This window comes from Capsicum annuum, chromosome 4 (assembly GCF_002878395.1).
Source record: "Capsicum annuum cultivar UCD-10X-F1 chromosome 4, UCD10Xv1.1, whole genome shotgun sequence".
Lineage (NCBI taxonomy): Eukaryota > Viridiplantae > Streptophyta > Magnoliopsida > Solanales > Solanaceae > Capsicum > Capsicum annuum.
The window spans coordinates 39,444,674-39,516,762 of NC_061114.1; the positions used below are offsets into that span (position 1 = coordinate 39,444,674).

Below are 72,089 nucleotides of genomic sequence, written 5' to 3' on the forward strand. Positions count from 1 at the left end.
TCAGGAGGTCTCCAACCAACCAATCAGAGAAAGATATCTTCTACCATATAAAACATCAAATGGCTCCATCTCAATACTTGAATGGTAGTTATTATTACACGAGAACTCCGCCAAAGCTTAGTGCTACTTCTACTGACCTCCAAAATCCATCACACAAGCTCAGAGCATATTCTCAAAAACTTGTATAATTTTCTCTGACTGCTCATCAGTCCGAGGGTAAAAGGTTGCGTAAGATCCACCTGAGTACCCAACTTCTCTTAAAAATCTATCCAAAAGCTAGAAGTGAACATTGAGCCCCGATCAAAAATGATAGATATAGGCACACCATACAAACATACAATCTTCGAACATAGATTTAGGATAACCTCTCGGTACTGAAAGATATCTGAATAGAAATAAAATATGCCAATTTGGTCAATTGATCTACAATGAACCAAATACCATTAGAACCATGGGAAGTATGAGGCAAACAACTAATGATGTATATGGTAATCTACTCCCACTTCTACTCGGGAATAGGCAATCTTCGGATCAAGCAGACAACATAGGCAATGAGCTATAAAGTTTGTTGCATATCTTTTTATACCACTCCACCAATAATGTAGCCTCAAATCTATATACATCTTAGTTGTACTAAGGTGAATAGAATATCTGTAGTTGTGACCCTCCCATAAAATCAATTGAATCAAGTCTCCAATCCTCAAAATAAAAATATGTCCATTGAATTATAGAATACCCTCAGAATCAATGGTAGCCCTCTTAGACTCAATACCTGATCATGGATGATGTAAAGTCTTATATCCTAAAATAAGTGACTTCAAATCGGCTCAAATAAAGTAGACCTCGCCTCAACACTGGCAAGAATCCCCCATACTCACCACCTTTAGGCTCAAGTCATCTGCTAACAAGTTTGGCTTTCTTAGATGATATAAAATAGTGATGTCATAATCCTCAAGCAACTCCATCCATCTACGTTAAATAGAATTAATCTCTTTCTAGGTCATACGATGATGAAGGCTATGATGATGTCTGAAAATCAATGCATTCCATTAAAATAATGCCTTTATATCTTGAGTGCAAAAACTATTGCTTCCAACTCCAAATCATTAGTGGGGTAGTTATGCTCATGCACCTTTATCTGGCTTGATGCATAAGTAATATTTGGCCCTACAGCATTAACAAACAACCTAAACCAACACCAAAAGCATCACACTGTATGGTGAATCCCTCACCCTCAACAGGAAAAGCCAATATAGGATCTAAAGAAAGAAATTTCATGATCTTTTCAAAGCTCGACACACACTCCTCGAACCACTAAAAAGGAACCTCTTTCAGATTCAATCTGATGATTGGTGTTGCAATTGTAGCAAAACCCTAAATGAACCTCCTTTAGTAACTATCCAAACCAATGAAGCTACGAACCATAGATGAAGATATAGGCCTATCCCAATCACAAATCTCCTCAATCTTCACTGGATCCACCATAATCCCATCCTTAGACACCATATATCCTATAAATATCATGGACTCAAGCCAGAACTCACACTTAAATAATTTGACAAAAAGCCTATTATCTCTCATCAAAGTCTAAAGTGTAATCCTTAAATGTGGAATATGCTTCTCTCAACTCCTCAAATTCACAAGGATGTTATGGATGAACAAAATCATGAACAAATCCAAATAAGGCCTAAACACGTGGTTCATCAAATCCATGAACATAGTTGGAGAATTGGACAGCCAAAAGACATCAGCAAGAATAAATAATGGACATAACAGGTCCTAAAAGCTATCTTTGGGATATCCTCATCCTAAATCCTTAATTAATGGTAATTGGACCTCAAGTCAATCTGAGAACGTCGTTGCTCCCTGAAGTTGGTTGAATAAATTATCAATGTGAGGCATAGGATATCGGTTCTTCACCATCACCTTATTATACTCCCTGTAGTTAATGCACATACGCAAAGAACTATCCTTTTTCTTTACGAATAAAAAAAAAGCATCCCAAAGAGACATAATCGGTCTAATAAAACCCAACCCATAAGGTCCTGAAGCTAAGAATTTAGCTCCTTGTGTGCCACAGAAATAGGTCTAGTGCTCGGCTTAAGATAAAAAACAAATTCAATATCACACTCAGGAGGATGTCCAAGTAGATCCTTACGAAAAATAACAAAAAACTCACCGGCTATAAAAACAAAGTCAAGTGAGGGACTCTCTATACTAACATCACGAATATAAGCGTGATAAGAAATGCAACCCCTCGAAATAAGCCTCTTAGCACAAATATAAGAAACAATCTCCATCGCTTGTGGCTAATAGAACCTTGTTATACAACCAGTGGTAAGTCGGACGTGGATAAGATAAAAGTTTTGGCTAAATAATCCAAGACCACATGATAGTGGGATATCTAGTCGATGCCCAGAATGATATCAAAATCTATCATGTCAAATATAATAAGAGTAGCCTAAGTATCAAACCCTTAAAAAATCTCAACACATGATCTATAAACCTGATCCATTGCTTAAGAATCACCCACAAGATGAGATACACATAATAGCACAGATAAGGAATCCCAAGATAACTCAAATTTTAGGGCATAATAAGTAGATACATAAGAATACATGGATCTCAGATCAAATAAAGCAAAAGATGGAAGATGGCTCATTAAAATTGTACGTGTAATAACAGCTTCTAAGTCTCTACCTTGGGCCTAGCAGGAATGACATGCAACTTACCATACACGCTACCAGGCTAGACTCCTGACCGATTACCTATCTAAACTGCCTGAGGACCTCCACGAGTACCTTAGGGACCACCCCAATAACCATGTATACCAACTTTAGATGGGGGTGGGATTTCCCTATTGGTGTAACACTCTAAGATAAAGAAATTATCATTCCACGACTAGGGTACTATCTCAGGAAATAGCCAAAGGCCCTGCAACCATAATAAGCCTATGATATTATACTAAACCCATAAAATTTGGCTGAATCAGAATAACCACTAGGGATAGAATAACAAAATATGAACCCCTTAGAGTTTGACCACTACTACAGCTAGGATGACCACTATAACTAGACTGGCCTTCATCGGTGATCTAAAGAGTACCATAAATGGGCCTACTAGACAGACCTTAGTGCTAATAAGGTTGATGTAAGGGTACCTACCATTAGAACCATTACCTCTAAATCATGAGCCATTATGACTCTCACTGAATCTACCCTGATATCTCAGCTATATACCTGTAACACCCCATACTTTTACCTACTTAAATTCATCAAAAAAATATTAAAAACTTGCTTTAAAGATGAATACACTTTTATACATATGGAATTTTAAATATTTTGAATTTTCATTATGTGGGAAATTGAATAAGCTTTCCATTGATATAAAACTTGCCCAAATACAACACTCGGCCGAAGAGTTATGGCCATTTTAGTAAGACAGTGTACCATATGAGCCATCAACACATCGCAGAGCCAGCCAAAATGGCAATTGTCAAAATCCAATGAGCCTCCGTGATATTGGAGCTTTGCACTAAGGCTCAATTTCAGAATTGTCCTTTTCCAAGGTTCCGATGTGATACCACCAAGTCGCGGTAAGCTTCCAGGTCATGTCCAAGGTGGCAATGCGATTGTACCGCATTGTGCCACCATGCAATTTCCCTGTCATTATTTTCCAGTGGCCTAGCGCGATAGTGGCGCGTCGCGCCAGGGGTCCAGATTGAGAAAAATTCACATAAAATTAAAGTTGTGCCCAGGGTTAAAACAGTCTTTTACCATGATTTTATTCTGCCCAAATATGGGATTTAAGCCCTAAAAACATTTAAAACCTTCATTATTCAGTTTTCCCCCAAAATCAAAAAGTATTTTCTCTCTCAAGAAAACAAACCCTAGCTCTCAAGAATCAAGGTCAATCCTAAGAATTTCTCCAAGAACTCATCAAATTAAGGTATCTTAGATGTTCATCCATGGATCTTTACCTTCCATGGAGCCCAAGAATCTTTTTTCAAAATACAAGTTTGGATTTCATGAATTCGATGTTTGAATTTGATTGTATCCATGTTCATGATGTTGTTTGGGTTTTAATCCATGATTTAGATTACAAGATCTAAGAATTGATCCTAGTTTGTGTTGAAATACATGATATTCATGATAAACCCTTCAATTTGCAAGTTGATTGTTGTAAGCATGTTAACCCTAAGTGTTTATGATTCAATAAACCAAGTATGTTTCCCTTGTGTTTGATAAACTGTCTATGATAATGAAATAATTCCATTATAGCATGCTAGCATGTATTTCCCATTCATGTACAAGTTAATGCATTACAAGTGTTTGATAGAATGTCTCTATGAATGAATTAAGACCAAGTGAACATTGTTATGTTATTCAAGATTATGCTTTGCTTTACTTTTCACGCTATCGAGTCCTGTGGGTATTTAATACATGATAATCTAGCTGTTTACCTAGATCCAGTGTCAGTTACAGAATAGTATTAGTCATGTCACGATCATTAGTATTCTCAGTCCATTTTATAACTCAGTCGGTTATAGAACTTAGGAAGACACAGTAATCTTAGTATCAGTCCAGTCCAGTTTAGCATACTCAGTTCAGCGTCTTTCAGTTGGGAGAAGGATTTAGCACCGAGCGAGTCTAGGAATGGGGGCACACCCGTTAGCTAGGACTGGGTCCCTAAAAGCAATCCCTAAGTTCCAAAACTACATAGCCAGCGTAGGTTATGAGATGTCACCCATTAGATAGGACTGACATACTCAGGGATCACTCGCTAGATTAGGACTGATCTCAGGGGTCACCCGTTAGTTAGGACTGACTCCACAACAGTTGTTAGTACTCGTGGCACGGTTCAAACACTCTTCCAATTGGAGTTACAAATGGAACCCCTATTAGTTTAGATTAGGGTATGTCAGTTAGATGATTATCTCCCACAGTTTTAGTCTTCAAAATAGAACTTAATTTAGTTCTATAGAATCAGGACTGTCAGATACAGTCACTCCATTATCAGTAATTTAGATTATCAATGATCTTAGATTATTAGTATATTTAGTTATCGGTTATCAGATTCAATTCCAGTATACTCAGTTAGAGTATGCACAGTATGTTCAATAGTTACAGATCCTCCATGTATGCTAATCCAGCTCTTGCATATCATTTAGTTAGTTATTAGTCATGCATTCAGCCTTACCTCATTTAGCATACCAGTACATTCTCACGTACTGATCGCATATGCATTTCTTGCGCTATGATGTTTTATATCATAGGTTCGGATGCTCAGTATCCTGACCGCACTTAGCCAGATTCAGCCAGCAATAGGAGATTTAGCAGTGAGTCCTCATCTATCAAGGATATGCTTTTTATTTTAGTATTTTAGTTTAGCAGTAGCTCAGTAGTCGGAGTTAGTTGGGGGCTTGTCCTATCAACTTCACTTCTCAGACAGATTCAGTTAGAGGCTTTTTAGACTAGACATTCAGATAGTATTCAGATTTACAGATTTTATATTTTATCAGTATTTTAGATGTTTTGAACCTTATGGCATTTCAGCCTATTTTTTTGTTTTAATTACAGTATTATTATTCAGTACTCACAATAGATATTAGTCATGGGTTAGCTTGTGGTCCTTCAAGATCGTAAGCATCATGTGATGACTAGGAGGTAGTCTCTGGTCGTTACAATACCGATGCACCCTTGGGCGCCATAATGCATCTTCTCCATAACCTAAGCATAATTAAAAACCCTAACAAAAGATTTACCTGTAGAAACCAAACTCTATATAGATATACGAGAAGAAGTCTCAACCCTCGAACAAAGCGTTGAACCCGCTCATACTCAGTAGTAAGAATATATGAGGCATGACTATCTAACTCATAAAATCAAGCCTCATACTCAACAATAGTCATAGAGACATTCTCTAACCTCTAGAATTGATACCTCAAACAATCTATAAGACTACAAGGCATATACTACCCCAAGAAGACCTTAGAGCAGCGTCCATGTCATAGAGGGAGATCTAACTGGCTTGGAATAAAGATGAACTCTCCACAAATGTCGAGCTATCAAATATAACTAAAAAATAGTGTAATCCACACCAAGATTTTCAACTGAGCCTAAATTACAAATCATATTCTCACAAGCAATTAAGAACTCATAAGCATCCTCGCTTGGTGCACCAGAAAACCTAGCTAATATCAAGAATCTACCCAGCATCTTCTACTCCTCAACAAATATAACAGGATGGGCAACCACTAGCTGAGTAACTACCAGTATAAGAGGGATCTCAATTTTGGGAGTCACATCCATAGATTGCACCCTCACCTCAATACAACTTCGATTTGAAGACTGCGCACATCAGATAGTGCACCACCAACCAATCACAAAGATGAACCAATACATCCCTGAGCAATATGAAAAAATAAACCCTAGTGGAGCATGGGATGATCCTTGGCTCACCACTGGCTGAGGAGTAGGAATCTCTAGCTCGAGAGTATGAATAGGGTATGGGGAAGATCCCCTATCCTGGTACCTAGATGGGGCTACATCTATAGGTTTTCCTTAACCACTAGGTAATCTACAAACTTTGACAAAAACCCTAGTAGCAGACTCGAGGTCCTCATATTATGTAGTGGTATCACACGTCCTAAGCATCTGCGAAAGAGTGAAATCAAAGGAATCCTTAGAAACCAACTCGTATTCTTAGCATGAAATGATTGAAAGAAGTAAAGATCTCTTAAGAATGTCCTATATCCTCCCAAAAATAAGAAATGGATGTCATTGTTCTAATTTGTAGTACTCTATTAGACACTTGCTCTTGTACAAACAATACTAGTAAACCTAGCTCTGATACTGATTTGTCACGATATGATTTATGAGTCACGATGCACCTACTTTACTATATTTGTAGATAAGGCAAACCATAGCCCGAAGCTATAAGAAATGGGCTATTTTGGTGAAAAAGTACACAAAATCAAAAAAGTTGCAAGTAAATACTTACAACATAATTAAAGTAATAATAATAGTTTGAAACATAGATAAGATAAAAGTAACATCCCATGACCAAATAGTGTCAGTACAAGAGTCATTAGCAAAATGAAACATAAATATTGTAATAGTCAATATACGTTAGTCTTGAATAGTGAAAGACTAGACATAAATAGTAGAAGAAAAAAGGGCAACTATGACTCCGATAGCTCAACCTATCTATGAACACAAATCAGCATGATCTTGGCATCAATGGTGGTTTCTTGTACTTGAATATACACCAAAAAAGTACAAAAGTGTAGTATAAGTACCAAAGCCAGGAGTACTCAGTAGGCATCATCAACCAACTAAGCTAAATCATAATATAAGTACAATAAATATGCAAGATAGATAAGATAAGTAAAGGTGGAAGGGCGAACCTTGAATAATGCTCCAATTACAGTAAATAGATAAATAAATAATCTGGAATAATAACACAAAGAACGTATAACTATCACTACAACACTAGCCTCCATAAGCAAGTGAGTGCGGAAAAGTAAATCACCCAATGTAGGCCCCTATAAGCCCAGAGGATGCAATCAAAGATAACAAGTAACCGAAATTATACAGAATAAATGCATCTCAAGCCATAACCAAGAATCCTCCTATACCATAAACCTCAGATTTGAACAAATTCAACCGCCATAAATGATCCCTCATGCCATACTTGAACCAAAACTCATATAATAAAAAGCTGCACTTGCATCGAAACTTATATTATGAATAATGCCAAAATCAAATTAGTCTAAAGATAATCAATCGATGGACATGAATCAGAACTAGTATAGACTCCCAAGTACCCAACTATCATAAGTACCATGTAACCAACCTCTTTAAGTCACCAAATAGACAATTTAAAGGATACAATACACTTATAAAGTTACAAAGAGCTAATATTAGTCTTCACCTAAAGTGGGCAAGAGGATCCACTTCTAATCCTCGAAATCTGTTATAAGAAAAATTCTACTCTAGACTAGGATAAGGCATCTAAATCCACTTCTAGATAATAAATATGTCAAACTAAGTCTTAAGATAGTAGTTCTACCCTAAACAAGGATAACTAAGTCAATTATGCTTAAGTTATGGTATTTTAATAGGCTAAAAGCCCCATTTTTATGTGCATTACACCTCCAAGACCTAATTCCCCACCCATATCTAACACATTATCATAAATATGCTTCAATTAAGCTCAATCTACAAGAAAGCTAAACCTAGCCTACTGATGAGTGGTGAATATACCACTCATGTACATCAAATATTCATGCATATTACTATGATTTGAAGCTATATATGAGATAACTATGTTGGTTAAATGCACAAATCTCCACATTTTGCAAGTATATAGGTGATGATGAAAGAAAGATGTGGATTTAATCTAAAAAGGAATCAAAAAGAGAAGGAAAGTGCCCAACTGAATACCCTGCACGTAATCTAACTCAGTTACTGTAATCGCGGTCTGAGTGCCGCGATCGCGACCAGTCTAGTTTTGTCATCCTTCGCGACCGTGAGGATCTGACCATGATTGTGGTAGCTGTGATCACGGATAAGTTGGTGCGATCGTGGATTAGCAAGATTTGCCCAGGGGCCATTATGTCATTTGACTAAGCAGACCCCAAATCCTTTATAAAGCTAAAACCTTTGCCTATTAGAGATATCACACTTTGGAAAATTGAATATTGGTAATTTTGTAACCCTACTGATTGGGGAAACTTTTGTGTTTGAATTTTCAATTGGATTTTTTTGAAATTCAGGTGTAAATTGAAGAATCTTTTCATTCTCTATTATCATGGATGTTTTGAATGAACCGTATGGTATATTTCTTTCACTTTACTTCAGGAGTAGCTAAACTTTCCTTATCTTAGAATTATATTGAACTAAGGTGCAATTATGTGTGGGATGTGATGTATTTATGTAAATTCTAATTTATTGATGATGGCTTTCACTATTGCTTGTTTGATTAGTTAGGGTTTGTTGGTGAAAACCACAAATTCTTAAAAGCTCACATCATTCTTGAAAGAGGGATATGGGTGAATTTTTGGAACCCATATCATCCTTGAAAATAGATATGGATGACAAAGTAATAGTGGACAATAATGGATATAGTTTGCTATGTTTTATCTATCTTAGAAATAAGGATGAATAGTGAGTTAGATATGTCTTGGGCATCTTCCTAGAAATAGGGATGCCTAATTAAAGTATTAGGTGGTTTTAATTAACACACTCGTTAGGTACTCAAAAGAGTCAATGAGTAATATTTTTGAGGATTTTTTGACAATCTATCCTCAAGGACCTTTAACCTAGCCTACCCCATTGTTAATGACTAGAATTTGCACCAAATCCTCAATCGCTCATACATAACTTGCCTTTAGGGAGATAATCTCTCGATTCTTCTCATATTGAATTTTAAATCACAACTTTTGCCATTAGTTGTTAACTTAAAGAGACATTGATCAATCCTTATTCCACATCGACCCCTCATTTTAAATCATGTACTGTACTTTGTTTACATTACGGGTATCTTTTTAGTAACTAATAACGCCTATAGGACTAGAAAGCTAATTTTTCTCCTCATGGATTAAACCTCAACATAAGTTGAGATATTAACAGAGATCATCCTCTACCAATCTAAATATTGTAGGTGAGTGTTAATAAATATGGCTTTATTGCAAGAGAGTAAAATATAGTTTAACTTATACGGTGTTGGTTTTTACTTAGGGCATACCCATAGTGGTGTGTTTTTATTTTGGTTATTGTTTTTGTTTCCTTTTTAGGTGATCTCCATAGTATACATGGAACCATAAGTGACAATGCAACTTATTCCAGGTCTTTCGATGGCCCTCTCTATGATGTCGAGAAACTCAATGGTGTTGGATGTACAAGTGCCATCCATATCCCACCTACACATAGGAATGGGATCTTTCATATTACAAGCATAATGTTGCATATGCTCTAAATGAAGGGACTTTTTGGTGGGAAAGCTTATAAGGACCCCTACTTACATTTGAAGAACTTCATAGAAGCATGTTCACCCTTTGATATTGCACACATAACCCAAGAGTTCATCCAATTGTGCCTCTTCCAATTCTATCTAACAAAAGAGGCAGTATTGTGGCTTTGATCTCTCCCGGTCGAGTCAACTACTTCATGGTATGAACTTACCATTGCCTTACTTCACCAGTATTTGCCACCATCAAAAATTCTCTAATTGCGTGATGAAATCGCCAACTTTAGGCTGTAGAATGGAGAACCCTTATACGAGGTGTGGGAAAGATTCAATGCAAAAATCATGCAATATTCCAACCATAAGGTCATGGAGAATATGCTTCTCTAAATCTTCTACCATGCTCTAGATCCACTTAACAAAACCGTCGTAGACAATGCATTGGGAGGCTCTCTTCTGAAGTTTAATTATCATGCTACTACAAATTTGCTGGAGGAATTTTCAAGCAAAATTAGGGGTGGCATACCCGTGGTGCCAAGGTACCAAAAGAGTTTCCCACTACCTCCTTTATTGACAAGGAACAAAGGAGGAGAGATTGAGAGAAAGAGAGGAAAACATGGAAAAAATAACTCAATTAGAGTAGCTAACAAAACATATGATGGGTACACCCACAAAAACGGTGAATGACATGGCATCCAAGGCCTATGATGATGAAGAGACCAAGAAGTTTGATGATACGGGACACTGTACGAACACATAAACCAGCCAAGAACAACAAGACAAAGCCGATAACAAGACTCAAACAAGCTATGGCAGCAACACACAAAATCGAGACAAGATAACAAAAATGCAATAATGTAAAGATAGATAGCTTAATATACGAGATTACAAAAATTAGGAACCAAACCGTGTACCGAACGATAATACCCCTAAGACATGTAATAACAACACCAAGCTCTTACGGTGATCGCTAAGGAAATCAACTCCTCTTACAACCACCGTTTCCAAGCAATAATAAATAATAGCTTTTCCAAGCCCTATACAACTTGAAACACTCCCAATGGAGTTCAAGAATATGTCTCTTAAGTATTCATTATCAAAAACTAAAGAGCAAATGACCTAATACAAGACTATATATTGACTAGCTTATTACATAACAAAAATAACCAAAATACCCTTAATGAAAGGGGTGGCCACGAAGTGTCTTTCCAACAAGTGTAATACTTAAAATACAATTAATAAAGGGTGATTCTTCAATGCTTCACAACCATGGTTTCATGCTTCAACACTTGTGGTCTAGGGTTGACATCAAAGGTAAGCCCCCACACAATCTTCCTCACACGGGTTTGTTTTATGTCATGCTCAAAACTGGTCCTCCATGCATGTTCTTGTGTCCTCGAGGTTACCAAGTCTTGAGTATTTATGCTTTGGAATCCAATTATATCTTCAAAATCGTAGATGGTCATTTGACTCGTATCATTCTCCCCTCTTGAAAATGATTTAACCTCGAATCCATACCTTGCAAAACTAAAAAAAGGACAAACAAGCACAACTCTCATGGCATAAGGGTTAAGGTTAGTACAACAAATAACATCATCATGCCAAGGTGGTACATACTTGAGATATAACCATGAATCATTTGTCTTAATCATGAAAAGTTTAGTAAGAATGCTACAAAGGAAATGGCTATGACTAGTATCATGAGATAAAAGAAACTACAAAGGTCTTAATGGTATCACTGAGCCCAGAAGGTAAGGCTACCCTTTTCTTAGGAACCATAAAGCACAATTCTTTCATTATCTCTTCAAGTGGCCTCATCAAACATGGTGCAACTATTTATCTAAAAGTCCACTAATACCACATACCATGTCGATCATCTTAGGGTAGTATTGCAAACCCTTAAGGATAAGAGATTGTATGCAAAATTCTCTAAGTGTTAGTTATGGTTAAATGTTATGATCTATCTGGGTCATGTTGTTTATAGTGAAGGGAACATAGTGGATCCACAAAAGTTAAAGCAGTTAAGAAGTGACCAAGACCTACGACTCCAACCGACATTTAAAATTTTTTGGGTTTAGCCAGGTATTATAGGAGGTTTGTAGAAATTTTCTCTTCTATTGCTACCCCATTGACTAAGTTGACTCAGAAAAAGGTAAATTTCATATGGTTGGATGCTTGTGAGGGTATTTTTAAAAGTTGAAGGATAAGTTGACTTCGGCACCGATTTTGAATCTACCTGAGGGTACCGAGGGTTTTGTTGTTTATTGTGATGCGTCCGTAGGACTGGGCTCTATTGATGCAGCATGGTAAGGTTGTGGCCTATACTTTTAGACAGTTAAAATTTCATAAGAAGAATTACCCGATGTATGACTTAGAATTAATGGTTGTGGTCTTTGCTCTAAAGATTTGGCGTCATTACTTGTATGGGGTTCATGTTGACATCTATTCAGATCATAAGAGCTTTTAATATGTGTTTACCTAGAAGGAGTTAAATCTTAAGCAAAAAAGGTGCCTTGAGTTTCTCAAAGACTATGACATGAGTCTCCATTATCATCCAGGTAAAGCTAATGTGGTTGTTGATAATCTAAGCAAGTTATCTAAGGGAAGATTATCTCAAGTAGATGAGGAAAAGTGAGAATTAGTAAAGGATATTCACTGGTTATCTAATATTAGAGTTCGTCTCTTAGACTCTGAGGATGGAGGTGTGATGGTACGAGAGGTGGTGAAGTCATCTCTTGGTGTTGAGGTGAAAAAGAAATAGGTTTTGGATCCTATCTTGATACGGATTAAGGGTGATATGGGCCAGCAGAAAGTGATGGTTTTTAGATTGGTGGGGATATTATCTTAAGATACCAAGAAAGGTTTTGTTCTCGATGTTGATGGGCTATGAGAGAGGATCTTAGTTGAGGCTCATGAATCGAGGTACACTGTCATCCTGGTTCATTGAAAATGTACCACAATTTGAAAGAGATTTATTGGTGGAATAACATGAAGAAGGATGTGGCCAATTTGAGCCCAAGTGTATGGTTTGTCAACAAATGAAAATGGAGCACTTGAGGCATGATGGTTGGTCGCAAGAGATTGAGTTTCCTGTGTGGAAATGGGAAGTGATTAATATGAATTTTGTTATCGATATTGCGGGGTCTCGCCATCAGTTTGATTCGATTTGGGTCATTGTGGATAGGATGATCAAGTCCGCGCAGTTTCTACCAGTGAAGACTAGTTTTTTGGCCGATAATTATGCTAAGCTCTTTATTTAGGAAATCATGAAGTTGCATGGTGCTCCAGTTTCCATCATATCTGATTAGGGTACTCAATTCTCATCACACTTTTGGCATTCTTTCCAGAGATATTTAGGGACTGAAGTGAACCTTAGCACCGTTTTCCACCCTCAGACGGATGGACTATAAGAGAAGACTATTCAGACTTTGGAAGATATTCTAATGTCTTGTATGCTTGACTTTAGTGATATTTGGGTTGATCATTTGCCTCTCATAGAGTTTGCCTATAATAATAGCTATCACTGTAGTATTATGATGGCTCCTTTCGAGGCTCTTTATGGTAGGACGTGTAGGTCTCCTATTTGGTGGTTTGAGGTTGGCCATAATAGGTTGTATGGTCCTGACATAGTTCACCAAGCTATGAAGAAGGTGAAGGTGATTCGAGATAGACTTAAGACCGCCCTGAGTCTCCAAAGGTCCTATGCAAATGTAAGGCGAAAGTACTTGGAGTTTGATGTGGATGATTTGGTGTTCTTGAAGGTGTCTCGCATGAAGGGAGTGATGCAGTTCGAAAGAAAGGGAAAGCTCAGTCCCCATTATGTTGGTCTATATCGTATTTTGAGATGAGTGGGCAGTGTGGCTTATGAGTTGGATTTGCCTTTGAGCTTGGGTTCCTTCATCCAGTTTTTCATGTTTCAATGTTAAAGAAGTGTGTGGGTGATCCTTCCTTAGTCATTCCTCTGGAGAGTTTTGGTGTTTCAAATTTTTTATCTTATGAGAAAGTCCCGATAGATATTTTACATAGACAGGTTCGTCATTTAAGGACTAAGGATGTAGCTTTGATAAAGGTTCTATGGAGGAACCAAAAGTTTGAAGAAGCTACTTGGGAAACTGAAGAGGACATGAAGTCCAAGTATCCCTTCTTGTTTCTTGTTTTGGATAATCATGCTTGAGGTATGTGTATTCCTTAACATCTTTGTTTTCTGTCTTTGTTAAAGGTAAGTATGGTTGTACTCTGTGTTAAATTATGCTAATGGATGTTTTGACCCATCATTTTAGGATAAATGATCTTAAGGGGGTACCCATCATTTGAGGACGAATGATCCTAAAGGGGGGGAGAATGTGACACCCTAGGCATTGGCCACTGAAAAATTCTTAGTTTTGAACTCACTATCCTGACTACGACTCATCCTACGAGTGGTAGGGTGTCTTGATGGGTCGTCAAACCCAAATTGTAGGGTGTCCAGCGAGTTTTGCCTGAGTTACTACCTTGTGACGACTTAAAGTTACTAGTCGTAGATACTCATTACAAGTCATATAGCCCCCTCCCATAACCAAACCAGTATGATGCCCAAAGTGTTCTACCTTGAGTATGACTAGACTCAATAAGTCATAATGACTCTATACGAGTCATAAATTAGTATGTACACAAAAGTTTTTGTCTTGATTACGACCTAGACCCTATGAGTCATAGTGAGTCCTTACGAGTCATATAGTGACCCGTAGTCACTAGCGATAATTTTTTAGCTTTTAAAGTAAGGACGTCTTGGACATTTATCTTTCTCACTAAACATAACTCATGACTTTAAAACCTTATTAGGACCCTATTCCTATCCATAACACACCAAAATAACTTTTCTCTTCTCACAAATTCTCTTAAGCAAGAGCATTAGGGTTTTCTCAAGCTTTATTGTCTAGAGCTTTCAAGGGCAAATTCCCTCCAAAATTGTAATCCTTTCAGGAATGTCGCTCTTTACCCATAACTTATTTTGTTAAAATCATGTGCTTAAATGGTTACTCATGTGGTTTCATTGTGGGTTTTTAGATATGGGTTGAAGGTTTTGAATAATAATTGTTTATGTGATGTTTTGTATTTACATATGTGTTGTTTATGCTTTAAATAGTGGTTTTGAAATCAATAGATTCATGGGTGTGTGAATTGAATGGGGAATATGGTTTTTCCCAAGTTTGATGAGTTAATGATTTGAAACTTGCAAAAACCTTAACCCAATTTTGTGAAATTGGCCTTGAACATCAGAATATGCATATTGACAAGTATTTTGAAACCTTGCACAGTATAAAAGAGTAAAGGAACCTGAATTGACTTTTAAAAGGGCTTTGATGGCCATGGATTGAATTTGAATTGAAAACATCGGAGTCCTATTGGCCGAGGGGTTAAAGTCCCACTTGGCTAGATAATTTGGTTCCTATTTGGGACTTTAGATTCTTGTCAGCTAATTGGGTTAAGTCCCACTTGGCTACATAGTTTGGTTCTTACGTGGAACTTTGGATCTCATTGGCTAATTGGGTTAGAGTCCCATTGGAAAATTGATTGATTCGGCAAGGTGACATGTGCTTTCAAGCTATAGTCGGTATGACGATACCACTTGAAAGTGCCTTAATGAATGACCCCTTGTTTTATGATTGGGAATGTGTGAAAAGTGTTTTAATTGGGCCTTAATGGGGGTTGTGTAGCTATTTTGTGAAAGTGGAGGTCCTAAGGCGTTAGTACTAGAAATTACGATTGCCGACGTGGGGGTCTAAATGATCAGGTAGTTCGAGTACCCCATGTTATATGACTGAGTGCTTAAGTCACTTTGGCTATATGTCAGGAGGTTCGAGTCCCCCATAGTGCATATTTATACGTGATTATTCTCAAGTTTATGCAGCCACCGCACTAGGGCCCTTTCAGCTAGGGGAGAGCTGGATCCATATAGCCTGTGGGTACCTTATTATGACGGTTATGGTACACAGTCTAGGTTAATAATTTTAAAGTACATGCTAATCCTTGTACCCATCTCGATATTTGATATATATACATGCGTATATGCATGTGATCGTATGCATTGGATTTTGATGAATTTTGGAAGTATTGATCATGGCATTATTTTACCCCCTAACGTTGAGTTACATACTAGTGCTTAATCCCCACGTGATACAGGGACCGAAGACAATCCTACTTTTCCTGTGCAGCATTAGGTGGATCGGTTCTGTTCGTCTGTCGTTTGCGGTGAAGTGGTGAGCTTTCACTCTCCGAAAGACTTAATCATTCCATCAGTTTCCTTTCATGAATTAGAACTAAGGATTTCATATTAATATTATCATTTTCATTGTCATTGTCAGAGTCAGGGCATGTCTCGACATAGGTTGTTTTTATGGTATAGAGGCTTTGTGGATTATTGTGGACGATTTTGGTTGTTGACATTCGTAGACTTTTGAGTCACTGTTTACTCTATCTTGTTATATATTCAGAACTCATCCGCTGTCAAGTGTTTATGTGTGTTCTATATAGTTAAGCAAAGAGGGTGGTCCCTGGTCCTTGGCGGACTTGGGATGCACATCACGGCCAGGCCCTAGTTCAAGTCGTGACAGTATTTCAATTCCAACTGAAAAGATCACTTTGGACTATTTTATTAACTTTAATCTACTGAGTTGTCTGCTTGATTTTCTTTATAATCTTCTGTCTTTAATTCGTTTTGACTTCAAATCTCTTCATCTTCAAACCATTTTAACCCTACACATCAAATATAATATTAGGCACTACCTATAAAATTAATGCTCAAAAGAAAAAATAAAAACACTAATTATGAGGCAAATAATGACTAAAAATATATAATCTTGACCTAACATCACAAACACCCCTACAAGGAGTAAAAGTTTCACTTTTTCTTTAAAAATTAAGGATAATTACGTCCTTGTACCCATATATAACCTCCCCAAACCCATATTAATTTCAAAAGTCATCCATATCACTTAGAAAAATATTTTAGAAGCACTCATTCTTCTCTCAATTCTCAAGAAAACAAAAACAAGGGTTTCTCTTATAAATTCAACCTCCAAGGCTCCAAACTCAAACTTTCCTCTGGAAAATTTTCAAGACCAGGTACATATGTAGGGTTTCAGTAAGGGCTTTCTTTCGTCCTTTTTGCCTAAAATTATCGTTTTCTTTAACGAACTTCACAGTTATCAAATTAGGATTCAAACCCAATTTTTAGGACGTCAGATTTTATACTTCTTTATGATATTACTTCATTATTTAATTGTCTTCCTATTCGTATGATTTGAACCCAAGACTTACAATAGTCACTAGTGATTTGGAATATTTTGGTTCAATATGAAATGCATAATTTTAGCGGAATTTTACACTTATGGACATGATTGGACCTTATGGTCTCAGTTTTTGCAAAAATGTATATCCCATATGATTTCATCAAGATAGTAATAGAAGCATGCCTAGTTTTTATTATGTCAGAACTATAGTCATCAACTTAATTTAAAACTAGTTTGTAGCTTACTTTCATGATGAATTACCTATAGTATGAACAAACAGTATGCTTTTGCGAGCAGTATCTAGCACTGAGAGGGCAAGGGTTTAGCGTATCCTACTCCCAAAAACTACATGCCACCATAGCTTGTCTTAATGGGCTTGGATAAGTGATCACATAGCTATGCCCTTATACCCTGAAAAGGTAAATTAAGTCTTTTCAATGGGGCGTATACATCGGACTCCATGATTGATCACATGATTTCTGTTGGTTCAAAGAAACTCCCACAGTACATTGATTATAGAACTCTAAGTGTAACGACTTATTGAATTTATTAAATTATGCTTTCCCTACTTATGCTTATGATAACTTAATCTCCAGATTTATTCATAAAAGATGGTGAGTCGTTGTACAATGGTGAGTCGTTGTACACTTGTTATGCATGTTTTCACTTTATGATTAAGACATTTTGTTTCACTTGTTGCATCCACCTCCGTATACTCAGTACAATCTAAAAGTACTGACCACATACTTTTAGTGCTCTACATCTTTTTATGATGTATGTTCTAATGCTCGTCCCCAAAATCAAGATTAGTCACAATCATCTTTACTTACTCCTATAAATTGGTGAATCCTCATATTTTGAGGACCTAAATTATGATTTATTTAGTAGTTCTACTTATGTTTGGTTCAAACTTCAAGGTTTTCAGGTTAATGGGACATGTCCCAGTGGCTTTTCAATATGTTTAAAGACTTGTCTGAACTTAGTAGTTGTTTTCAATTATCATTATGATTCAGATGATTTTTCAGTTATTTATGACATTATTAGGATTTTTATTCTAATTCAGTTTTAAGCCTATGAATTTACAACTTCTGCTTATGGCTTGAAATTTTTAGAATATGCATTCAGTGTTGTGCTAGATATTATGGGTCTGCTTATAGTTTGAAATGCTTAGAATGTGCATTCAGTGTTGTGCCAGATACTACGAGTTAGCTCGAGCCACTTTCAGACTTAAGCGTCATGTAACGTCCGAGGGATAGGCTCGGATCATTATATAAGTCTAGAACATCTAAACAACCATTCGAATATTAAATAATACATAATCTATCTCTGAGTCATAAGTAAAGACAAATATAGATAGATGAGGTCAAAATCAGCCCCGAACCCTAAAGCACATCAGTATCTCAAAAATTCAGAATTTTTGCACAAAGATCATCCGCCACGTGTGGTACTAGAACTAGTATTTGCATCGAAAGGGTACAATATTAGTGATAACAGTCTACTTGTACTTAGTAGGTATCATAGGCCAACTGAACAAAGTAGAAAATAATTTAAGTAAAGAATATACTAAGAGCACACAACCTGCTAGCAGAAAAGTACCCAAATGGTAGTTCACACCGTCTCCAATAAGTGTTCTAATATATATATATATATATATATATATATATATATATATATATATATATATATATATATATAAGTATAGATAGAAGATAAGCATACGAAAAGTAACATGTAAAAACAACATGCGACGCAATGGAAAAAAAAAAAAGCAAAAAGGACAAGTATACACGCAATTATAGATAGAAGATAAGTACACAACAAGTAATATATAAAAATAACATATGATGTGCAAATGTGATGCAATGCAATGGATGATGACGTGAAAAGTTGAAAGTCATCACATGACTTTTTGTATACGCCTATCGAGCGTCAATGCTCCTAAAATAGGACCCAGGGGGTTTACAACTGATATACTATCTTAAACTTTCACCAATCACAGTCTCATGTCTCAATCTACCCGATCGGCACATCTCTCGATCTAGGTATTTTAACAGTGTCTCATTTTCTATCAAAAATAAATGTTCCTCAATGGTACGTATCTCATAAATGTGTATGTATGCAATGAGGATATAATTCTCACAATCAAATTAATATGTAGATATCCAATCTATTCAATACATATACAAGTGACCTCTAAAATCAACTCAATATGTTAATAATTATGATATCAGTACTAGTTGGGCACCATTGGAATAAACATGGTATCACATCATTAATATCATATCAACCTATAACTAGCACATTTCTATCATCATAAAGGCAAACAGTGCACAATGAGGCCATAATATCTATCCAAACCCCCACACGGGCATCACATTAAGAAATAAGATAGTCAAATGCACAAATAAAGTCAAAGATGTCAAATAAAGCACCCGCACGGACAACACCAAGTAACAGAACCCTCACAAGGGCATCATGTAAAATATATAATAACTCAAAAATCCTATTCCTGAAACGGCAAAATTAAACTAAAAAGTCTTTCAACACGGAGTCTTCCCCTTTCGAGCAGCCTTAGAATCAACTACAACATGTAAATATAGCATCTGTACGTTAAATGAAAGCTAATGATGCCCATTTTATGCATATTTAAGTGGGGTCCAAAATGAGTTCGAAAAATGAATTTGAAAATAAAAGAGCAAAACCTAAATTTTATTTTAGAAATATATTTTCCAAGGATAAAGGAATCTACAATTGAATATCCATATAAAAATGACTTAAAAACAAGGTCCAAATCAAAGAAAAATTATTTTTAAATTTTTTCAGAAAAATCCTAAAAATCCCATGTTAAAACAAAGATTAATGAGTATTTTGATGGATATAAATCGTTGTAAAGTAATGAATTTAAGGTTTGGAGCTTACCCAAGCTCAAATGGTGAAGAAAATTCTAAAAATCGCTTAAACTCGATCCGAAAATGGTAAAAATCTCGAAAAGAGATTTATATACAGCGATTTCCACATAAGCGGTTACCGATGAAGTGATACCAGGTCACTAAAACGGTTACTGCTAAAGTGCTCCTTGTCCGCTTAAGCGACTGCATCAGACTCCGAATATACCTTCGAGATTTGATCGAGACCTCATAGAAACAAATTCGATATGCTACTAGGCCAATTTTGATGTTTCGAATTTAATGACGACGTTGAAATTTCGAAAAGATCTTTTAAACTAATTAATCCCTAAGACTCCTTCAATGCATACTTCGCTAGTTTTTCAAACGGGGGTCAAAATATAAATTAAATGCTCCGAACCCGAACCAACCCCGTTACTAACCCAAATTCAACATTTCGAACCTAATGAAACTGTCCAAATTACCATTCAACTAACAACAAATATTGACCGGAGTCAACTACATGACTTTTAAAGCGTCTAAAAATCACACACATTCTCCCAAACTATTTTGATTGCATCAAAAATCATGTCGATCATCTCCACACTCTAAAATCAATATATAACAATTATGGAGAAGAGCAAAATAGTAAAATTACATCACAAGCAAGATTTCACAAAAATCAGGTCATTACAAATTTAGAGGTCGATTAGGACTTGATTTTTAATGAAATTTCGTATCTAAGATCCTTAAGTTATGAACAAATCAATTTTGGTATCAAACTTTGATTTATCGTTTATTTCATCGTTTAAAATTGCGCATGAACATAAAAATTGAGGTATTTCCGCATAAGGTTAAGAAATCATATTTTGACAATTTAAGGGTCAATTTGAAATTCATTTTGGACGAAATTTCAAATTTGAATTCTTTACCTTACAGATAATTTGATTTTCAAATAAAATTTCTACTTTATCCTTGCAGATTTGGAATTGGCTTTTATCTGAAATAGAAGTATAGCAATATAGATTTCATGAATTCATTTTCTTATGTTGAAGATGTATTTGATAAGATTGAAATCGTTCGAAAGAGCGACGAAAGAGAAAGGCTTCGATTTGATTTTTTGAACTTCATTAAAGACAAGTTAAAATTTTATTTGACATTTTTTTCAAAATGTTTATATGCTAATTAATTTTAAAAGGAAGTAGTGGAGATATAGAGTCTCATATAGGTGAAATGACGAGCATAAAAAATAAATATTTAAAATCATTAAAAGGAAATTCTATGATCAAAATTACATTGTAGTACTACAACATATTAAAATGCATTCATAGGAGTATAAATTTTAAGGAAAATGTAAGTTGAGAATCTTTATGCCCTAATATACTTTGGAGCCTAGTCAGTCATCTTTTTACCAAACGGTATTGTTTAATTTAACTGAACAAATTGACTCTCGTACCGATGGTCTAAAAGCACACATAGCAGGATATCGGAACAAAGCAAACTTCTTTGACTGCTGTCTCTGTCTCTTTTGGGTCTTTGTGTTCACTGTAAATTTTACTAAGTTCCCTTTTTATTGGTTGCTACTCTTTTCTAATTTACTTCACACATTTTCTCTTTTGATAGTTTGTTAAAACATAGATCATATACAACAACAATTGTAGTTTCACGCGGGATGTGAAAAAGCTATACAAACAAACACAGATCATATACAACAACAATTGTAGTTTCACGCGGGATGTGAAAAAGATATACAAATATATATGCACATTTTATTTCTATTTTAGAGATGGGTGTTATTTTTGATAGATCATCGACTCAAACAGATAGTCTAAAACAATCTCGAAAAAGAAAGTAACAAAAGTATAAAAACAACCGACACTAACAAAAATAACAACTAATAGCAGAATGGAAACTGCAAGAAAATAATATGATAATCGCGGTAAAAGAAACAATAAATAGTAACAAAAATCCAAAGATAAACTACATGGGGAATTCTATGACTACTGATATGGAGAGATAGCAAGAGAAACACTGCCTATCTTTTTATCCTAATTTATGTTTTTCTCACCCTTTTATTTAAGATCATGTCTTTGATAAACTGAAACTAAACTATGTCATATCTAATCACCTTCTCCCACTACTTTTAGTACATCTCTACCTCTTCTAAAATAATTCATGACCAACATTTCACACCTCTATACTGGACATATTAATAAATATTTAAAACAACTATCGTATAAATATAGTAATTTTACCCTTTAATAAAATTTCATGATCGCATAATTATTATAATATCATATTTAAGATTACAATTTTGTAATCATTCAAATAATATATTATGCTTAAAATTATAAATTTCAATAATTACAAAATTATTTAAATTATTAATAATGTTCTTAAGCTCTACAGCAATTCAAGTTATAAACCCTCTGTCCCTACCACATTTGTTAGTAAATTTTTTTACTTTTTCAGTGAAGTTTTAAAATTAGCTAAGTTAATTAAATGATTTTGAAATGGAGGGACTGATGGAGCATCAAGTTATCCCGAGTGTTTCCCTCCACTACCTCTACATTTTGGTACTACCATTCCAAGCACATATTCCAAAGAAAGCTAAAAGACAATTAGCCAAAGGACGACAAACTGTGAGACTTGTACCTGTCTACAAAACAGTACCTTGCTTTACACCCCCTCACAATCTTTTTTCCCTCGTACAGCTTTTTTTTAACACAAAAATCAAGTAAATGAACTCTCAAAATAACATCTAAATTGTAACATTATTACCAAACCCCATTTCCTTCATATCAACTCTCCAGAACATAATGTTTAAGCTTTGGTGTTTTTCCCATCTTTTCTTTCTTTATTTTGCTTTAAATGGTAAGTGAATCTTGTTCTTTTACATTTTCTATTTGTTTGTTTCTTTATGTACTTTTCTGATTTTTAAATTTCCATAAAATTAATTTTGCAGCTGCAGTTGGTCATGAATCAGTAAAGCTCTCAAGTCTTGTGCCACTACAAAGTTTTCCAAGAACTGACATTGCTACTATAGCAGTTTCTTTGCCTATTGAACACCTTGATGGAGTGTCCACTAGTGTTCTTGAAGCTGAAAATTGGCTAAGAACCAATGTTTTAGCTCACTATCCAGCCACCAACATCACTACTATTCTTGCTGGTCACACACTTTTGTGCCAAAAAGATCAAGAAAATAGAATGAGCTTAATCTTGCCATCAGTCAAGAACATTTACTACTCTCTTACAAGGTGGGGTTTGCATACTGAAATCAAAGTGTCCACTTCTTTTTCTTCCTACTGCTTGGACCAAAATATGGCTGAACAATATGTTAAACCTCTACTTGAGTTCTTTCAACATGTCAATGCACCCTATGTAGTGAGCACAGCAAGAGATTTGGATGAAAAAATTGAAACTTTGATGAATAGCCATTTAGGATCTATGAAGAAGTTAGGAAATTTCAGCCTAAGCAAGATTTTCTTGATTAGTGAGAACCCAAAACTGATGAGACCCTTAAGCAGAAAGCTCTCAACTTTTGACTCAAAATACACTATTCCTACCAGGCCAACCCCATTGGCTCCAAATCCAAATCAGCTTTCTCCAGCATTTGCTGCTAACAGTCCACTTCCTCCATTAATTGGAAACATTTCACCTCCTTTTGCTCCTGAAATGGCACCTCCATTGTTCAACCCTATTAGTCCTTATGGACCCCATTTGCCACCTTGTATTCCATCTCATGGTGGTGTTGGGGGTCCAGTAGGTGCACCAGCAATAGGAGGTGGAGGACTGCATGGTAGTAATGGGCTATGGTGTGTAGCTAAGCCTAGTGTACCACCAGAGACATTGCAAGAGGCATTAGATTATGCATGTGGTGAGGGAGGTGCTGATTGTGAAGCTATTAGTCCAACTGGAAGCTGTTATTACCCTGACACTGTTGTGGCTCATGCTTCTTATGCTTTCAATAGTTACTGGCAGAAAACTAAAAGTACTGGTGGAACTTGTGGATTTGGAGGCACAGCTATGCTCATCAACTCTGATCCAAGTAAGCACTTCCTTCAATATGTTTGTTTGACTTTGATTTGCAGTCTTAAATTAAAGATTTGTAGAATGTATTAAAATGTCTTTTAATTTGTGATCTTAAATATGTAACGTGGAAATTGTAGAGTTGCGAAAATCCTTTTTGAAACGGACTTGAAGAAAATAAGACAAACAAATTAAAACTGAGTGAGTAAAGAATTATTTGGTTCACTTGCTAGTTATGGATTGTGTATTGTAAGGGGTTGTTTGGTACATAAGACAAGTAGGGATAGTCTGTAGGGCTATTTTTTCCAACCTTTCATATGGGATAGTAATCCTATCATTTCTGTTCAAATCTTGTTTGGCAGAAGGGATAAGATAAAATTTGGGATTAGCTTTATCCCATGTTTAATATCAGATATTACTTAATCTCAGACTATTTTATCCCATCATTTTTACTAAAATGGTGGAATTACTATCCCATGGAAGAGAGGGATAAAATAGTCTCATGGAATATCTCACTTCATGGATATCCTTACTTATTCCATTCAGTGTACCACACGACCCCATAGTGGATAAAATCTCCTAGTATTTGATAATTCCTCACACAAAGCATGAAATAAAGTTAATTCGAAACTTTATTCCGGAATTATTATCCTCATCCCACGTACCAAACGACTAATAAGAAAGATTATATAGCCATTGTTGTCCGGGGAATGTTTGGTAGAGACATAGATTACCTACTTAACAATAGGGATGGCAATGGGGCGGTGCGGGTGCGGGGCAGTGCGGATTTTAGACTATGTAGGTGCAGTGCGGCTTTAAGTAAGTTTTTTTTTAAATAGTGCGGGGCAGGGCAGATTAAGGCTATATGCGGGTTTAAACTAAAAATAAAAAAGTTAAACATTAGTATTATTCTCATAAATCTACCTAAAATTATATGTTTTCTTCACTTGAAAGTTTATGATACTTAAAACATGTATAACACTACAAATAAATAATTTTATAACTTTTTAAATTTCTTATTCATCTTAATGGAAATTTGATATTTGATCATTACTTGTACACGTGATACTTTTTTGATAATTTCTTGGTGAAAAGTGATATAATAAAAATTGGTTGTTACTATTTTCTAGTATTGAAAATATTATGGTTTTCAGTGGAGTTACAAATTTTTCAAAAAAGCAAAAATATGGGGATGTGCGGTGCAGGTATGTGCGAGTATGAGTGTGGGGCGGATTTATGTGGATTTAAAGATGATGCGGGGCGGGGCAGTTTTAAAAACGCGTTTTTAGAAAAAACTCACACCACACCATTGCCAACCCTACTTAACAATATTTATAAACATTGTTATATAAGCATTTTTTTTCTTCAAGTACTTCTATTTCCGTAATTCTATACACATGGCCTTCTCAACACATTCTCTTCTAGCGAGCATGATTTTCAAATGATAGAAGATAAAAGAATTGTGATTTTTGTTGCTACATATCTCTGAGGGTCACTGAGAAGATGAATGTAATATTTTTTGTATATTATTGCAGGCTATCTCCACTGTCGATTCGATCTAGCATGATACGTGTAGGATGGAACTTTTGGATGCAAATTGCAAGGAGTGAAGCCACTGCCACGAAGTTAATTGGGGGATCAAAAGGACTTTTTTTTTGGTGTTACCTCTAGTATAGATTTGCAGGAATAGGAGTTTGGTTTAAGAGTTTAGATCAGCCAATGGGCACTAGAAGAAACTCTTTGATTAGTGACTTCCATTTTTCATATTGCATTGTCCTAAACCTATTCTTTTGTAGCAGCTAAATATTATGTGCTAATACCTAACAAGTTAAAACAACTGAAAAAATTGGTATACCAGTGAAAATAATGACATACATGTTCTTGGTCTCTTAAAAAATAATGTCTAGGCATGTTGAGTTCTTAAAAAATGGTCTGCTTCGGAGGATCAAACACACGTCTAAGCATTTTTCAAAAAGTACGAGCAACATAATAAAAAATCATTAAAGACTCCCAAACTCACTTTGATCTATTCATTCCATGCTTTGTTATGCTAATAATCATACTGTTTGTGCCATTTTTTGTGCTCCACATTAAATTCAAGGTGTCTCTAAGCTTGTTTCTATGTGTGGAGAATTGGTGTGGTGAAGGGGGGAACCCAGAAAATAGAAAGAAAAATGAGATCCATCAAGAATGAACTTCGAAGCTTATGGGTAGCGATAACAGGTTTTCTTTTTTGGTAATTAGCGATGACAGTTATTGATATTCATTCGATTCTTTTTTATTTATCCACTATACTAAAAAGTAAAATTTGAAATTTTACTTGTTTATTTTAGCATATTAAGAAAAAAATAACTACTTTTCTTACTTCACCCCTAGCTGTAACTATTCACTTCAAATTATTTCTTTAGTCCAATATATAGTATACAACAATTAATATGGGTATCAGTATGCTACCAAAAAAGAATATGGGTGATCAGTAATTTTTATGATTAGACATTAATTCATTCAATATTTTTCAAAGAGTGTACAAAGTTTATTTATTGTGTATAAGCAAAAATGAGAGGAGATGGTATTACTATCATAGTAAGCAAGAGTGACTTCCTTTTTCTCATTCATCCAACGTCATTCAATTAAATATACTTGATCTCAAACTGAACAATCTTAGGTCCCCAGTATGTATTAAATATACTGTTAAAGAAAAGGACACACAAAACTTGTGATGAAGCAACAATTTATTGGCTTTGGTTCTTTTCTTATTATTTACGATTAAAAAAGAATTGCAGTACCTTAACTTGGTAAACAGGTCTGCATTTGCAGGGGCTCCACAAGTTTTTCCGAATAATCTTTTGGATTCAGTCCAAACTCCCTAGTGCACAATATTTAGGAATAATGTCACTGACCAGCCCAACTCGACGAAAAAGCCAGCTCATGAGATAAAAGGTTGCAGACAACTTATAAGCTGCCCAAACCTCCCTTATACCCTCCCACCGAATTGGAATGCCCATGCTATTGTCCAACCGCCAGACTCAACTATGTCACTGGCTCAGAAACGAGGCAAGACTAGCTCTAATCCCACTGTCATGGACACACCAAACTTCAACCATAAAAGCTAGCTTGTGCAGTGAAAGGTTGTGGACCACCTATTAAGCTGCCCAAACAACCCTTGTGTCCGTGCAGGACTGGACGTTGCAATAAGCTCTTTTGATTAAATTACCAAGAAAGTACAAATATGGACAGAAACATGGGAAACAGCTTGTATCATCTATGCTATTAAAAAGCATAAATTGCACTTTGTTTTCTGTGGAGCTGAGAGATCTGTGTGAGAAACAATCTAAAAGCATCTGCAATGTGAGCCCAAAAATTGGACTCTTTTAAGTGTAAAAGGCTAACAACGGATTTCTTTATAGATAGCTTAGGAACCATATCTATCTCACTTATTCATTAGTGATCACCTTTTGTCATTTAACTGACAGCTCCTTCCAGGTCATTCTGCCTTTCATCAGCATCATCAGTCATGTCAACCAGTGCTGCTTCCCAACCATTCTGTCTTTCATCAGCACCATTTGTCATGTTGACCAGTGCTCCTTCCTGCAAAAGATGAAGGTTGGTGGGTGTGTTTAGAACCGCAGACTAAGCGAGCAGAGTAAAGAGCAACTGGATAGTGGATACTAAGGTAAAGGTAATCTATGAATAGCAAAAATTCATCAGCTGCAAGGTTTCAAATGCAGTTCTCTTTTCAGCTATTATTCTTTATAACGGATATTACTATTTTTCCATATATAAGAGACTAGAAGCAGGAAGGTGTTCATGCCAGCAAAGGGTATTTTCTGCTCCTATAGATATGTACCTTCCCTCTATTAGACAAAAAGCCCAACATTTACTTACGACCCGTGTTTTCCCCTAAAAATATTTAGGGGTCATTTGGTTGGGAAACAAGTTATCCCACCCTCAAGGTAGGATAGAAATAACACTGCAATCCCGGGATGAGATATCTCATGCATTTTAACCCAACCAACATGGGATAACATGAGATAAGATCATCTTAAAATTAATCCCGGGATTAGTTATCCCTTACCCCTGGTACCAAACGAGCCCTTAGGGTAATTTGGAGATAAGGATAATAATCCGAAATGAAATTTTTTGTTTGAGGTATTATCTAATCCCGGGATTTTTTTATCCCGCCATTTCAGTAAAAATGGTGGAATTACTATCCCATATACAAAGTGGGATACAATAACCACATGGGATATCCATGCTTATCTCATCCCGCGTACCAAACGACCCCTTATGCTTTGTCTGCATTTTGTGGGCCCATCTTACTCTATCCTGCATCACAACATACCCATTTAATATTTGTAGCGTTACTATAGAGAACACTTTAAATTAATTTTTAACCGAGGTAATTGTTTCTTTTTTAGAAAAAACCCAAGGTAATTGTTTCTTTTTAAAAAAAAACGAAAATTGTTTCGTACGCAGGCAACATATATTTTAGTCTAATATTCATGGTAATAGTCAAATATTCTACAGAGTGCTGGTTAGACCAGCTATGCTGTATGAGGCGGATTGTCAGCCAAACAAGAAATCTCACATCCAAATGATGAAGGTGGCGGAGATGAGAATGCTATGATGGATGTGTGGATGTACTAGAAAAGATAAGATTAAAAATGAGGTTATTCGAGATAAGGTAGAGTGGTGTCGGTGGAAGCCAAGATGCCGGAAATGAGGCTGAGATGGTTCGGACACATGATGAGAAGGGACACGAATGTCCAGTGCGGAGATGTGAAAGGTTGACTTGGGGTGGATTCAAGCGAGGTAGAGGTAGACTGAAGAACTATTAGAAGAAAGTGATTAGACAAGACATGGAGCAGCTTTAGCTTACCTAGGACATGATCCTAGATAGGTTAGTTGGAAAGGAGTGCGTCATTGTTAGTGGGTAGAAGGATAGTAGGAAAGGAGTGTGTCATTGTTAGTGGGTATGAGGCCTTAGTTTTGTTATCCGTGCTTGTAGAAATGGTACTAGGATTATTTCAGAGTGTGTTATCGTTTGTCCTATTACTTGGTGAATCTTGTTTATGATATTATTGGGTGTGGTATTCCCTATTGTTTCTTGTCCCTTTTACTATTTCTTTTCTAGACTGTTTTATCTTGAGTTAAGGGTCTGTTGAAAACAGTCTCTCCATCTCCCCTCTGAGATAGTGGTATGCACTGCATACACTTACCCTCCCCAGACCACACTTGGTAGGAATATACTAGGTATATTGTTATTGTTGTTGCAATTGCATTCATTAAACTATGTACATAGCTTTTGTAAAAAAAATGTTTCAGATTTTTGATATATTCACTAAAGTTGAAAAGGGCAATTCAAGGAAATCTGCACTTAAAAAAAGAAAAAAAAAAATGAGAACACTATAAATACAACCAACTATAGGATAAAGTACATGGGCCCACAAAGTTGAGGCAAAGTATAAGGGGTTGTTTGGCACGTGGGATGGGATAAGCAAGGATATCCCGTGAAATTATTTTATTCCACACTTTATATGGGATAGAAATCCCATCATTTTTACTGGAATAGAACGATTCTGGAATAAGCTAATACCTCAAATCAAACATGATATAAAGTTATCTCAAATTTCATCTCGGGATCATTATCCCCTTATCCCACGTACCATATGACCCTTAAATCTTTTCAGGGGACAATGTAGGTCATTGAGTACAACAACTACAACAACAACAAACCCAGTGTATTCCCACGGCGTGGGGTCTGGGGAGGGTAAGATGTACGCAGTCCATACCGCTACCTCCGAAGAAGTTGAGAGGTTGTTTCTGGTAGACCCCAAGCTCAAGATAAAGGATAATAAACAAGGGGATGGATGACATAACCGAAAAAAAGAATAGGAAATAATAGAATAAAATCACAGAAATATGAAATATGGGAAATAAGAGCAACACGAAATAAGAAAATAGGAGTGTTCGCCGGGAGCGGAGTGTTGGCCGGTTAAGTACTCTCATATCCAAAAGTTGAAGGTGGCGGAAATAAGAATGTTGCGTTGGATGTGTGGATTTTCAAGGGCTGATAGGTTTAGGGATGAGATTATTTGGGAAAAGGTGGGTGTGGTGTCGGTGGAGGATAAAATGAGGGAAGTGAGGTTGAGATGGTTTGGTCATGTGATGAGGAAGGACACGGATGCCCCGGTCGTAGGTGTGAGAGGGTGGCCTTGGATGGTTTCAAGCGGGGTAGAGGTAGACCGAAGAAATACTGGAGGAAAGTGATTAAACGTGACATGGAGCAGTTACAGCTGACTGAGGACATGACCCTAGATAGGAAGATATGGAGGAAAAATATTAGGATAGAGGGCTAAGTCGTGTGGGCGAGTAGGCCGTAGTTAAGAGGGCTTTGGTTATAGTAATGTTCAATATTTTTGGGGATGTCGTGCATATGTTATTTTATTATGTCCCATGCCTTGGATGTTTTTTTTTTTTTGTATATTGTCCTTTTCCTGTGCCGGGGGTCTATCGGAAACAGCCTCTCTACTTCTTTGGAGGTAGTGGTATGGACTGAGTACATTCTACCCTCCCCAGACCCCACGATGTGGGAATATACTGGGTTTGTTGTTGTTGTTGTTGTTGTTGTTGGAATAAGAAAATAGGAACTAAACAATAGAAGATAGGACACCCACCTAGTAGTGACATACACTCACATACCAAAGACACCCATATACACTATCCTATGATTACTAAATCCGGCTACACAAGAACTCTCCTGACTGCTAGCTACAACCCGCACACTAACACTAGCCTTCTACCCTAATCCTCGACCTCCACGCCTTCCTATCTAGGGTCATGTCCTCAGTAAGTTGAAGCTGCTCCATGTCATGTCTAATCACCTCCCTCCAGTATTTCTTCGGCCTACCTCTTCTCCTCCTGAAGCCATCTAACGCTAGCCTCTCAAACCGCCGAAACGAGGCATCTGCGCCCCTCCTCATCACATGCCCAAATCATCTCAGCCTTCCTTCCCGCATCTTGTCCTCCACCGAAGCCACTCCCACCTTATCCCAGATAATCTCATTCCTAACTCTGTCCCCTTTAGTAAGTCCACACATCCAACGCAACATTCTCATTTCCGCCACCTTCAATTTTTGGATGTGAACGTGCTTAACTGGCCAACACTTTGCCCCATACAACATGGCCGGACGAACTGCCACCCTATAGAATTTGCCTTTTAGCTTAAGGGGCACCTTCTTATCGCACTCTATGTAGGTCATCGAGTAAATGTTAGTTTTTTTGTCTAACAGAGGAAAGGTACCCATATAAAGTACCTAGACACAAAAGTCCTTTTTTATAACTGCGGTATCCAGACTAGCTTGCGCATACCTCGACTAATTCCATGGGATACTTGCCACCTCCCACCAGCACAGGTATCAGGTAAACACTATTCACCAAGGCTAAAAAGGATGGAAAGAAATCACATAGTATTTTATCTCTGTTGGGAATTGAACTCGAAACCTCATGATGCTCACGTCATTGACCACTAGGCCAAACCCTTCTAAAAAACAAAAAACAAAAGCAAAAATACCTTTACGGGCATGTCGATGACCAATTGTCTGCTTCTAGCCGCTTCTTATGGTAACTATAGAGATGACTCAAATTATTTTTTACCGAGCTAATTGTTTCTTACAAAGAAAGGCCCGACTGACCAAATGTAACCTATGTGGAGCAAGCCTACACTGACCTGCAACTGCTTTCTAATTGGCTCCATTAAGGTTCATAGTCTCATCCTAAAAAGGCTTTTCTCTTCCTCCGGATATACATTCAACTTTCCCACAGACATGTCAGTCAAAATCAGCTATGGAGGAAGAAGAGTAATAACTTTTTTCAATTAATTTTAATAGTTTAATAATTCTACTAGTGGTCTCCTTGCCTAAAAAAACAAGTAAGCCCAACATGAATAATGATAGACATACCAAGGATTTACGCTATTCTTGTGTGCTTGCTTTGTGCACAGACACAACAAAGTTCGAAGTTGCTCGGCGTACTAGCCCTATAACGAAGTCAGACCCAATACACTCTCTTAGTATAAAGCAAAGCAGGACCGAGGAGCCTAATCTGACTCCCCATCCAACCGCCCTGGCATATGTTTCTGCACCAACTACATCGTAAGCTTCCATGGCTTGGAAATGAAAAAGAAACTCTATCCTCAAACCACCCAATCCTTAGTTTATGGTGTACAACAACATACCCAGTAAAATCCCACAAGTGAGATCCGAGAAGGGTAAAGTGTACACAGACCTTACCACTACCTCGGGGAGGTTGAGAGGTTGTTTTCGAAAGACCCTCGGCTCAAGTGTAGCAAAACTAGGTACAACAAAGAGTAAAACAGTGAAGAAAATATGACTACTACTCAATCAAAAAATTATGTGATAATCGAAACACAATAAACAACAACAATGATAGATATCTACAGCTAAACCTTAAGCTATCATACTACGATCCATGACAACACTCCTAACACGACTAACCTTCTACCCGAATACGCGTCCTCCACATCCCTCTATCTATGGTCATGTCCTCGGTAACCTTAGTTTATGGGATAACATATAAAATTTAGTCTCATATTATTATTTCATGAAATTATGTAGATTAATTTTGTAAAAGAATGTTTCACATTTTTAATATATTCACTAAATTGTAAGAGGCAATGTCAAGGAAATCTGCACTCAAAGAAACCCAAAAAAAAAAATACGTTTGGAAGAATTCATTGCTTTCATTGTTCTGGAAAGTTCTAAAGGACTGATTGATATCATCATCAACATTTAATTATTTCTATAAAAGTGAGAATGCATCACATTTTGTTTTTTTGGCGTCATTCAAATTTTCTCATTAATAGTATTCACATGACTATTTTGTTGGCACGTGATCTCTACAATGTTGATAATTAACGACAGTCATTAGCCCTCCAAAAAAATTATGAACTACAATCATGTTTTTGCACATTTTTTAATAATTAGTTATGTATTATTGACTTGAGCCGAAGGTTTTCCGGGAACATCCTCTGTAAGGTCTACATACACTCTACCATCCCCACACCCCACTAGTGGGATTACACTAGGTATGTTGTTGTTGTTATTTATTTTAGCGGCATTAAGTTTCACCCCGTATTACCAAAATAATTAAATTATTACTTTTTAAAAAGGTCACTTTGTCATGGTTATAAAAAGTTTTATAACCACATAAATATTGTAGCATACTTAAGATCAATTTTAGAATAATTTGTATTTTTTATAACCAAATAAATACTGTAGCATACTTAAGACCGCTTTTAGAATAATTTGTAGGGCCGATGTTGGCACGGGGCTCTGCATCTAGTCACATCTATATCTTAGCACAGATTGTCTTAACTAGTCGTTCTTAAGCGTTTTAACATATTGTGCTAAAGATTTCTATTACCATCGGCTGAGCATTCTTGCAAAGAACATTTTGGGTTCCAATTTTCAGCTTGATTTGAAATTAGCACACTAACTGCATAAGGACTACAGGTATCTTTAACCTACCTAGCCAAAACAACTGAGCTTAATTTTCACCATGCCTCGTTTCTTTTGGGTCCTAAATGAAATACTATCAAAAACCACATTAATATACACTACATACTTTAACGCATGCGTCTACAAACTTTTCTAAAGCATGGAACAGGAGTCAAGTAACAAGTAACAGATAATGCGTGAAAAAGGAGAAGAAACGACCTTCAATCTCATGTGGAACAAAAAAAGGGTAGCAGGCTCTGACCATTGCTAAGTCAAAGTTGTACTATCCAATAAGTGCACCGAGTCACAGAAAACAATCTTAACAGTTGCGTCGTTCCTTCAGACGGCGTGTTCCCTAAAGAAGACACAAGGAAGATAACAGCAGGATTTTGAACAGACTATCCCTTAAGGTAGATGTTAATAGAAAGGTAGGGTCGGGAAGACGAGAAATAGAAGTGTTCCCTTTCTTGAAAAAGCTCTCAGACCCCAGTACTAGGGGTTGAGACGACCATCACATTGAAACAACTTTAGCATGTATGCATGAGCAGTTACAGGAACTAAGACAACAAACACTTGATCACAGAGATATTCTACAAGTGTGAATATACCTTTTTAGCTAGACCATGAGCAGACATAAGTTCATGGAACTTGCGCATCAGCATTTCTTCCTCAACCTACAAGTAGTACAACATAAAAAACAGATATAATAAATCAAAGGAAAACTTAAAGAAATTAAAACTACTAAAATTTTACAACAGATAATAATAAGGTATTTGCTCTCAAAGTTGTCACAATGTCAGTCTGGATGCTGATGTAACATGAATGACAAACCCCCTGCGCTCAGGGTGGCTATTCCTATGTGAAAAATCTACTAGGGAAAATGAATGGTACTATTGGTTTACCCTAATGTTCTACTAGATATACATGTTAGTCATCCTGCAGGACGTCCATATCACTGGCACTCTAAATAAAACTTTGTCATGCTACTTGATTAAGTACATCCAGATACAAACCAAATTTACTGTAAACAAAATGATCTCTTGTTAGTTTTCCGTTTGAGAATTAAAATATCTCACCAAACAAATGCTATCTGAACTTTGAAGAGCAAGTTAAACAATTATTGAATGACTACATAGATTGGTCTCCCTATGGCCTCAAAATGTTGTTATCCTAACGCCCACAAGCTGGTTTCTGAACCATGTATTCATGTAAACGCAAGAATATCTTTAAGTTCGTGGGCCTAAAGCACAATTTCGTTAGACATAAACCAGCCTTTATATGGACCACTTTCACTCGTCTTGAGCAGGCAAAGAAACCAAAAAAGATTAAATGGGCTTCACACTAGGGATAGAGTGGATCCCAGATTTAGAACTAGAAGGTTATGTATTTGTTATATATATGTACTATTTTCAATATCTTTCATATATAGATAAAACCTTATTAAATAAGTAATAACTATATTGATGTGGATAGAAATAGATAGCATGAACTCCTATATAAGGAGCACCAGCCTCAGAAGGATAGCTTTTACGAATCCCTATATAAGTAGTACCAGCCTCACAAGTATAGTTCTACTTGAAACTCAATGTCAAAGGCTATTTTACTACGAAGTCAGCTAATCAGCTTTTCCTTTCCCTTGATCAAAAGGACTCTTGTCATATTAATCATGTGATCCTTCCATATTGAAATTGAACACCCATCGAAAAAGAAAATTCTCTCTATGGCATCTTTGCTAGAAAAGAATACCCACATTGGACCTCCTCAGCCAAAACATTAGAAGCTCTAGTACTTGCTCCGGCTGTAATTCCCATCCAGAAGATGCTAACCACATTTTCTACCACTGTAGAGCTAATTGGGCTGACTAAACCAGCTAACATAAGCTGTCCTGACCTTAATGTTAACTGAACAGGCTAAATTTTATTCAATGGCAAGCATGGTATGTTTCTTCATAACTCCATTGCTGTAGAAAACAAAAGCAGTTGTTGCTTTCAACCTTTCAAATCTTTGCCTTAAAGAAACAACAACCAGTTCGATAACAAAAAGAACCCTATTGTCCTTAGCAGCATCTTCCTAAGGCCAGTGGAATTCTTCTCCTTAACTGACCCCCACCATAGCACCAATAACTCCCACTCCAGTAACAACCATTCCACAGCGAATAACATGGTGCACTACAAGAACCACACAAACAACTTTTTATCTGGGCTTGGTAGAAGGACAATTTAGGAACTAGGAAGATGGGGAGGTGACTTAAGAGGCAATTCTAGCAATTGGATTCTAGGTCATGCAAACAAGTTCTGCATCACTACAACTGACGAATCTCAGCTGCTTGCCCTTATTCATGGATTGTAGTCTGTTTGCAGATTGCCACGGACAGTGATTTCAGGCTGCAGGAAATATTTATGGACTCACATGAAGTAATAAGCCTACCGGAAAAAAAACAATCCATTATACTCGCATATATTGGATGATTGAAGGTAGTTACCATCTAATCATGGGATCCTCAAATACAGCATGTTTGTAGGACAAAATTTTATCCCATCTTCTTTATGAGATAGTAATCCCACCGTTTTAATACAGATGGTGGATAAAATAACGTGGGATTAGCTAATTCTTCAAAAAAAACATGGGATAAAGTTAATTTCAAAATTTTATCACGGGATTATTATCCTTGTCCCAGTTTCAAACGACTACTAGGGGAATAAAGATGCTTAAAAGTTTTTATGTGCGTAAAAAGAGCTGCTAAACAAGAGTAAAGGGGTAAAGTGAATACCTGAAGTCTGTGTAATTCATCAGACATAGTTTTATGGGCATTGACAGTAATTCACGTTCTTTCTCCAGATGACTAAACCACAAAAACATAATTTATAATCACCCAAAAATAAAAACCAACATACAAAACTAAGAAAGTAAAGATGAAAATATCCTAAGACATAAATTTACTTCAAGGTTTCTGCAGTATATTTGGGATCCATGAAAAAGAATTGATCTCTTAGTTGGTTATAAACCCTTCGTTCAATTTCGACAGGAGAACCACAGCTGCAAACTGATATACTCTTGTCACATAAGAAATCAATAAATAGAAATATATTTTAGGGAAAAGGCTTAAAAATACCCTGCAACTTTAAGAAATTGATTAACTTTATTCTCCTCCCTCACACTATAGGTCAAATATAACCTAGCTGTTAACAAAATTATCATCTATGCCCCTAGGTCAAATATAACCTAGCTGTTAACAAAATTGTCATTTATGCCCCTATAATATACTATACTATACTATACCATACCATATAGTACCGAATATTATCAATCCATAGCAAACCATCATCCAATCAAAGTGAAATAGATGGAAAAACCCAAATCAACTAAAATTATAAAATAGATGGAAAAAACAAATCAACCTAAATTATCTAATTTTGAAAAAAAAAACACCTACCCCAACTTAACCCGCTCTGACCTGACCCGTCTAATTTACAACCCAAACAACCTCCCAATGCAACTGCGCTCTTGCCGTTCCTCTCCCTTTTCCTACCATCCCCTATGCTTCCTCCTCCTCTTCCTTTCCACCTTCTACCCCTTACATTTCTTTGAACTTGAACGCGTCAAGTGCATCGGCGGTGGCACCGAAGGACCAACTCTGGCCGTGCAAACCACCTGTCCTTTGCGGTGCATCCACAGAACCAGCTAACTGGTTCAACTGTGTCAATGCTGCCATGGCGAGGCGGGATAAATTAAATCGAAATCTAAAAGAAAAAACGAAAGCATACATTTCTATTAAACCTCTTTTAATGGTAGATGAACCCCTGCTTAATTGATTCTGGTAAGTTTATGTTTCTATTGGTGAATGCCGAAATGAATGTCGTTTTGGTAGCCAATTTTTGATTTTTTTTCCAGTTTGCTCTAACATGGATAGATGGGAACCTTTCCCCATCAAATGGATGCCACTCGTTTTGTGGATGCAATTTTGAAGGTTTTTGGGGTTGGAAGTTAGATGGGTCCGGTCAAAGCGGGCTAAATTGGAGGTGGGTGGATTATTATTTTTAAAATTAGATAATTTTAGTTGATTTGAATTTTTTTTATTTATTTTAGGGATATAGTTAATAATTTTGTTAATAATGAGGATATATTTGATCTGATAGTACGTTGGAGGGTAAAGTTAGCCAATTTCTCAAAATCAAGGCGTATATTTAATCTTTTTTTCCATATTTTATATATTTATCTTATATGTCTTTTAAAGTTTTGTGGGAATATATTGGATATATTGTTGTATATGTCTTTTAAAGTTTAATATCAACATAATGATTAAATATTAAAATTTCATACATATTACTCTATTTCATGCATTATATTTAGAATATTGAATATTTATAATTAAAATTAGTAATAATTATTTATTTTGATTTTGAACATTAAAATTATTTTATGTACCATTCAACAATTTTAAAAACTATGAATGTATTTAGTATTCTTATCACGGATAAAACAAGAAATATAAGTATAAAATGTTTTTCATTTTAGAGTTAAATAACTAAATTAAAATAAATATTTTTTAAAAAGGATCAATTAATATGAAATGGAGGAAGTAGAAATCCCAACAATACTACTCGAATGTCACCGCCAAAACATATCCAACATTCTCTTACTTATAAGAGGGAGTTAAGCAATTCAAGCACATACGAGGTCAACATGCCTGCTTGAGCTCCTTTAGTCGTAATTTTACTGTATCATCCCTAATTAATTATTGCAAGTCATTTACGTATTAAAAAATTAATAATATTTCATTAAAAAAAAGGAAAATAGGCAGTTATGACGTTTGCTTCAGCTACTTCAATTGTAATTTTACCATATCAGTCCTAATTAATTATTATGACCATTTAAGTATTAAAAAAATAATATTTCATAAAAAGATAAAATCGATAAAAAATGATATGTGAAAATAAAAAATTTGGTTGAATATCGAAATTATATTAGTACACATAAATTTGAATGGGACAGCTGAAAAGTAATATATATTATTTGAAAATGAGATAAAAAAATATTTCAAATCACAATAATTAAGAACTTAATATAAAAAATATATATATAAAAATATTTAAAAAAAGGTTAATTGATTGTCGAAATTTTATTTGTGCAACATAAATTGAGACGGAAAGAGTATTTATATCTTATTGAAAAATTATGTAAAAAAATTATAAATCACATAATTAACAACTCAAAAAATTTAAAAGATAAAAATATTTGGTTGAATCTCAAAATTACGTCAGTGTCACTTAAATTGGAATTAAAGAAAAAATATTAGTATAAATTAAAATAATTAATGATTGATTACCTAAATTCTATTTGTATCATATAAATTGAGATTAAAAATAATATATATTGGGCCCGTACTAGCACGAGTTGTTGATATCTAGTATCTTGTATAAGAATCGATCTTTTTCACTGATTGCTAATTTTTTTTTAGTGGCTCTTTAATTTTTGCCCCTATATTTATTAATTAAAAAAATGGGAAAAGGGCACATACACCCCGCAATTTTGTTAACTAGAGCAAATATCCCCTATTAAAAAAAGTGAAGCAGTTATATTTTTACCTTTTTATAAAATAGAAAAGAATTAGAGTAGATCTATTGTGTAAATAGTAAAAGAGGGTCCCACATCTGAGTCCTATTGCTTTTGTTCTTATCTTAAACATCTTTTTCCTTTTTCAACTTTCGAAGGAACTCTTATATTTTAGCAATGGCTTCTTCGTTCAGATTATCTACTGAATTAGTTGGCTGAGAATCTTGAATATCTTTTGCAATATCCTTGCTGGTGATGCTCTTCATTAAAGTATCGGAATGTTGTTCGACAATTGTTATTAAATTTATTCGAACTTCTTTCAAATACTGTTCTATCATTGCCATCATATCTCTATCAAAAACAGAAATTCTTCTGGTGATATGCTTTAATGATTTATCTTCGACAATATTTTTCTGAGGAGTAGTCGCATATTTTTGAAGCTTATTATTAATAATATCTAGGAGTTCTTGACCATTTAGTTTTTTAGTATTGGGGTCCTTGCGCATCAGCTTATCCCAAAAATTGTTATAGAAAGTCCTATATATGCAAGGGATTTGTTCTTTTGTAAATTGTAACACCCTACATTTCGGATTAGAATGAAAATTCATTATTCATATGCGTAGATGTTCCAAAAGCCTCGAATCCTATGTAAATTTAGTCTGTTAATCAATTATGTAGTGTGGGAATCTATGTGAGCATGAATTTAGAACATAAAGGTTCCCTAACTCAAGGACAAGTTGAAAACTTTCCTATCGTTCAAGTTTTAGTGAGCGTCAAAACTTAGGTCAACTTCAATTGACTATAACTCCTTGTATATATAGAATTAGAGGACCTACTATATGTCAAATGAAAGATCTTTGAATTAGCTTTCCAATGATACCAATTTCTCCCAAATCCAATACCGGAGCAAAAAGTTATACCTATTTTACTCCAGCATAACAACCCAGAAAACTGAGTGACGACATTCGTGATAACTTATCACAAGTGTGACAACTTATCACAAACGTCATCATCCTTTGGCAGAATCCATCCCCCAGTGACGACATTTTTGATAAGTTATCATAAGTGTGACGATTTATCACGAATGTCGTCTGCCTTAGGCAGAAATCCATTAATTCCAGCCCCTCAGTGGCGACATTTGTGACGACTTATCACAAGTCTGACGCCCTATTACAAATATCATCAGCCTTAGATTTTTAGCAACTAGAAAGAAGTTTAGTAAGGATATTTTGGTTTTGTTTCTTCACCTCCCACGACTTAAAACCCTCAAGGGACGTAACTTTCTCCTATTTTTCTTTAGTTAAACATCTCAAAAACCCTCTCTTATACTTTCAACCACAAGATTAGGGTTTTTATTAAAATCATCTCCCAAAAGCAAGATTCAAGCCCTTTTTCTAAGATAATCAAGAATTAAGTTTCCTAATCCAAGAACTCTCCAGCAACTCATCAAAGTTTCCTTTCTAAGGTATACGTAGTGTTCATCCACGGATTCCTTTCATCCGTGGAGTTCAAGAACCCTCTTTTAAACTATGAATCATGAAGTTATATTGTGGGTTGATTATGTTTGTGTGATTGATTGTTATGCAACTCCCAAGTTTAAATCTTTGTGTGATTTTATGAAATTAGGATGACATGTAAATTGAAATATATGAATTTTGGGTGGTTTGAATCATTAATGTGATGAATATGCCTATGCCACAAGGTGTGCATGCAAGGTGTTTGATAAAATACCTAAGAGACTAGAAATCTTGTATTATAGCTAAATAGAACTTAAATGACAAGTCTATGCTCTATTCCTTATGACTCAACATGAATTCCATGCTAATTGTCGTGTATTGTTGTTGTGATATGGAATGCTCATAAAATTGGAATCATGCAAGTATTTCCATGTTATATGCATTCCCTTTAATGTATAAGATGTTGAGAACCATGTTCAGTATGAAATCCTTTATTTATTGTATTGTGAATTATGGATTCTATTCCTATGATCGAGAAGTATCCTGTGTGTCAGTTTTCTTCCATCGAGTCTTGGGGGTTTTGTACCTGAAAAATATAGTTGTGTGCTTAGAGCCGAGTCAGTCTCAAGATAATCTGAGTCGTGCTATGATCATTAGAACTCAGTCAATTACAGAATTCAGAACTCTCAGACAGTTATAGAACTTAAGAAATCTCAGTAATCTAAGTATCATTATCATTCTAGCTTTAATTCAGTACTCAGCTCAGATCTCAGTAGCATTCAAGAAATTAATTTAGAACTTAGTATCATTTAATCAGGTAATAGATTCAGTAGTATTCTATCAGATAGCAGAACCAAGTGAACTCAGTCAGATCAGTCAAGTAAGAAACTTAGTAACAATTTCAGTTCAGTTCAAGTACAAGTTCTAAGAATCAGTTCAAAGTTTTTCAGTTGGGAGTACGAGCTAGCACCGAGCGAGTACAGGGATGGAGGCTCCCCATCAGAGAGGCAGAGTCGTTAGGAGCAATCCCTGAACTCCAGAACTGCGTAGCCAGCGCAAGATGTAGGAGTCACTCGTCAGAAAAAGGCTTGTCACCCTTCAGAGAGGCTTGACTATTATACTGCCTTAGGCTTGACTTCCTACGAGGGTCACACGTTAGATAGGCTTGACCAGAGAGGTCTTTACCTGTGGCATAGTATTGACACCCTTTCAGATGGGGTTACAGGTTAGACCCTATTAGTTCAGACTCAGGGCATGTTGATTAAGCGAGAACTCCCACAGTTACAGTTTTAGTATCAGTCTTCAGGGTAGAACTCAGAAATCAAGACTGTTAGATATAGTCATCAATCTCAGTAAGAAACTCAGATAGTTTCACAGATTCATAGACCACCCGCTAGATGGGCTTGGTCTAATATAAAGTTATTCAGTATCAGTACTTACAGAGGTTGCCCATCAGATAGGCTTGATCTCAGTCTCAGTTTCAATTAAGTATTCTCAATATCAGTTCCAGAGATCACCCGTTAGTTAGGCCTGATCTCAAGCTTAGTCACTCTTAATCATTATTAGAAGATTTAGACTGTCAGATACAGTCGCTTAGTTTTAGGTACTTACGCATTTATGTCTTCTCACGTTCATATTAGTCCGCATTGTTCATGCATATAAACCCCTTTGCATTTAGCCTACCTCACTCGTATACTCAGTACATTCAGACGTACTGACACATTTGCTCTATGGTGCTTTCTCTTGTGTTACACCATAGGTTCAGAGGCACGAGTTCTAGAGCAGCAGTAGCATTGCGGATTTCAGCAGTCAGAGTTAGCAGTGAGTCCTCATTCTTCGAGGAAATGATTACTACTTTATTACTTCAGTATTTTAGTTTGGCTTTCAGTAGTCGAGAGTTAGTTGGAGATATGTTCCTTCCACTCCCTACTTCAGATAGTTAGAGGCTTTCAGACTAGATTACAGACTAAATTCATACTTCAGTATTTTGGTTTTATTTTGGTATTGTGATACCACTTTATTCATACATTGTTATTATTCAGATTATGTTCAATATTGAACCTTGTGGCCTTTCAGTTCATATTTTCGCATTTATATTCATATATTATGTAGTGTATAGGTACAGATATCAGTCATGGGTTGGTTTGTGATCCCTCGAGGTCATGAGCACCGTGTAGATTTTGGTTCAAAAAATCAGGGCGTTACATAAATCCCAGTTCAATATTCCATTTATGAATTCATTGAATTGAGAACTCTATAAAGAAATACAGCTGATCTATTTTGTCTAAATTACAGATATGGTATGAGTGGTATAACTCAATCAAGAATGGGGATACTTTTTTCCATCGTTTGTATAATTTCAGAAATGGGTCTGGCAAAATTTGAATAGTTGGTCCATGATACGACCTCCAATGAACAAACCAATTAGGAAGTGGTTCGTCAAAATTTTTTGCACATATTTTGATAAAACATGTGTGTTTATGCTTATTATTATTGTAATATAATGTTTTGGTGAAGGCCTGAATATAGTCCCAATATGTGAAGTTAATCCTGGAACATTTCACCAGTATCTGCCTTTCTGCCATTGAGGTAGTACCCCAATCTCCCAAAGTAATGATCTTTTTTATCACAATTTTTAAGAACCCATGCACTTTTGGTTCTCCATCATAGACCTGAAAGTGTTCAATCTCTACATTTTTCATAGATAATAGGATTGTTTCATAATATGTTCGAGTCTTATATGACTCTCCTGCAACATAAAGGTTAGCAATCAAATATTTATAGAGTATCTTCCACGGCTCATGTTGTTTCTGAATTTTAGAATTTTCAACGAGAACTATCAGCTCTCTATTGTCAATTTGTTCATATGGCTTGCTATCAGCATTTTCTTTTGTAATATTAGCAACGTATCTACTTGCTTTGCAGTTAAATATGACTGCAGTTGTCCATAGAATGGATGATCCTCTTGAATATCTTCTAGATGGGTCGATTGTGAGGATAAAGATTCACCTATCTATAGAATCTTAGAATTTATCAAACTCATATTTCCCCTTCTTATTACTGTGGCATTAGATGATGACGCATATAATGATGCCTGAGGCTGTGATGATGATGGGGCAAATCTTTCCGCAGAGAAGTATCTTCCTCTGCCTCTGCCTTTTTCTCTGGCCATTTGTCACGACAGATCTGTAGTCATGCTGCACAAAATAGATTAATCAGATAAATTAATTCATACCAATCCATTTCATTTCTAATTTCTTCATAATTAAAGACTGCAAATTCATCTTCTATTATTGCATGGATGATTTTCTCAATTATAAGAATATGCATATCTATGCTTAAAGGAAGTGCCTTTAAAATAGTGATTATCATTTTTTTAGAGAGGAAATGAGTGTAAAAATTTATTTTTCACTTAAGTATTCTTTGGATAAAAAATCTAGCAAGGAACTATCAATTCTTTTCTTATATTGAATCTCAAAATCAAAAGGGGCTAGATGAGCCTGCCATTTTGCAAAGATTAATTTTGAAGCATCATGTTTAAAATCTTTGTCAAACATATACTTTACTGATTGAGCATCTATTCTAATAAAAAAAATCGATTATATAAATCATCCTGAAATTTAAGAACACATTTAATAATGGTTAACATTTCATAAGCAACCGTTGCATATTTCTTTTGACTATCAGTCCATTTCTTAGAATGAAATCAAATTAATCATTCAGTATTATTATGGGGATTAATTTGCTTAAGTATCCCACGATAACCAATATTAGAAGCATTAGTTTCAATATTTTTGCCAATCAGGTTTAGCTAATGTTAAGCAAGACAGAGATTTGAGTCGATGTTTAATATGTTTAACAAGGTTTGTATGACTATCAGTCCAGGGACCTTGAAAGCCCTTTTTTAGCCTATCATATAAAGGGGCTAAATCTCTTGACAGATTTTGATAAAAATGGAATATGTAATTTAAGCTTCCTAAGAATCGTTGCAATTGAGTTCTATCAGTAATAACATCCAAAAATTTATCAGCAAAATCAAGAGAATGCTGAATATGGACTATCTTCCCTTGACAAATATTATGACCTAAAAATCGAATATTTGTCTGAAATAAACTCATTTTTGGTTTAGATATTACCAAACCATTTTGTATTACAATCTTTTTAAAAATATTAAGGTGTTTAATATATAATTCTAATGTTTTAGAAAACACAAGAATATCATCAATATAAACAATAATAAAATTTATATATGGATTAAAAATGTCATTCATTATTTTTTAAAATTTAGAAGAAGCATTTTTTAATCCAAAATGCATCACATTCCCTTCAAATTTTCCGAACGGGACATTGAAAACAGTTCTATAAGTATGCTATCTGAATTTTCTATAAAGAAGATTCTTTTTATGATGGTATGAATGCATATTGATGCTTTATTACACTGCCTTTCATGAGATTTCTCATAGACCTTACATATTGGAATTTTATATCATTGGTATTCTTTTTCTCTCTTTCTCTCATCCTTCCGTTTATCCACATCTTTTTTCTTTATTTTGCTTTACAACTTAGAATCAGATTTTGTTTTTTGTTTATGGAAAAGATTTCAGTTGCTACAAAGATATGACCTGTATATCATATCTTGACTGGTTATTTAGATCCAGATAATGTGAAGTGATGGGTTGGTTATTAGTTCTATAGTTTTTAGTTCATGCTATGTGGGCTGGTCTTTTTAATTCTACCCCTAAAAAAACCAACGAGTCACACACTAAGCGTAGTAACTATATCAAATGATCTCAAATAAGGCATGGCTCTAATTGTATTAGTGTCTATAATTGATTTCTTCTATGTAATACTAATCGATAGGACCTCATTGGTAAGTTCTACAAGATCTCGTGCATTGGAACCCATGGTTATGGACCCGAATCCGTTAGTATGGAACATTTCCTTTTCCAATTGATTAGGCGTATTGTGCCGGTTCTTTTGAGTACTATATCTGGAAATACCTCTTGATACCTTATCAACACTGTTTCGGACACAACTAGTACATTCCAAAATTACTTGGACATCTTTCCCCTTTTCTATGAACCTCCTTTGGATTTTTGATTTACTCAACTCTTCTATTTTCGATTCAAAACGAAGAAAAGATAAAATAGAAGTTACTAACTTGAAATCCAATTCTAAAATAACCAGATTTTAAATCAAATTTTAAAAATATATTAGCATCATACAATCTGGACAATAAATTATTTTTGTTTGGAATAGGGTATCTAATCCATTTTAAACATTTATTAAGAGGCTTATAATTAATCACTAACCTCGGCGTACCGTGTTCTTTTTCAGCAACATTATTCACATAAAAGACAATGCAAGACCATGGTGATTTAGAATGTTTTATCAAACGTTTTTGTAAGAGATTATCAATCTTTTTTTACAGAATTCTACTAATTCTGCAGTCATTTGACAGGGTCTAGATTTCGTTGGGATATCATCCTCATAGAAATCATCTTCATATGGAAGAGTCACAATGTGCTGTTTTTGATTCTAAAAAGCATTGGGGTAATCAGCACACACATCTACAATTATTTGTTTAGAGATCAACTTTATTTTCTCCTGAATTTTTGCAGATTTTATTGTATCACCAATATTCATGCTAAATATTTCAAGTTGTAGAAAATTAACATGTTGTTGCTTCATTTCAATCAAAGCATTTATGTTCCTAGTTACAGGGTCTGTAATAAAGGGGTAGGATATCTCCTTGTTTTTATAAGTAGCAGTAAGTCCTTTAGCATTAATATGAGTGTAAGGATAAATTACATTTATAAAAGGTGTTTCAAGTATGATTGGGGGATATAATTGATTTTTTTACCAAAAAGAAGAAGTACGGAATGCAAACTTTATTTCAACAAATATGTGCATTAGGCAATTTATAATTAATATCAAGAGTATGACTAAATGCAGATTTTAATCATATGAGTAGTCTTATAAAAATATCTAGTCGGAATCAAACCTTCTTGCATGCAACTAACATCAGCACCACTATCAATCATGGCAACATTAGTTACAGAGAAATCATTATTAATTAATATAATGCAATTAATATATCATTTGTGGATTGTAACAATTTGTATCATACCAAAAAAAATAATCATTTTTCATATCTAAATCATGATCCCGAACAACATCATCGTCCTCTTTTTCTGACATTTTCCCCTTTCTTTTGGAACTGGAAGAAATATCATTGTGAGAAGTATCTTTCTCAATCTTTGTAATCATGTGATCACAGATCATTTGATTTTGTTTTAGAGATATAATCTCCCTTTTTCAGGTTATCAACCTCAATTTTTAAATCATTGAAAGATGTATCTTTACCGGGCAGTTGACTTATAGCAAGTCTTCTATTTACCTCAGATAAAGAATAAGGCATGTAATAATCAATATTAGTACTTCACGTAACATGAGTGCTACCAGCAATTTTTGAAGTACTAGCGGTGCTATTTGCAAATTTTTTGTAGCAAGATTAATAATTTTCTCACGAAGCTTTTCATCAGAAACTTCTTTTAATAATTCAAGAAAGCTATCAGCAGTAAGTGTTTGAACATTTAGATCCAAATCTTCAAACTGTAATTGTAATTTATAAAACATGTCATCACAAGTGCAAGTATCACCATTGCAATCAGCACAAGTATTTTCATTAGGATGATCACTATCAGATAAGTCAAGTAATTCAACATTATTTTTAGATTCAGAATCATAATTATAATCAGATGCAGAATCAGAAGTGTATAATAAGTCATATACCTGATCATGAACCTTATCAGCAAGACCTAAAGACTTAAGTTTTGGGAGCTTGCAATTAGGAGAAATATGTCCTAGGTTACCACATCTGTAACACTTAATTTTGGCAAGATCACACTTCGACCTATTTTTTATAAATCTAGTAGACTTATGATGGATTTTATGGGTTTCATGCTCTTTTTTGGATCTATGTCTAGATCTCTTCTTCCAATAAGGTTTATCTGACTTAGAATATTTTCGACCCTTTGAAGTAGAAACAGGGTTATCTATGCCAAATTAACCACAAAAATCTCCTAATTGAGATTTTTTTTCTAATCTTATCAAGCTTAATTTGTCTAGACAATTTTAACTCACTACATAGGGCTAAACCTTCTTGAGTACAGGCTACTATCAGCTGATCATAGGTATAATTTTTCCAGGTTATTTCTCTATCGGAGCCCCTAAGTTCATTCCTAACCCTTTCAGCAAAAAGAAGAGGAAGACCGTCTATGAACTTAGTCTTCCAATAATCATATCTATTTTCGGGTAAATCCATGACCCTACTTAAGAAGCTATCTTTATACCACCTAAATTCTCCTAAAGTCCTACAATTAAGGTCGTTTAAGAGCGTTCGAGTATTTTCATATTGATTGGTGAATCTACCTCTAAAATGTTGTAAAATAGTAAGCATAAGAGTATAAACAACATCTTTTCTACCCGTAGGTAAATCTCTTCCTAGGTTATCTTTACCAGGATTTAAAGCTTTATCTTCAAATATTGTTGTCCTATTATCATCGGTCAAGAACTTATGCCACCAGCCGCGAAGTTGGCCAGTAAAACCAGTAACAATCATTTTGCAGATGACTGCATCTGTATATTGTTTACGATTCTCAGCTGAAGCCGTAGCTTTCGCTATTGTAGAATACATTAACGTATGGTGAACAAGAATAGATAGTTGTCTTTCAGCTAATCTATCTAAGTTCCATTCATAAATTGTATCTCCGCTATAAGACGTATTAATCTAATTCCAATCTTTTTCTTCTATCAGAACATCTTGAAGAGTTGGACGTGGATAATAATTGGAAGTCATTCGGGGTATATCAATATATTTTCCCCCGGTTGTCATTTAACCAAACCTCTGAGCTTATTAAGCTCTGAGTGGATTTCACTACCCATATCAGAAGTAGACTCTATGCTATCAGCAAAGGCATTAGCTAGATCAATGGGTTTAATTTTTAAATTAGAAAACTTCTTATCAAGAAGTTGTTCCAATTCTTCAATATGAGTTAATTTTTCAAATCCCTCAATATCCAGAGGTCTCTGAATGCAAGGCTTAGCTGTTAAGTCTTCTTTTTTTTTCTTCTGAAGTGGACGCAATATCGGACTTAACACTTAGCTTTTTCACCATCTCAACTAATTCATCTAGCTTTTTATCAAGAGAAGAAATATGTTCTCCCAAGACTTTCACATATAAACTCAAATAATTATTTTGAGCAATCAAATTATTTATTTCTGCAAAATTTACTTTACCAATTCCATTATCAATGAATTTTAAGAATGCAGAAAATGTAATACTAGTATTATTAGGCAACAAAAAAAGGTAATTGGGGAGGGTAAATAGTTTGAAGAATATTACCACTCGCATCTTGATAAGATATTTCCAAAATCTTAACATACAATGGTAAATATGTGGTTACAAACCACAGCACAAAGCATATAATCTGATTATACAAGGCACACATCTCATAAAATTCTTAAGAAATATTATTCAACTTATCTGGACTATAAGTCTCAAAGAACCAAACTCTAAATTGGTTCCATTTTTTATCAATTTTTTTAATATAACTCCTTGCCTGGGAACTAGGACTAAAATTAATTTGGTATGGAATCATATTAAATACTGTTAACATCAAAATCCATTTCAAAAGGAGTTGGATTATCCCTATCAGAGATGTTATCTCTATCCTGAACAATATTGGTCTTAGGATAAACTTTTATCCTTTCTATAAAACTAGTAGATGAAGGTATAGATGCGGAATCAATAGTATGCAAAAATGATGCATGATTCCTAGCTAGACCATAAATTGGTTCAATGGGAGATATATGATGCATAACAGGTAATAACTTAGGTATAAAAAAGGAATGTCGGTTATAAATCATGTACTTGTTATCAAATTGAAGACAAATCATTTCATTTGGATTTTGAGTTACATGAGATAACTCAGAGTTTGTCACGTTATCCGTGACTTGACTCGGGGAAATAATTGAATTTTAGATCTATGTTTTGGAAAATTCAATTTCATCCCATTTCATAGGTCTCCTGGTGGTGACCTTGGATCTTGCAAAGTTTGTTTCGACCAATAGGGTCTGATTTGATGCATCATCTATTAATTTGCATCTTGGGTTCAGAGTAGACAATAATCTGTAATAAATTCTATAAGAAAGATAGATTAATTTAGAACTAGGGGAATAATTATAACCATGAGTTTTTATATTCAAAGTCAAAGCATCAGGAATATTTACATCAGACAAAGATAATTGCAAATTTGGCTGTGTGTTAAAATATATTGGACCATATGCTACCGTGGATTCAATTGAACCTATAAGAGACTGTCTGAAATTTAGATTTCTAGCATCCCGAAGTGCCACTAGAAATGTCTCTGGTAGTTCTTTAAGAGTTAATAGTTTAAAAGCAATTTGAACCATTCCAATGTACATGAAATTATAATGGCGTTTATACATATCGATGTCATGTTTATTTAACAGTCTAATAGTCTGCTCATCCGTATTTAATGCTAAAGACTCAGTAGTTTTTATAATTTGCTTATAAAGCACTTTATCAAAGAAACCATATTCATAAATGGTTTTTATATCCACCTTGGGGATAGTCCATTTATTCAATAAATCAAGATTTAGATGTTTATCAACCTCTTCAAGTTTAGTACTTTTTGTACTAACTTCTCCTATATCCATGTCGAAAAGATCATATCTATGCCAAAGACTTCAGATCTATAACATAATTACTATGAAAGAACCTAGGCTCTGATACCATTAACAGGATCTGATAGGCGGGTGGTAATCCGTATGACCTACCAAACTTATTAAATAATATCGAAAAATCTAGTCAGACAACTAACCGAAATACAAGAGAATTTCAAATAGCTTACTGATTGTATAGAGAAATAAATTCTTTTATCCGAACAAGGGGTCTATCATAAAATTAACATCTACTTACGATGAGCCCATGTGTCTAGCATTTCTAACAGTGAGAAAAGTACAACGCCCTTTTCATTTTTAGTAGGCTTAAATTTCATGGCTTGCTGGACGTAGTCACTAAGACAAAGCCACCATAAGAGGTACTAATTTTGACTATACCAACCATTTCGAAACCAAGTCAAAAAACTATAGAATTTTTTTTTTTTCATATTTTGATAAAGTCTGGATCCATATAGTTACTATGTAAAAGAAGTTAGTTCCCTAGCATAGATATGAAAAGTTTTTAGCCAGACATAGTCACGGCTGGAGTGGGGAGGCTAGTATCAAAGAGCTTTAAAATAAAAGAGAAGTAAATACCTTATAACAACGACTATCAGCCTTCTTTTATTCAACTCTTGAAATATCTTACAAAAGAGAGAGTAGGAGAGCAAACTGACGTAGAAAAAAGGAGAACAAGAATTTTTTTCCTTCTGCCCTTCCCTAACACTTGAAGGTCCTATATATAGAAGAGAAAAAACAAAAAGGAATCTATGCATATTATTTATGGGTCCCATATTCGGGTCCCTATGCACAGTGGATCTATTGTGTAAATAGTAAAAGAGGGTCCCACAAATTAGTATATATATTGTAGTATATATCTTGTAGTATATGTTTTATTTAAAATAGTACATATATTGAATGGTATGTATATATGTGTATATATTTTCTATAGACTCTAAAGTAGTATATATTTGACGTATAGTATACATGTGTATATATTTTATAAAGTAGTATATATATAGTGTTTATATGTTGTATATATATTATTTAAAGTAGTACATATATTGAATGGTACGTATATATGTGTATATATTTATCTTGTAAAATGAATTTTTATCAATAGATAAATTTTTCTTTTAGTTGTACATCAGTAAATTTATATACATTCCAAATCATATAATCTGCATTATAACATTTGTATATTTCTATGAATTGTGTAGGTATGAATTGTATCAGCATCAAATATAGGTATATGTATTAGATATAGGTAAAGAAAAAGAGTTGCATATGTATTAGTTGTGTATGTGTCAATATTCATTAGGTACTAGTATTTTGGTTTCAGTTATAATATACAAATGCAAATTATAATGATTTTTCGATATATATATATATATATATAATTGTTCAATATGTATTTGTATTAATATTACAAATACAAAAGTGTAATATACAAGTTTTAATTTTAATTCACAAAACATGTAACTACCACATGATATGAATGTATTTGCATGAGTATGTCATAGACAAATACAATTGAAGTATGTCATATACAAATTTGTTCCTCTTTTTCTTTGTCAATCTCGCTCGCTTGTCTTCTCTCTCTTTCAATTTCACTTGCCATTCTCCCTCTTTTACTTATAGCTGCAAATTGTAATTAGAAAACTCTAGCTATAGACCCCCACCCCCTTCTCCCAAAAAAATTAAGTCAGAACTTAGCTATTTATGAAACTTTGCCTTTATTGAAAAAGAACGAAGTTTTTAATTATTATTTTAGTAATTCCCCACTAATTTATCTCTTATTTTGAGTTTTAGCCCACATGTGGGTATTGAAAATTTGGAGCACCTAAAGTTATGAAATTGTATATTGGTTATTTGAGGTTCGATCTGACCATCATTTTTGTATGAAATTTCATATATGAGTTTCTAATATTTTAAAGAAAAAATTTAGCTTTGACGTTGTTATGACACATTTTAGCGTGAGTCAATTTAAGGCACAATATATTAAAAACTTCTAACTAAATTAAGGAAATCGCCACCCAACTAATTCTATGATAAATTAGGGCACCTATTATAAACTAATTGATTAAATAAATAAAGACTTCATTTTTTAGGTCTACATAACTTAAAAGATTATGGTTAATAATTCTAGTTATCTTAAAGGGAAGAGGTTAAGCACCCTAAAGGATCCGTTAATAAGACAAATATAAGTAAGACATTAAATATACATATATCTTTTTAAAAATAACATATTAATACATAAGAAAAAAGGTCAGAAAAACTTTTAAAATATTGAGAATCAACCTATTTACGAAAATTACTAAAGATAACTTTTACAGTCCTCGAAAAAATGATGTAAACTTTATTGTTGTCAAAAGTAAAGTTATTTCAAATTATTTTTTAAGAGATATACAAAAGAAGTTTTTTCAAATTATTTTTAAGAGATATACAAAAGCTTCTAATTAATAATTTAAATAAAAGTGTAGATGAAAAAAATTAGTTCTGCTATAAAAGAAATTCACGTTTTCTTAAAAAAAAAAAAAAAGATTCCTTTGCCCCTTTTTGCTTTCATCAAATTTTATAAAAAATAGATGTAAATATATAATGGTTAATTAACCTACACTAAATACTAAGGGGTCGTTTGGTTTGAAAACAAGTTATACCAGGATTAGTTATATTGGGATAAGTTATGATGGGATAAGTTATACTGGGATTATTTTTTATTGAGTGTTTGATTTGTTGTATTCAAAGTAATATGCATGGTATAATTTTTAGTAATAAGTTGATTAATTACCAAAATACCCTTTATTTTATTTAACTTTATATATATATTTCTTTTTAAGCTTTAAATATTCATTCTTAAATTTTTTTAATTATTTTTTTAGAGAAATTAAAATATATAAATAAACATAATTTATATATTTTACAACCATTTTGAATGGTAAACTGTTCAAAATTTATTTATTTATGAATATATTATACGTTAATTAAACATAATTTATGTGTGTGTGAGAATATATTACGTTATAATTATGTTATATATAATTAAATTATATATAATTAAACATAATTTAACATAATATATATTATTATTATTATTATTATTATTATTATTATTATTATATATTCATAATATATTCATAATTCATAATATATTCATAATATTATACGTTATATATTACGTAATTACGTTATATATTAGGTAATATATTATATTCATAATTAATGAATATATTATACGTTAATTTAACATAATTTATTAATATCTAATTTATATATATTTATGAATATATTATACCTTATTCATAATATATATTTATGTTCATAATTTATTATACGTTCAAAACATAATTATTATACAGTTTACCAGTTTAAGTTAATTATTATTATATATATATATATATATATATAAAATTTATTTATGAATATATTATACGTTAATTAAATATAATTTATTATTTATGAATATATATAAAATATATATATGTGTGTGTGTGTGTGTCAGTGTGTGTGTGTGAGAGAGAGAGAAATGAAAATGAGGATATTTTTGTCTTTGTATAATTTTATACCAAAGAAAAATAGTCTTGGGATTGTTATCCTACCATTTGGATGGATAACTTATCCCGTCCCAAATATTTACAACCAAACGAGTGAGTTACATTTTTATTCCGAGATTATTATTTTATCCTGAGATTATTGACTCTAATTCCCCAAACCAAACGGCCCCTAAATGAATTAATGAAAGATAACTTTAAAGGTATATAATCTTTTGAATATATAGTGACCTGAGATTTTGTCTTATTAAGAAAAAATTCATGTTTTGCAAAACGTATTTTGTCATTTGAAATCCTAAGAAAGCCTTGCGAAAAAAATGTCTTATTAAGAAAAAAATTCATGTTTTGCAAAACATATTTTGTCATTTGAAATCCTAAGAAAGCCTTGCGAAAAAATTGTCAAAGTTACTATTTCTTATTTGAAATTAATAAAAATGAAATTAATTTACCATATTCAAAATGATTAAAGCCGATTTTCATGTTTAGCGATGATGAATTTGCCTACCGCAAAATTTATGTTTTGATTATTCTAACTAATTAGTGAGAAGCTAACGTTGATTTCTAAAGACTAGCACCTATTCCATATTAGAGAAGCGTTAAAGGTCTCCCAACAACTTGGTCATTAAACTTTAAAAGGTATGTTTATCTATCAAATTTTAGTCTTTTAACGATATAAATTAAACAGTAAGCCGGACGATATTGCTAAGTTAAAAATCTAAGAGGCGGGGATGGAATAATTAAATTTGCCATCTATTTAAAAGACTTAAATAGTTTTAAATGCACAAAAAAATTAGAATAAACTCCAAATGATAGTGTGCAACATCTTAGTAAGAGATAACAACATATGTATAAAATGAAAAATAAAGCTTAAAAGAGGGAAAGAGGCGCTAGACTGCTAGAGAGAAACACATAATGCATCTATTATTTGCTTCTCTGATTTGGACAAAAATGAAGTTAAGATACGTGACTCCAAACGCGCTTTCGAATGTACATAAAATAAAAAGAAAAGAAAAGGATTAGAAAGATATATATTCTCGATAAGGGAACGATACAGAAACAATTAACAATAATATGCTAATGCAAAGGAAACTTAAAAGTCCTTGATTTATATACAGAGAGACTTAAATTGACAAAATATTATACCAAGAATAATAGTTATGACTTAACATCGGGCTAGCCGCTAAGTTTAAGAAAGATACTACATCTACTTTACACAACTACATATAATTCTACACATACAAATGCTGAGAATATGAGTGTATTGTTCACACTTTTACATTAAATGGTCTATTTGGGAACTCACAACACAGACAAGCTAAGTCCAAAGCAAACATTTTATCAAAGTTGAAAACTTAAGAGTACACTAACTACACTTAGCACAAAAAAGGGGTAAATGTAAAATGTGTCTACATAAAAATGAACATTTGATTTTGTACGCTTTTGACTATATCTCAACAGATAAATACTTTCTTAGCATGCTGAATGTATTTAAATACTCAAGTCACTTCTTAAACAAAATTAAACTCGAAAGTTTCAATAAAATTGTATCTACTTTGCCAATAATTTTTTTTTGATAAAGCTACAACAATCACAAAAATGATTCGGTTACTACCTACTAGGTCTCGATCATAGTAGGAAAGACATATTTCAAGTCTCCGCAAATAACAAAATAAGATCACAGGATAATAACAATATATCCAATGAGACCTAAAAAATAACTAGTTCATATAAAAATGAGTACGATACAATCTTACTAAAACAAGAACAAAGAAAGGGAGGGAGAGCACCAAAAAAATAACTTTAACCACAAAACAACTTCTTACATATTGGGCAAGTTAATCAACAAACTCCTCTAAATAACATTAATTCTTATTAGCTATTTTTTGTGCATAGCTTTGAGAAAAAAATAGAGTAACCAAATGGATCCAAATAGGCAGAGCCGAGATAAATGATAAGAAACTATTAAACAACTATATTTACTAAGAGCAAAATGTGAAGATGAGGGTGACTATTGACCTTGTGTGGAGTAGCAAATTAGGATTTTTTCATTGGAGATTCAAACTTGAACTTGTTATGAGCACCGAACCTAAACCACGAGTCAATGAATGATTTTTCCTCCAACTTTGAGTGCGAGCGATGAAAAGAAACAAAAGTAAATGAACGATAATAAAAAACTATGAAATAGAGCAAATAAAAAATAGAGAACTTAATGAAATGGTAGAGTATGGCAGACTAAAATATTTTTCAATTCCTCTACCACTTAACTTATGTTCTAAAGGGGTGCACAAGGCTCCTCTTTTATAGGCAAAGATTGAGCTGCAGCAGCTTCTTGTAGAAGCTTTTAAAAAATGTAAATTTTGATGAAAAAAGTAACGGTTTAGAGTAGTGAGAAAGAGGAAATCACCTTTTTAGAAGGGATTTGAAAGATTTAGACTTTGTGAAAATTTTAATTTTGATGATTTGAGTTTTTCAAGGTGAACAATTATTTATCCATTGAATAAAAAAAATTACTCCAAAGTCTATTGAATCTCTATATCCCTCCCTTTTTAGAAGCTTGCAGTGAGAAAAAAAGTCCCTTTTGTCTGCATCTTTTTTTTAGTAAAATACAAAGAGAAAATGAATTGAGGTGATGTTAATGGAGATGAGCTAGGCAAATAGAGAAAAGTTGAGAAGAAAGGCGAAGACCATCGAGATTTGCCATTATTTGGTGGTTTGAGAAATGTCATCGCTGCAGTGAAGAAGGGAGGAGAGAGGTCCCTAGTCTGGTCGGGGTCTGGTTACAATGTAATTAGGAAGGAGAAAGATTAAGTTTCAGTTTGAAGGTTAAGGTTTTGAGTTGGGTCAAAGTCCAATTGGGTTTGTAATTGGTTGAGAGACTGAAATTAGATTAGTTAGCTGCAATTTTTCGGCTAAAAAGAACTAAATATTTGTCCCAATGCAAGAAAAAGACTGATTTTCTCCAATTATTTTCCCCTTGATTAATTTAACGGTACTTCTTATCATCCAAATTAATTTTCCACGACTTACGTCTGTATACGTATACATATAAATGTAATTATATTTCATAATTAAAAGAACCATATTTAAAAAAATATTATAATGATATGATGAAATATATTTAAAGTTAAACATAAAAGTAAACATACTTATATTCTTTTTTTTTTTTTCAAAAATTAGTGAAGAGAGTAATCTTTCAAATGTTCGATGCAATATCAATAATTATTATACACGTGTGTGTGCGTGTATATATATACGACTAAAAATTAGAAAGTAAAAAAAGTATTTTGCTTATACCAAAATTACCAAAACTAATACGAAGGATAAAAAATGTCATTTTGATAAAGTATTTAGGACTATGAAGCACATAAAATTTTATTATTGAAAAAGAAGGATTAAAACTGGGTGTCAACAACTTATTCCTCTTCGATCAGAGATGGTATAAGAATTTTTCAACAAAGATGTAGATGTTATAGTCAATTTTATCTCGGCTAAAAGAAATAGGTTTGAAAAAATAAAAAGAACGCACCTGAAAGGGGCTGAGCTTCTAAGGAATGGAGAAGATTGACCTAGTATGATCATAATCATGAATTCGACCGAATTCTAATTTTTAAGTGTCCTACATATCTCAAATTTTACAAGAATTAGGTCGATGTAGTTTAAAAGCTAGATTATGATAAAATTATGAGAGAAATCTCAAAATTTGTCCAGTGTTAAATTCATGATGGCACTGGTCTTATTAGTGATAAGAAGGAGAATAATTTAGCGCGCATGGAATGGGTAGGATTGTATCTAGAATCAAAGTGCTTACTTCTTTGAATTATGATAACATTGAAATATAAGATAGAATTACATGAGAATTTGCAAAATTTGAGTCGGGTTGAGTACTTAATCATTGACGTTGCTAGGGATGTTTGACATTCCTCTAGCTTTGCCTAGTTTGTTTCTTAGAGACACTTTCACATTTGAGCTAAGGTTCCTGCGAAATTTAAACTAGATAAAGCAATTAGTACATAAATAACAAAGAGTTGTTCAGTGAGTTCCTAAAAATAACACTTCTTGGGCATTAGTTTATGCAAATGTGGCCTTGCAAGCTGGAATGATTAGATGAAATGATATATTTAATAAAGTTTATGAAAAATAAAATTTTAGGCTGATGATTTACTAGAATGGTACTTTTGGCGATAAGAATGAGGCCTTAAACCAAGTAAATTATGAAGATGCGGCATTTTAGCCAAATTATTGGTGGATTGAGGCTTTTCTGTAAGCCAATGGTTTATGAAAAATCACTTCTTGCAAGAAGTTTATTTCTATAAAGTGTTACTATGATGCATCTGAAAGTATTTCTATTGTTATCTGAAAGCAGTTGTGCAATGCATTTAAAAATAATGCTTTAGAAGAAATTAAAAATCATGCATAGTGCATTTTAAAATAATTTTAAGCGATTATGCAGTGGATTTGTGCTTATGCAGAGAAATTAAATTCATCTGCAATGCAATTTAAAATATCTTAAAGCATTTATATTGTGCATGTGCAGTGCACTTTAAAGCATTTATGCCAAGTAATTGAAAGCCATGTGCTATGAATTTTACGCTTTCAAAAGCATTTGTGTAGCATATCTAAATACATAGACCATCCGAAAGCTATGTACAATGAGTTTGAAATCTTTGTAAATTTCAACATTATTTAACTTAAGATTTTGAAATCATTGTTACTATAGAGTCATACTTAAACCTAAACGTTTTACGGAATCCAAACCATTCGAGGTGTAATCCTTGCAAGACTTCAAATATTGTTAACTTTTGGTTTCCGCTATCCTTTAAAACCCGGACACAAAGAAAATTTGTAAGTTTGAGGGAATGGGTGATTTGTGCTGACCTTAAAGGTCTGGCTCTGCTGACCTTAAAGGTCTGGCTCTTGATACTTCATACTTCCAGCTTTGATTGAACTCGTAACCGCATCTATTTTAAATCTTGGTCAATGGATAACAAGAAAATATTTAATTGAAAATTATTTAAAATAAAAGATAAATAAGAGTAATAAATAAATAATTTGATAAATAAAATATGTAAATATGCGTAATGGTAAAAGAAACTCTATCGAACTTTTGTACCGTGACTTATTGTGAAACAACGCAAACGTTTTTTTATCCAAACTGAGTGTCTCTTTTTCATGTCCAATAACTTGGCTGCACTCCTACACCTTGATATCTCTTGATGTCTTCTGGCCCTTTTCCTGAAATGATGCCTTTAAAAATTATCCCAATTTTGACTTGAGAAAGATGTTATTCCATCATAATGAGACCGAGCCTTGTATAGACTGCTTACGTATCCCACCAAGGGAAACATGTCGATCATAGTTTATAAAATATATTTCTATAAAATTTTAAAACTAAGGAGCCAAACCTTTCTGGATTTCCTATGTATCCTGTAGGAATCTGTCCAAACGTAGTTCATTACATATGAAACAAAAAGGGAAAGTTGGATTTTCTTCTAATGTAACTGAGACTAATGTAGGTTTCCTACATTTCAACCAAGGAAGTCAGGTCAATCATAGTTCGCATTACAAGCAAAGTGAAATTTTTGGAAATTTCTACTCAAGAGACTAAGGCAGACGTGAGTTTCCTATGCATTCCCCGAGGAAACTAGGTCATTCATAGTTTCATTACATAGGAAAAAGAACATTCCATAAGAAATAGATAAAGGCTTCTAACTATAGTATCTCTTAACAATATTTGCATTGATAAATTTTGGCTTCACTTTACAATTCATTTATGCTAGAATTAATGATCCACCCGTCAGTACTCAGTGAACCAAGTAAGTCCTCTGCTAGTAAGGTGAGAATTTTTCCTTAGCTTCATTCTGGTGAGAAAATACATGATTCAACACCAGTTGCCTCAATTTAAATTATCTCAGTCTTACCTTCATGTTGAAAGCATTAGCCGTTCTATTTTGATAAAACTCCACATGAGAAATTGTATTCATCCTCTTTTCATTAATTAGCATCAATTATTCATACCGATTTTGGATCTATTTTGTATCACATAGATCAACTTCTTAAATGATTCCCTAAGATGGTATATCTACTTTCATGGGTAACACCGCTTCTGTTCCATAAATAAAAAAATAAGGCGTCACTCCAGTAGAAGTTCTAATAGTGGTGCGATAGCTAATGAGGGAAAATGGAAAATTCTTGTGCCAATGCTTGTAGTTGTCAATCATCTTCCACAATATTTATTTGATGTTCTTGTTGGCGGCTTTAACTGCCCCATTCATCTGAGGGCGATAAGGAGCGGAATTACAATGAGTAATCTTAAGCTTCTTACATATCTTATGCATCAAACCGCTATTGAGATTAGCTCCATTATCTGTTATGAGGGAATCAGGAACTCGAAATTGACAAATAATATTATTGGGAACAAAATCTGTCACCATTTTTTTGTTGTAGACCTACATAAAGAGGCCTTTACCCATTTTGTGAAATAATCAGTAACTACCAAGATGAACCTATGTCCATTTAATGTAGCTAGACCAATTAGATTAAAGATAACTATGCCCCAATATGCAAACGACTAAGGATAACCCATCACATTGAGTTCATTTGGTGGAACCCCAATCAATTCACCATGAATTTTTCATTGGTGACAATTTCTCACAAAGCAAATGCAATTTGTTTTTATGGTCATCCCAAATAGTCAGTTCGAAGAATTTTCTTTGTCAAAACAAAACCATTAATATGTGGCCCATAGATGCCCATATATATTTCATAGACTAATCTGATCACCTCCTGAGGTTTGATACACTTTAACAAACCTAAATCTGGAGTCTTCCTATAAAGGATTTCTCTATTTAGGAAAAAATGATTTGCTAATCTCCAAAGTGTCCTTTTTTAAATAATGGTTATGCCCTCCGAATAGTCTCCTTCCTACCCCTTAATGTCATAGTACCGGGGTTTATCGTCTGTCTCTTCATCTATATAGAAATAGTAGGTCGGTTGTTCTTGTACATTCAATTTGATAGGATCTATAAAATTTTTGTCCGGATGTTGAATCATAGAGGATAAAATGTTCTCCAATAAACAAAACTTTTTTATCCAGGAATAAGATTTAAAAGGCTTGTACTTTTCATCTATAGGGTTTTCAGCAAGATGGTCGGCTAACTCTTATCCTTTGACGGCCTTTTGAGTAACATAAACAATGTCAAATACACTTAGCAAAGCTTGCTATCTTCCCAATAGGCATGGGATTTTGAAAGATATAATTAAGTGGATCCATCTTATAGATGAGAAAAATGGTATACACACATGTAATGCCTTTATTTTTGTTCAACCCAAGTCAAGGAACAACATGCACGTTCCAATAATATATACTGGACTTCATAAGGCGTGAACTTATTGCTCAAGTAATATATAGCTTACTTTTTCTACCTAGCTCCTTCATGTTGTCCTAAAATAGACCCAAATGCATTATCTAACAGAGACAAATACAATAGTAGTGGTCTTTCGGTTTTTGGAGGCACAAAAAGGGTGGATTAGATAGTACTCCTAGATTCTGTAAAAAGCTTGTTGGTAATCTTCTATCCACTTTATAGCTGTCATGATCCGAACCAGGGCTTGACCGTGACGAGTATCTCAAGTTCACCGTGGACCAAAGACCACCCCCTTTTCCCATTCAAACAGAGCATACATACTAACAGAGACTTCCGGACATGTAACAAGATACAAGAGATAAGCTTAGAGACATATATGTCATAAAACAAACCAATACCAATATCCTAGTCCACAGTATTCCATAAAGCCTTCTAATTAAAACCAAAATAAATAAAGTTGGTACATGCCCCCGATGATAGCTAAAAATAACTCAGAAGCAAAGTCTATGACATTAAGAAGCTATAAAATAAAATAAAACCTTTAGAAGTACGGAAGCTCACCACTTCAGTTTGACTCATGAACTATCCCATGATAACCTACTCACTATGTAGGAGAAGTACAAGTATGCCAAATTCCTACATCACGTGGGGATAAAGCATACTTAAATGGTTAGCGGGTTGAGCTATAATGTATAACTCAGAGATAAGAAAACAAAATAATGCCATGATAAATAATTCAAAACCAGTCCAAATCCAGTGTACATAACAATATGACAATACATTTATATTGACATGACCCAAACTAGGGCTAGTTGTGTTGAGTGCCTCAAGCCCAACTAGGACCAGAGACATCCCTTAATACCCAACCATAATCGCCCTATACCCTATGTCAGATGAATTCTGAACATATAACAAGATATAACAATCATAAATCAAATACAAAAATTAAAGTCTATGAACCTATCCAACCGGTATCAACCCAATACCAATACCAATGTCAAGGCTAATACCTCTACCGACACCACCCATGCACATAGTAGTCATACAAAGCCTCTAACTGCAAGTAAATAACATCCGATCGGGACATGACCCCCACCATAGCCAAAACCAAAGTCCAAGAAATAAATAAAAGTATGAAAATGAATTCATAACATGAAATGGAATCTTCCGGAGTTTGGAAGCTCAACACTTCAGTCTAACACAAATGCTATCCCCGAATCCAATTACAGAGCAGGAGGAGTAGCATGACCGATTCCTGCATCGCGTGGGGATACAACACCCGAAGATAGATTAGTAGGTGAACTCTAGCATATACTTAGGAATAAGGTTGAAATAATGCCATCATTCTAAACCAAAGTACATAACCATGTGTAATCAAATACATATATACATATATATACCATCTCAGGAAAGAGAACCAGGTTTAGCATGCATTAAAAACCTTAACCTGGGCTGTTGTAATACCCCACCCTTCTCCTAGTTCAAATTCATCTCCAGAACATCAAAGATCATGCTTCAAAGATGAATGTATTTTATTCCATGTGAATTTTTTAAGATTTTGACTTTTTATCCCGTGAAAAATCGAATAAGCTTTCCATCGATACCAATTTGCCCAAATCTGACACTCGGGGTGAAAAGTTAGAGACATTTTAGTGAGACAGTGTACCACCTGGTACTTTAGTGCGTCGCAGAGCAAGCCAAAATGGAAATTGTCAAAATCCAGTAAGCCTCCGCGATTCCACTACGTCACGATGGCTTTCCAGTTCGCAACCAAGGTGGCAACGCGATTTCCACCGCATTGCTCCAAGGCTCAGTTTCCTAATTGTCTAATTTCTAGTAAGCTGGCGCGATTATGGCACATCGCGCCAACATGTAAAATTATTTTTTTTTTCAGTTCTAAATTTTAATTTCAATGTAAAGAAGGTCATTTTTCTACCCCTATATATACTCTTCAACACAAAATTTCTCATTATTTCACCCAAATATACTAGTTTTCTCTCAATTTTCTTCAAGAACAACCATTAGGGTTCATATCTCAAGATCAAAGTCATCAAGATTCCTCCGTAAATATTCTGAGAATCATATAACAAGGTATGCAGATGTCGATTCTTGGGTTCCTTCCACCCAAGAAGTTCAAGAATCCTTTTTTAAATTTAAAGATCTGAGAATCATATAACAAGGTATGCAGATGTCGATTCTTGGGTTCCTTCCACCCAAGAAGTTCAAGAATCCTTTTTTAAATTTAAAGATCTTATATTTATGAGTTTTCATGATTCATGTGAATTGAAATTGAAGTTTATGTTATTATTGAGTTTTAATTCATGATTTAGACTACCAATTTCAAGATTTGATTCTTGTATGTGATGAATTATAAGATGTTCATGATAAACCCTCTTCAAGTTGCATGATATTGATGTATTCATGATAATTAAGTATATAATTTGTGGTATAACCAAAGCATGCTCCCCATATGTTTGATAGAATGCTTAAGTAAAGAGAATAGTGCCCTCTTTAGTATGTTAAGCATGAAATTCCCAATTATGTGATAACTAGTGCATGCCAAGCAATTGTTGAAATTCCTTAGTGAATGTATTATGATAAGTTGCATGCATTCTTATCCATGTGTATTCTTTATTGAACAACTATGAGGTATTAGTATGCATTCCCTATGCATTTACATGTTTATGACATTCAAGTGATTGACGAGATATCGTATTGATTGTGTTGTGAATGAAAGTCCATTGTCACGATACTCAAGTGTGGTCCTGTCTTATTTATTTATTTATTTATGCTATCGAGTCCTGGTGGTATTTATACCCAAAAATTTAGCTGCGTATCTAGAGCCGATTTAGTCTCAAGATAATTTTAATCGTGCTATGATCAGTAGAATTTAGCCATTACAAAACTTAAGAAAATTCAGTAATCTCAGTACTAGTTCAACTCAGTCTCATATCAGTCTAATCCAACTCAGTATTTAGTTCCGATTCAATAGTATTTAGTTGTATTCAGTATTCAGTTCAGACTTCAGTAAAACTTAGTAAGCTAATAAAAATTCAGTAGCATTCCGTCAGATAACGGAACCAAGTAAATTCAATCAGCTCAGTCAAGCAAGATGACCAGTAACAGATTCAGCTCAGTCTACAACAGTCTAGAAATCAGTTTAGTGTCTATTCAGGTTGGAGTAGGATTCAGCACCGAGTAAGGGCAGGGATGACGACTTTCCTGTTATTTTAGGCAGAGTCGTTAATAACAATCCATGCACTCCAGAACTGTATAGCCAGCGCAGGATGAGGAGTCATCCGTCAAATTAAGCTTTACTACCTCCCCGGAGTCACCCGTTATATTAGGCTTGGCTCTAACCAGGTGTCACCCATTCTATTAGGCATGGCATCCTAGGTTTAGAGAGAAGTGTCTTTACCCATGGCATGGTACTGACACCTTTCCAACTGGGGTTATAGGTTGGACCCCAAAGAAGCTAGAAGGGGCATATCGGTTTGATGACTACCCCCAGTCTCAGTTTTAGATTCAGTCTTAGTAAAAGAATTTAGCTGAGGAGTCACCCGTTATACTAGGCTTGAGTACCTCTCAGAGATCACCCATTATATAGGCTTGATCTTAGATTTAGATAATCATATTCGTTATCAGTAGACTCAGAGATCACCCGTTATATAGTCTTGATCTCAGATTCAGTTTATCAAGTATAGGTATCATTACCAGTAGACTCAGAGGTCTCCTGTTATATAGGCTTCATCTCAGATATAATAAATCAGTATCAGTATCAGCAAGATTAGACATCAATCTTAATAGACTCAGTTATTTTCTCTCTCAGTATTAGTAAACTCAAACATCAGTATTAGTAGACTCAGTCATCAGTAAGTCAGTATTCAGAAACCAGTATTTAGAGTTCGTATTCAATGTTACTGCTATTCCAATTTTGGTTTGTGCATTCATACATATGTCCTCATTCAGTACTCTCATGTTATTCAGTTAAGCTATGTTCATGCATAAGCCCTTGCATTTAGCCTTACTTCATCTAGCATACCAGTAGGATGCATTTTTTCCCTTGCGCTATGGTGTCTTATACCATAGGTTCTGAAGCGCGAGATCCAGAGCACCCTTAGTAGTCCAGACTCAGTCAGCAGCAGTAAATGTAGTAGTGAGTCCTCTTCATTCGAGGATGATCCTTATTTATTATGGCATTAGACTCAATTTATTTTCAGTAGACGAAGTTAGTTGGGGACATGTCCCATCAACTCCACAGTTCAGACAAGTTTAGAGGCTTTTCGAATAGATGTATTAGTATTCAGTTTTTAATATTGAGTATTTTTAGATATTTGAACCATATGGCAAGTTTTCACCAGTTTTCCGCATTTATTTCAGTATATTATGTAGTGCTCAGGTACAGATATCAAAAAAGGGTTAGCTTATGGTCCTTCGGGATCATGAGCACTGTGTGGCATTCCGATTCTAGAAAATTGAGGCATTACATCGGTGTAGTTTGACTGTCCTAAAATCACTCATGGGATATATGTCCAGTGTTACCCCCTGAACAGGCCCAGTGCATGTAGCCGCACGAATCAGAGATATCACAGGGGTCGGGAATTCCTGTGTACCCTTCGCACTCTATGATACATATATACAAGTATAACTTAGGGGATTCTTATGTACCCCACAAGTATATGGTCACTATGACCAACCCTCATGTTGGCAAATATGAGTTTCCAGTGTCCGTCCATTGGACTCACACCTTCACGATTAGCTATCACAACCGCCATTACTGCCCAATTAAAACCTTTAGCACATAACCAAACCACCAATTCCAGAGTTTATTACCAAGGCATTATGAAGTTCTATCGTCATACCAACTATAACTTGCAAGGAATGTCATTAGCCAACACTTAGGGGATTCCTATGTAACCCATAGAATTTCCAATCAATCAAAACCATGGACACCAAGGCCTTTCAAAATCATTTAATTCAATCAAACCATTTCAGGTTCCATTACCATATTATGAAATGCAAGGTTTTAAATAAAAGTAAAACTATTTGGCAAAACATTCTTATTGGCATTTTAACAAACATATTGAGGGCATAAAGTTTCCAAAACCAAAACCAAGAACAAATTAACCATTACCATGCAACCACATGTTCAAACCACCATTATAACATGAAAACCATATAAAAACTAGGAAAATATCATCCAACAAAGAACAACCTAATACCCCTAACATATATTTCAAAACCAACACAAACCCACAATCTTGCCATGAAAACCATTAAGTAAAACATGATTTTAGTTTGAACTAATAATGAGGGAGGATTAACATGCCTTAGATACCAAAGAAGACGGAGAAATTTTCTCTTGAAAGCCCCTAATTTAATCACCTTGAGGAAACCCTAGCCTCTTTCTTGAACCAAAAGCTTGAGAGAGATTTAAGAGTGTTTAAAGTGTTTTTGATTGAGAATAATAGGGTAAATGAAGTCCTAATAATGTTTTAAGTTGTGGGTCCAAAATAATTTAAGAGGGAAAGTGTCCAGAGTACCCCTAACTTAAACTGTATATATTCCACAAGTGGGTACGGTTTGGACTCCTTCACTTGTACCCACCTCATACGAGTGGTACCCTCCACTCGTACCCAAGATAGAAATTTGGACTCCATATTATGTCCAACATACAACTCCCCTGTTCAAATTGTACCATCACCATAAAACAAGTGCCCACCTAGTTGTACCCTAAGCAGAATGTCAAGGCTAGACAATGAACAACATACGGTTTGGATCCTACCTCATGTATCATGTATATCCAAATCGTACCTCGGATAGAAAACAACTAAAACCACGCTGAGTAACATACGAACAAGACCCCTAAACTGTATCTACATCATATGACAAGTAAATATGAGTCGTATGATGATCGATAAGCTCAGACTTAGGAAATTTCTAAGAACCAAACTTAGGGTGTTTCAATTCTCCCCCACTTGATGATTTGTCCTTGAATAATGGAACGATGTAGTACTAGCAGGATTAAACCCCTAAACGTCTCTACCCTTACCTTTAAGAAAGAAAACAGAATACCAAGGAATCAATTTTTCCTTTAACAAAGTTGGAAAACAAAGATGTTATGAATAACACATACCTTCCGCACAAATTTCTGGAGCAGAAAATAGGAACAGATACTTGGACTTCATGTACTTTTTAGCTTTCCATGTAGCCTCTTCTGCTTTGTGGTTCCTCCATAGAACCTTTATGGATGCCATATCTTTGATCCAAAACTAATAAACCTGATGATCTAAGATCTCAACCAGAATCTCTTTATAAGACAAAGAATCTGAAATACCATTATCCTTGATAGGCACGATTTGAGATGGATCACCAATACACTTTTTCAATATAGAGACATAGAATACCGTGTGAATGGAGCTCAAACTAGAAGGCAATTCTAACTCTTAGGCAACATTTCCAACCCTCCTCAAAATCACATAAGGACCCATATACCGGGGACTGAGCTTTCCCTTTTTCCCAAACTGCATCACTTTTTTCATGGGAGACACCTTCCAGAACACCCTATCTCCAACCTCAAACTCTAAGTCCTTTTGTATTATGTTTGCATAGGACTTTTAGCGACTTTAGGTAGCCTAAAGTCTATACTAAATCACCTTCACCTTATCCATTGCTTGGAGTAACAGATCATAGCCAAACATATTCACCTTACCAAGCTCGAACCACCCAATATGACATCTACAACTCCTACCATACAAGGCTCCAAATAGAGCCATCCCAATGCTAGAGTGCTGGCTATTATTATAAGCAAACTCCACTAGAGGAAAATGCTCAACCCAAATACCACCATAATCCATCATGCAAACACAAAGCATGTCCACCGATGTCTGACTAGTCCTTTCTACTTGCCCATCTGACTGCGGGTGAAAAGTAGTACCCAGACTAACCTTAGTCCCTAGTCCTTTCTGAAATGATCGCCAGATATGAGATAAAAATTACGTACCACGATCAGAGATGATAGAAATAGTACCCTATGCAACTTCACAATCTCATGGAGATACAACCTCACATAATCCTCAATTGAGAAGTTAGTCCTCACTGGCAAAAAGTGAGTCACTTTGTCATCCTATCCATGATGACCCAAACTAAATCAAACTAATTCTGAGACCAAGGAAGCCCAGTAACAAAGTTCATATTGATTACTTCCCACTTCCTTTCTGGCAACTCAATTTGTTGATACAATTTTTCGGGCCTCATGTCCTGAACTTCGACTTGCTGGCACACCATGTACTTGGCCACAATATTAGAAATATCTCTCTTAATATTGTCCACCAAGACATCTCCTTAAGGTCATGATACATTTTTGTTGAACCAGGATAAACAATGTAGCGTAACTCATGCGCCTCAGCCAAGATCCTCTCATGCAAACTATCCACATCAGGAACACAAAATCTCCCTTAGTACCGCAAAGTACCATCACCATTAATCTCAAAGGCCAACACCTTTTGTCCACCTGCATCACCCTTAATTCTCATTAGGATAAGATCTAACATTTGTTTTTTCTTGATTTCAGCACTAAGGGATGACTGTACCACTTCCTGCACCAACACACCACCATTCTTGGAGTCCAAGAGACAAACTCCAAGATTAGCCAAATAGTGAATGTCTTTCATCAATTCCCGCTTCTCCTTATCCATATGATCTAGACTTTCTATGGATAACCTGCTAAGAGCATCAATAACTATGTTTGCTTTACCTGGGTGGTACTAAAAACTCATGTCATAATCCTTGAGAAGCTCAAGCCATCTCCTTTGCTTGAGGTTACGCTCTTTCTAAGTAAACACATACTGTAGGCTCTTATGATCGAAAAAGATATCCACATGCACTATATACAAATAGTGATGCCATATCTACAACACGAATACCACAACCAATAACTCTAAGTCATGGGTCGGATAATTCTTCTCATGCACCTTCAATTGTATAGACGCATAAGCTATCACCTTTCGATGCTTCATTAGAACATAACTAAGTCCCACACGGGACGTATCACAGTAGACCACAAACCCATCAGTTCTTTCAGGTAAAGTTAAAACCGAAGCCAAAGTAAGCATATCCTTCAGCTTCTCAAAACTACCTCACCATCACTAGACCACAAGAACTTTATCTTCTTTTGAGTTAATTTAGTCAACGGGGCAACTATAGTCGAAAAACTCTCCACAAACCTCCTATAGTAGCCAGCCAAACCCAAGAAGCTCCAAATATCGGTTGGAGTCATTAGTTTAGGCCACTTCATCACCACTGTAACCTTCTGCAAATCTATCATGATCTCCTCACTAGAAATGATATGACCCAAAAATGTGACAACGTTAAGTAAAAATTCATATTTTGAAAAATTAGCATATAACTGCAGCTCTTTCAAGGTCTGTAACACAACACAGAGGTCATCGGCATGATCCACCCCACTCTTAAGTACACCAAAATGTCGTCTATGAAAACAATGACAAAGAAGTCTAAAAACTATTAGCATACCTTATTCATCACATCCATGAATGCCACTGGGGCATTGGTCAACCCAAAAGACATAACTAGAGACTCAAAATGCCCATACCGAGTTCAAAAAACTATCTTAGGGATATCCATATCCCTAATCTTTAACTAATGATACCCAGATCTAAGTTCAATATTAGAGAAAAACTTAGCACCCTGCAACTAATCAAGCAGATTATCTATCTTTGGAAAAGGATACTTATTCTTTATCGTCACCTTATTCAACTGCCAGTAATCAATACATATCCAAAGAAAACCATAATTTTTATGGACGAATAACACCGGTGTACCCTATGGGGATACAATAGGATAGATGAAACCTTTATCTAAAAGATCCTTGAGTTGATCCTTAAGCTCCTTCAACTCAGCTGGAGCTATTCTATACGTTGGAATAAAAATCAAACGAGTGTCCAGAACAAAATCTATTCCAAACTCAATCTCCCTATTAGGAAGAACACCAGGAAGGTCATCAGGGAAGACCTCAGAAAATTCATTTACCACCGAAACAAAATGCAAAGAAGGACCATCCAAGTTAGAATCTTTAACCCAAACCAGATGATAGAGACACCCTTAGAGATTAATCTCTGTGTTCTAAGATATGATGTAAACTTCCCTTTAAGAGCTAGAGAACCACCCTCCTACTAAATAACGGTTTCATTGGGGAATTTAAAGACAACCTTACGGGTCTGATAGTCTTGAGAAGCATATCACGAGTGCAACCAAAATTTTAAGACAACCTTACGGGTCTGACAGTCTTGAGAAGCATCAAACGAGTGCAACCAATCCATTCCCAATATAAAATCAAAATCCACCATATCCAATTCAAATAGGTCCACCAAATTTTCTTTACTACCAATAGATACCACCCCCTATAGAATCTTCTAGCAATCACAGAGTCACCTACCGGGGTAGAAACAAAAAAAGAGTTTGAAACACACTCTGGACCAAAATCAAAATGCACAGCCAGAAATAGGGTCACATAAGTGCGAGTGGACCCTGGATAAAATAAATAGTACACATCATGAGAAAAGAGTTTCAATATACCAGTCCCGAAATCAGGCGATGCCTCGAACTCCTGTCAGGTAGTGAGAGCATAACAATTATTCCAACCAATGTCAGAACTAGATGGTGCACCCTTTGGTGATGGAGCTTATGATAAAGCAATTGGAACCTTATTCACCCCCAAAGCAACCTTACCAACCTAACGGTTTCTAAGCATAGGTCATGCCTAACCACAGTTGAAGCACCTGTCCCTTCCCTCATCATAGAAACCCCATTGCAATCTGCTATAATACCTGCATAGAGGATATAATAGAGCTGATTGGCCCCACTAGCCTGAGATTGGCCACCCTGTGCCATAAAGTTATCGCCACTTTAGAAATGCCTGTCACCCGATGACTTTGGGTAGGGAGCAGTAGCTATTGAGTAGGACCCAAAATTGCCCCACTTCTTTTTAGACCACTTACCACCATTCCTGCCACCCTGTTGTTGGCCACTACCCTGCTCAGAGAACCTAAACTTCTTGCCCTGCCTCTTTTCTATTTCATCCTGCTTCTTCTCTTCCACTTCTACCTAGTGCATGTACATAACCAACCTAGAGATATCTATGTCCTTGATCAACAAGGTAGCCTTACTCTCCGATATCAAATCTCTAGAAAACCTAGAAGCAAACTTTCTCATCCTAGACCTCATGCTAGAAACCATCTCTGGAGCATACCGAGATAACTGGTTAATCTTCAAGGCATACTTCTTAACTGACATCTTTCTTTGCCTCAGATTAACAAACTCTTCCACTATAGTTTCCTCAACTCCTAAGGAAAGAAGCGGTCCAGAAATACATTAGAAAAATCCTCCCACAGAGATGACTCAAAATTGTCACCCTTTGCCTGATCCTATTTCTCGTACCACTGGTACGCCACATCCTTCAGCTGGTAGGCGACAAGATCCACACCTTTCACATTCGTGGCATACATAATATGAAATATATTTTACATTTCATCAAGAAAACCCTGAGGATCCTGCTCTACCTTAACACCAGTAAAGGTTGGAGGGTTCAACATCATGAACTGGCCAACCATTGTGGCCTTAGAAGATGGAGTAACAGAAGTACTACATTCATCTTGAGAAGCTACCAACTGTGCCAATATATGGATAGATTGACAAAACTCAGCGTTCATCACTTTAGCTTGAGGAGT

General features: G+C 34.8%; 1 protein-coding gene and 1 long non-coding RNA gene across 3 annotated transcripts; one reads left to right on the forward strand and one right to left on the reverse strand.

The window, feature by feature from the left end:
• Positions 1-22,727: 22,727 nt before the first annotated feature.
• Positions 22,728-26,026, forward strand: LOC107868030 (glucan endo-1,3-beta-glucosidase 3). The gene is made up of 3 exons (XM_016714585.2): positions 22,728-22,999; positions 23,091-24,173; positions 25,690-26,026. Exons 1-3 carry the CDS (start codon positions 22,945-22,947, stop codon positions 25,719-25,721), a joined length of 1,170 nt encoding a protein of 389 aa, XP_016570071.1. The 5' UTR covers positions 22,728-22,944; the 3' UTR covers positions 25,722-26,026.
• Positions 26,027-27,396: 1,370 nt separating this feature from the next.
• On the reverse strand, positions 27,397-36,843 carry LOC107868031. Of its 2 annotated transcripts, XR_001673588.2 has the most exons (5): positions 36,613-36,843; positions 36,443-36,514; positions 34,281-34,346; positions 33,892-34,027; positions 27,397-27,742 (listed from the first exon to the last, which is right to left on the reverse strand). It is a non-coding gene; the product is annotated as an uncharacterized LOC107868031 (long non-coding RNA). The 2 variants fall into 2 exon arrangements; XR_001673587.2 differs by lacking the exon at positions 33,892-34,027 and having other exon boundaries at positions 36,613-36,842.
• Between the last annotated feature and the right edge of the window lie 35,246 nt (positions 36,844-72,089).

Excerpts from the sequence above, each read along its gene's own strand:
- LOC107868030 (XM_016714585.2), top strand. The coding sequence starts at position 22,945 with ATGTTTAAGCTTTGGTGTTTTTCCCATCTTTTCTTTCTTTATTTTGCT. Across the intron at positions 23,000-23,090 it reads TCTTTATTTTGCTTTAAATG|CTGCAGTTGGTCATGAATCA; the intron begins GTAAGTGAATCT and ends TTAATTTTGCAG. Across the intron at positions 24,174-25,689 it reads GCTCATCAACTCTGATCCAA|GCTATCTCCACTGTCGATTC; the intron begins GTAAGCACTTCC and ends ATATTATTGCAG.